Below are 72089 nucleotides of genomic sequence, written 5' to 3' on the forward strand. Positions count from 1 at the left end.
AAATCCCTAATGGATTTTCACGATTAGACATACATAATAGTGTAAGATCTCGAAAGATAAATATTGTATATGCCACATCTAGTTGTTCATCAATTGATGACACCTTAGACTAGTATTTTTACAATATGAAACAAGAAGATTACATAAATAAGATTACTTTGTCTTTCGCTAATCGAAGCATCGTTGGATTCTTATTTATAAACAAAATTATCCTAAGTCCTCTTAGCTTATTCATTTCGAATTAGCTCAATAATATATCATTGGATGAATGGTCTATAAATCATTTCATGTCATTATATTTTCTCTTAAGAAATTAAATGACGCATATGATTATAATCCCGAAATTCTATTCCCAATTGATATAAATCTTCAATCTTAGAAATCTCCTACTTGTATGGGCAATTCTAACTTAGAGTTTGTATTAGTAGTGGTGGTCCAAGATAGAATTACTCATTAAATTTGGTATAAATTTAAGTCTTTGACTTTAATTTTAGATTCCAAATAGAAATTTTCTTATATTTCTAATTCCAGAATACAATACAGTTACACTTTCTCAAGTGTTTAATATCCATCTTTTATTAATGGATTAAAACTGTATGGAATATGAGTTAGGTATTCTGTGACCAGGATCCACTTGCAGTATTCTAAGAACTCTTTGATGTAACTAAACCTATGTCATCAATAGACACTACCACATTTTTTTTAATCTATGGCATTTGTATCTTGTTCATAGTGGATTTGACAAGATCAATCTCTACAAAGAGTTAATATGCCTATATCCACTGAAAGTAGTTCATCTCATTCGCAGATGGATGTACATTCAGGGGTGGATATGAGTTTTTCGTTGTATTTTTAAAACGATAACTCTAGATTATACCTTTTAGCAAAGAAATTTGAAATGTTTGAAAAATTTCATTAATTTCTAGCACTGGTTAAAACCATTAAGGTAAGTGGTTAAAGATCTTGCGAACTGATAGGGGTGGAGAAATAGTTAGTAGATTTGCAGTTCAAAGATCATTAAATTGATTTTTGAATTATATCCAAACTTACCTCCCCAGAAATTTCGAGTTGCATGTTGATGATTAGTTACTAGTCGTTGCCTAATTCCTTCTATGGTAATACAATTTCAGAATGATGTAATAGTTGTATACTTAATGTAAATCATTACTAGATTCATGGATGATCTAATCAAAATCTTAAGAAAAGCTAGAACTGTTAACCATGGTTTGTTAGCTATTCTAAGTGATTAGGGGTGGACCATCCCATAGTCAATAGATAAGAAAGTGTTTGTTTAAACAAATACTACTTTTCTAAGAAAATGACTAAGTCTGAAAATAAAGTAGCAAATAAAGGAAATATTTAATTCTTGATTCCAAAAGTGTTCTATCATCTTACAGATGATGATCCCACTGCCTCTGTTTTCTTGTCACAATCAAAGAGGTTAATACTATTTAGTTTTCTTAGACATAATTCACGGTACCTCGTCGTAGTGGGAGAGTTTCTAGGAACTCACCTTCTTATGACTTGGGAGACACTAGTGATTAAAATCCATTGTGAGTTTAAACAAGTAATGGATTGTCAAGATAAGAAACTAAGAAGAAAAGCCAATAGAACTATAATTTAATCCATTCACATGGAATAACCTAAAGTTTTCTATTACAAGGACATAAAAGGAAATTTTAGTTAATAAGTCTATTCAATGGACTTAACAAAACATCCTGTTCCTAGTATTATAGGTTTGAGTTTATCTAAACCTATGGCTTGTGGTATACCTGGTAATTACTTACTCTAATGCAAGCAACTTACTTTAGTAAGATGCTGAAGCATTTTCTTTCTAATGGAAATCTATAGAAGCTTCACAACTTCTTAGGCATAGATTTTATTTATCTAAGGAAAAGTCTCAACTATTACAGAAAAGATAAAGCCATGAAAGAATTTCTTATATCAGCAGTGAGAGGTCTTAGATATGCTTTTGTATGCCTTAGAACAGACACCTGCTGTTGAGTGGGAGTAATGAGTAGGTATCAGATTAATCCAGGAGAAGAACATTGGAAGACAATCAAGTAAATCTTAAGATAAAGAAGAGGAACTATATGTTAGTCTATAGGGGTGTGTTTAAAACTCTTAGACTACACCATATCAGATTTCGAAATTTGCCTTTGTGCTAGTAAATCATTCTAATAAGATGGTGGTTACTCTGGGGGTGGAATAGTGATTTTGGAGAAGTGTAAAAACCTATCTAAAGTCTCTAGGTCTACCAGAAAGGGACTGAATGTTAAGGTTGCAGGAAAGGTACTTATTTAGTCTAAGGAAAGTTCTATACTTTTTTGGCATCATTCTAAATTGCCTTAACCTACTAGTGTTAATTTCCTGATTAACCAAAAGTAGTTGCCAAAGATATAGAATCCAGTATACAAAGAGAGTAGACATATAGAGAGGAATTTCACATTATCAATAATTTTGTGATTAAGGAAGAGTAATGGTGGAGAAAAGGTTGTGGTTAATTAGACCTTTCAGATCCTATTACGAGGAGTTTACTACTACTACACTTGATTTGCATATCAAGGTGTTGAGATTATTTGAAACGCACTTTTTGTTTTATATTAGTGCAAGTGGGAGTTTGTTGGGTTTTATGCCCTAAATAAAACTCATTTCAATATAATCAGATTTACTTATTAATATAGATCAGAAATAACATTTAATGTTGCATGGTTCACATGATTTATTTCATGATTATATGTACATAATGTATGAATTCATCTGAAACCCTTTTCACATACTTGATCCTGTTTATTGTGTTGTCAACACATTGGAAAGTAAACATGACTATGTGAATAAAGTTTCCTAGATTTATCAGACACGGGGTTTTACAGATATGATAATCTACAACAGAGTTTACTTGCATTTGGAGAAGTGTTATGTTCTTTCCAGAGCATTGGTTAAAGTAAAGCTCAGGTTGGATGCATGGAGTATGCATCGGAAGGGACCGATATTGAAGTTTGACTTAGATTTATTAAACTTACCGTAATATCTATTCAAGTCAATATCGCCTAGTTGATCCTAGATCAAATGATCTTAATCCTGTTATGATTAGGCTCAATCTTGAAAGGCTATTCGTGTTCTTTGATTTGTTAGTTAAGCCTACTTTTAGGTCAGGGTGATGTGTACATTTTGGGAACACGGTAGTGCAATTGAGTGGGAGCGCTATCATAAACATGGAATCTATAGCTTCTATCTGGCGAATAGTAAGCAAAGGATGTTCTCCTTCGAGCTTGACCAAACGAACATAAATGGTGGAGTACCCATTTCACATAAGCTGAAATATCATTTATACGGGGTCAAGTGTTTTAAGGAATAAATACATTGTAGGGTGTAACGGTAATTTAATCCCTTTACAGTGTAGATCATTCATATAGAGGATCAGTGATCAAATTAGGATTATAACAATGGATAACTAATGATTTGTCTATATGGTGGAACATATAGAGCATTCTATATACTGAGAGTGCAATTCTAAGTTCTATGCGTGGATTCAACGAAGAATTAATAAGTTAGTGAATTTTAGTGCTAAATTCTTGATCTACTTATTGGAAGCTCGGTTATATAGACCCATGGTCCCCGCACTAGTTGAGATAATATTGCTTGTAAGACTCATGTAATGGGTTTTGATTAATCAATTATAATTCTCAAATTAGACTATGTCTATTTGTGAATTTTTCACTAAGTAAGGGCGAAATTGTAAGGAAAGAGTTTATAGGGGCATATTTGTTAATTATAATACTTTGTATGGTTCAATTAATAAATATGATAAATGACAATATTATTTAATAATTATTTATAGTTATTAAATAGTTAGAATTGACATTTAAATGGTTGAATTAGAAAATTGGCGTTTTTGAGAAAATCAGATGCAGAAAAGGTAAAACTGCAAAATTCCAAAAAGTGAGGCCCAAATCCACTAGTATAGGGCCAGCCACTTTTGTAGGAAATTTAAACTGATTTTTTCATTATTTTAATGCCAAATAATTCAAACCTAACCCTAATGGAATGCTATAAATAGATAGTGAAGGCTTCAGGAAATTTACACTTAAATTTCTACACTTCTGATTCAGAAAAAAACTGAGCCTCTCTCTCTCCCTATCTTTGGCTGAACCCACTCTCTCTTTCTTCTTCCTTAAATTTCGAAATTCTTAGTGTATGAGTAGTGCCCACACACAGCAAGTGATACCTCAATCATAGTGAGGAAGATCGTGAAGAAAGACTTTCAGCAAGAAGGAGGTTTCAGCATCAAAGATTCAGAGAAAGAGATCCAGGTTCAAATATTGATAATGCTCTGCTATAGAAAGGAATCAAGGGCTAGATATCTGAACGGAAGGAGTCATTTAATTCCGCTGCACCCAAAGTAAGGTTTCTTTAACTTTATATGTGTTTATTTCATCGTTTTAGAAAGTTCGTATTTAGGGTGTTAATAAAACATACTTGTGAGTAGATCTAAGATCCTGGTAAAATAATTTCCAACAATAAGAAGGTGAGTTCCTAGAAACTCTCCCACTAGGACAAGGTACCGTGAATTATGTCGAAGAAAACTAAATGGTATTGATCTCTTCGGTTGTGACAAGACAACAGAGCCAGTGGGATCATCATATGTCAAATAAGATGATAGAACACTTTTGGAATCAAGAAATAAATATCTCATTTATTTGCTACTTTATTTTGAGACTTAGTCATTTTCTTAGAAAAGTAGTATCTGTTTAAACAAACACTTTCTTATCTATTGACTATGGGATGGTCCACCCCTAATCACTTAGAATAGCTAACAAACCATGGTTAACAGTTCTAGCTTTTCTTAAGATTTTGATTAGGTCATCCATGAATCTAGTAATGATTTACATTAAGTATACAACCATTACATCATTCTGAAATTGTATTACCATAGAAGGATTTAGGCAACGACGAGTAACTAATCATCAACATGCAACTCGAAATTTCTGGGGAGGTAAGTTTGGATTTAATTCAAAAATCAATTTAATGATCTTTGAATTGCATATCTACTAACTATTTCTCCACCCCTATCAGTTCGCAAGATATTTAACCACTTACCTTAATGGTTTTAACCATTGCTAGAAATTAATGAAATTTTTAAACATTTCAAATTTCTTGCTAAAAGGTATAATCTAGAGTTATCGTTTTAAGAATACAACGAAAAACTCATATCCACCCCTGAATGTACATCCATCTGCGAATGAGATGAACTACTTTCAGTGGATATAGGCATATTAACTCTTTGCAGAGATTGATCTTGTCAAATCCACTATGAACAAGATACAAATGCCATAGATTAAAAAAAATGTGGTAGTGTCTTTTGATGACTTAGGTTTAGTTACATCAAAGAATTCTTAGAATAGTGCAAGTGGATCCTGGTCACAGAATACCTAACTCATAGTCCATACAGTTTGAATCCATTAATAGAAGATGGATATTAAACCCTTGTGAAGGTATAACTGTATTGCTTCCTGGAAATAGAAATATAAGAAAATTTCTATTTGGATTCTAAAATTAAAGTCAAAGACTTAAATTTATACCAAATATAATGAGTAATTCTATCTTGGACCACCACTACTAATTTAATTCTAAGTCTGATTTGCCCATACAAGTAGGAGATTTCTAAGATTGAGGATTTATATCAATTTGGAATAGAATTTCAGGATTATAATCATATGCGTCATTTAATTTCTTTAAGAGAAAATATAGAATGACATGAAATGATTTATAGACCATTCATCCAATGATATGTTATTGAGCTTTTAGAAATGAATAAGCTAAGAGGAATTAGGATAATTTTGTTGATTAAATAAGAATCCAACGATGCTTCGATTAGCGAAAGTCAAAGTAATCTTATTTATATAATCTTCTTGTTTCATATCGTAAAAATGCTAGTCTAAGGTGTCATCAATTGATGAACAGCTAGATGTCGCATATACAATATTTATTTTTCGAGATCTAACACTATTATGTATGTCTAATGGTGAAAATTCATTAGGGATTTATCTCATTAGATGAACAAAACAAGTTAGACCAACAATGAAGATTCGAAATTAAACTATAATTTAATAACAGAAAATAACATGGTTCAATATAAATTCATACACAATTCAAAAATTATTAAACATATAGCAAGTAGGAATGACCAGTGAAAATACTAAAACATACAATCCTAAATAATTTCCAAGGTTTCCAACAAACTGATACAGTGTCCCGGTAGGCGAGAGTCAAAGTATCATTCATTGAATAGTGTTGTCAGCTCATCTAAAATGCAAACCATTCTAGCAACCTTTTATTCGATCAAAATAAAAATCCAACGTTGTCCCGGTAGGGGAGAGTCAAGGTTATTCTCATTTTATGAGCTTCCACCATTGTTTCATGTTTTATAAGTTTATCTCTAAGTAGTCACCGTTGGGGAGAGTCTAATAGAGACGAAAACTTACAAAACACTTATCAAATGAGATCTTACGGTGTTAAATGCGTTCAACGAATAACCATCCATAGGGGGAGGAAGTCTAGCGTCTTGAGGTTATATTGAAAACATTTAACTATTGTAAGACCAACAATGGAGATCGAATGTCCTAATAATAATAAAGCTCATTATTTAAAGAGAGTTTTATTTTCTTTGATACTTATTTTAAACTATTTGTTTTAAATATATATTTATTTAATTAACATTTCCAATTTAGAATGAAAAATTCTAAATATAAATTTTAATTTAATATTTATAAATTTTACTTAGATGGATATGAAAATAACATAAATTATTTCCATCTTAGTAATAATTTTCAATAAATATTTAGAAAAATATTCAATTTAAGTTGTTACAAAATTAATTTAAATTAATTTACAACTCAAATTTAATTTTCTATAAATATATATTGCATTTCGAAAAATTAAAGTATTTAAGAATACGATTTTCGAAGAATGCATGTTAAAATGAATCCTGGAAAAATTATTCTAATTTAATGTGGGCCCAAAATTAATTAATAAAATTAATTTACAACAAAAAATATAATTTTCCTATTTAATTAAATATATAAGAAAAATTTCAAATATTTAAGTATGATGATGAAAATCAACTTAAATATTAATTTTCTATTTAATTAAATACACTAGAAAAATACTTCAAGCAAAAATATCACCTATCTAGATTTTCCTTTGACTAATTAATTAAATTTTTAATAAAATATATTTTACTTCATTTACTTTAATTAATCATTAAATGAAAAAATCATTGATTTAAGTTGGTCCAAAATTAAAATAAATAATTTACAACTTTAATTTATTTTTCAAATAAAATTTAAAATTCCAGCATTTAAGGAATGCAATTTCGAAATTTGATTGATAAAATAAAAAAAAAATTGAAAATTATTTAAATTTAAGTTGAAAAAGTAAATTTCAACTAAAAATAATTTTCTATTTAATTAAGTGTCATGAAAAAGAAATATTTAAGTATCATCATGAAAATCAACTTAGATATTTAATTTTCAAATTAATTAAATGTATTAAATTCAAGAAATAAATAATTAAGTGTAGAGAAGGCTTAATTATTAATCTCTAGTTAGGAAAAAATATACTTAAAATAAATTGTACCAAAATTAATTATTTATAAATAATTAATTTCACAATGTATAATATTTTCCTATTTAATATTTGAAATAATAAGTAGTCTAGAAAATAACTATCTAGAAAATATCTTATTTGACTAAGTATCTTTTCCACAAAATTTGAAAAAAAAATATCTAATATAAGTTGTATTAGAAAAAATCTAGAACTTAAATATTTTCAAATTTAAATTTAATTAAATATCAAAAATTAAGTTGTAACCACTTAATTTGAAAATATTCCATTTTAAGTTAATATTCGAAAATATATTAACTTAAAAAATATCAAAAGAATCTTAATAACCAATTCCTAAAATTCCTCAACTTAATTTTGAAATTTGAAATTCAAAAGATATTCAGATTTAAGTTGATTAGTTAGAGATAACTAAATATCAACTTAAATAGGAATATTTAATGAAAAATTTAAATTAAGCTTCAGAAAGAATCTAAATGGTTATAATTCTATATTTAATTAAATACAAGAAAATACACATAGTTTAGCTTAGAATAAAATTCTTTAAACTATGATTTTCTTAAATTAATTTCAAAATAAATGAAATTAATTATGTTGCTAATCAATTTTATTAGGTTAAACTAGTTTAATTAACCTAGCACAGTTATTCAAATCAGGCAAATGGGCCTTCACAATTGGGGTAGTTCATGTGAGGGGGTGCTGGGTTCAGTATGTCGTAGCCACTACTATGGCTCCCAACTCTCACACAAGGCCCAAAAGAGAGGAATTTAACCTTAAAATGAACAACTGTTACTAATTGAATAGGCCCAAAACTAAATTGGCCTAAATAAAATCTATCAAGAACTATGATATTTTATTTAGCAACAACAACCTATATGCATCTATAATGAAATTAAACACATAGGCTCACACAAGCACACAATTTGGATGGATCCTATCATGTTGCTAGGTCATACACAGATGAAAGAAGATTGTAGATATACCTGTTACAAATTATTTACTTGACTAAGGGATCCATGAGTTAAAATCAGATCATTGGATCTGTCAACAAGTTAACCATGGCTATTTGCAATCAAGCAATAATAGGTTTTAAAAACTTACAAACAAGCTAAAACACATACTCCTGCAACAAGGTTAGCAGGATAGTTGGATGTAGGATTTATTTAATTTTAAATAAATAATTTCAAAAAATAATTAATTAAAAAAAAATTTCGAAAATTTAAAAAATTTTTAAAAAAAAATCGAAATTAAAATATATAAAATATTTAAAATTAAACCTACAATTTTGAAAAATTAAGTTTCAACTAACCTAAATATCATTTCAAAATTTGCTAACTACTTTTAAAAATTAAATGTTATTTTATAAATAAAAATTAAATAAAAAATTACAAAAGATAAATGAATATCTTTTTCAGATTTTAAATGTAATTTAAATAAATAAAATAACAAAATTTAAAAGTTAGCAAAATATCTTACATCTATTTAAAATTACATGATTATAGTTATCTTATTTTAAATTTAAATAAGGTCAAATTATTAAAAAAAAAATTAATTTAAAAAAAAAATTAAAATCTGACCTTAAATTTAAAAATAAAATAAGATATAATCAAATTTAAAAATAAGATAGATTATTAAGCAAAAAAGATAGATACTAACTATTTTTAAATTCAAATTACACTAATATCATGAATTAAATTTAAAAAAATATTTAAAAATTTAATTATGATAATTAGAATTGAATTAGGAATAGTAAATGTATAAATACAGAACTACACATAAATCGGAAGTTAATTCCATGAAAAAGCATGAAAAACGAAGAAAAACGAAAAAATTGCAAGTTGCACGGACGAGATGCTGTGTATACCCGTCCGCGCGCGTGCTGGGGCTGTTTGGGCGTGCAAACTCGGTGCAGGGGAAATCAGCATGATTTCCGCGCGTGCAGGTGGTGCAGCGACACAACCCGATTTTTTCGAAACTTCAAAAAATCATAACTAATTCAAATTAAACTGAAATTGAATTCTGTAAAAAATTAACTTGCTTAATTTTTTCCATACTATCCAATAAAAATAATTCCAGAAACAGATATTCAATTATTTATAACGAAAAATTCACAAACATCAATCAATCATCAAATAACATTCAATACAACATGATACCATCCAAAATATCAAACAATCGTTTTAAAGTCCAAATTTCTTGCAAGCAAATCAATTACCATGGCTCTGAGGCCAGTAGTTAGAAATTATTTTACTAGGATCTTAGATCTACTCACAAGTATGTTGATTAACACCCTAAATATGAACTTTCTAAAACGATGAAATAAACACATATAAAGTTTAGGAAACCTTACATTGGGTGCAGCGGAATAATATGACTCCTTCCGTTCAGATATCTAGCCCTTCATTCCTTTCTGTAGCAGAGCATTATCAATATCTGAACCTGGATCTCTTTCTCTGATTATTTAGTGCTGAAACTCCTTCTTGTTGAATGTCTTTCTTCACAATCTTCCTCACTATGATTGAGGTATCACTTGCTGTGTGTGAGCACTATTCTCACACTAAGAATTTCGAAATTCAAGAGAGAAGAAAGAGAGAGGGAGTGGTCGGCCAGATAGGGAGAGAGAAGGCTCAGGTTTTTCTCTGAAGGAAAAATAGAAAATTTAAGTGTAATTTTCCTGAAGCCTTCACTATCTATTTATAGCATTCCACTAGGGTTAGGTTTGAATTATTTGGCATTAAAATAATGAAAATATCAGAGGGAAAACCCTACAAAAGTGGCCGGCCCTATACAAGTGGATTTGGGCCTCACTTTTGGAATTTTGCAGTTTTATCTTTTCTGCATATGATTTTCTCAAAAACGCCAATTTTCTAATTCAACCATTTAAATGCCAATTCTAACTATTTAATAACTATAAATAATTATTAAATAATATTGTCATTTATCATATTTATTAATGGAACCATACAAAGTATCATAATTAACAAATATGCCCCTAAAACTCTTTCTTTACAATTTCGCCCTTACTTAGTGAAAAATTCACAAATAGACATAGTCTAACTTGAGAATTATAATTGATTAATCAAAACCAATTATATGAGTCTTACAAGAAATATTATCTCAACTAGTGCGGGGACCATGGGTCTATATAACCGAGCTTCCAATAAGCAGATCAAGAATTTATTACTAAAATTCACTGACTTATTAATTGTTCGTTGAATCCACGCATAGAACTTAGAATTGCACTCTCAGTATATAGAATGCTCTATATGTTCCACCATATAGACACATCATTAGTTATCCATTGTTATAATCCTAATTTGATCAATGATCCTCTATATGAATGATCTACATTGTAAAGGGATTAGATTACCGTTACACCCTACAATGTATTTAATCCTTAAAACACTTAACCCCGTATAAATGATATTTCAGCTTATGTGAAATGAGATCTCCACCATTTATTTTCGTTTGGTCAAGCTCGAAGGAGATCATCCTTTACTTACTATTTGCCAGATAGAAGCTATAGATTCCATGTTTATGTTAGCGCTCCCACTCAATTGCACTACCGTGTTCCCAAAATGTACGTATCACCCTGACCTAAAAGTAGGCTTAACTAACAAATCAAAGAACACGAATAGCCTTTCGAGATTGAGCATAATCATAACAGGATTAAGATCATTTGATCTAGGATCAACTAGGCGATATTGGCTAGAATAGATATTACGGTAAGTTTAATAAATCTAAGTGAAAGTTCAATATCGGTCGCTTCCGATGCATACTCCATGCATCCAACCTGAGCTTTACTTAAACCAATGCTCTGAAAAGAACATAACACTTCTCCAAATGCAAGTAAACTCTATTGTAGATTATCATATCAGTAAAACCCTGTGTCTGATAAATCTAGGAAACTTTATTCACATAGTCATGTTTACTTTCCAATGTGTTGACAACACAATAAACAGGATCAAGTATGTGAAAGGGGTTTCAGATGAATTCATACATTATGTACATTTAATCATGAAATAAATCATGTGAACCATGCAACATTAAATGTTATTTCTGATCTATATTAATAAGTAAATTTGATTATATTGAAATGAGTTTTATTTAGGGCATAAAACCCAACAGGAGTTTGTTGGGTTTTGTGCCCTAAATAAAACCTATTTCATTATAATCAGATTTACTTATTAATAAAGATCAGAAATAACATTTTATGTTGCATGGTTCACATGATTTATTTCATGATTATATACATATAATGTATGAATTCTTTTTAAGTCCAGAACATATTAATTTGTTAAAGATTATAGTGTTGTCAGCACTGTGGAATATAATCTTAATTATATGTTCGAAAGTTTATTCCCTGATTTGTCAGAACACTGGATTTAGACTGACATGGTATAATCAGCGATAGGTATTCTTACACCTTGGAAAAGTGTTATGTCTTTTCCAGGACATTGGCAAAGTTTACCAGTATCGGATGTATGGAGTATACATCGGAAGGGACCGATATTGGACTTTGATTAGATATATTAAAACTTACCGTAATATCTATTCAATTCAATATAACCTGTTGATCCTAGATCAAATGATTTTAATCCTGATATGGTTAGGTTCGATCTCAAGAGTATTATACATGTTCTTTGATTTGTTAGTTAAGTGTACTTTTGGGTCAGGGTGATACGTACATTTTGGGAACATGATAGTATAATTGAGTGGGAGCGCTACCATAAATATGGAATCTATAACTTCTATAGGAATTTAGAAGTGAAACGATGATATCCTTCGAGCTTGGCTAAATAGAGATAAATGGTGGAGATCTCATTTCACTTTGCTAAAGTATCATTTATACGGAGCTAAGTGTTTTAAGGATAAAATACATTGAAGGTGTAACGGTAACTTAGTGCCTTTTCAATGTAGATCATCTATTAGAGGGTCATTGATCACATTAGGATTATAACAATGGATAACTAATGACATGTCTATATCATGGAACATATAGAGCGTTCTATATGACTGAGAGTGCAATTCCAAGTTCTAAGAGTGGATTCAATGAGGAATAATAAGTTAGGGAATTTACTTGGTAAATTCGGTTTGACTTATTAGAAGCTCGGTTATATAGACCCATGGTCCCCATACTAGTTGAGACCATACTGCTTGTAAGACTCAGTTAATTGATTTTAATTAATCAATTATAATTCTAAAAGTTAGACTATGTCTACTTTATGAATTTTCACTAAGCAAGGGTAAAATAGTAAATAGAGAGTTTAAAGGGTATATTTATTAATTGAGAAACTTTGATTAGTTTTTATTAATAAATAAAATAAATGACAATATATTATTTAATAATTAATTATAGTGATTAAATAATTAGATTTGACATTTATGTGGTTGAATGAGAAAATTAGCAATTTTGGAGAATGGGAAACTAGGAATGATAAAATAAGAAAGTTGCAAAAGTGAGAGGCTTGTTTCCTTATTCCATGGCCGGCCACTATGCTTCCTATTTCTCATTTTATTTTTAATTTTTAAATGCCAAGTAATTCAACCTTAACCCTATGTGGTATTCTATAAATAGAAGGTAAGGGCTTCAGGTTTTACACACTTTACTGATTATTTTCTCAAACACACTGAAGCCGCCACTTCCCCTCTCTTTCTTCTCTGTTTTTCGAAATTCCCTTGAGTGATAGAGTAGTGCCCACACACATCAAGTGGTACCTCAATCATAGTATGTAAGACTGTGGAAAATTAGCATCAAAGAAGGAGAGAGAGAGATCCAGATTCAGATCTTGATAATGCTCTGCTATAAAAAGGAATCAAGGGCTAGAGATCTGAATGGAAGGAGTCATAATATTCTGCTGCATCCACTGTAAGGTTTTCTTAAACTCTTATGTGTCTATTTCATTGTTTTAGAATTCATATTAGGATGTTAATCAAACATACTTGGTAGTAAATCTAGATCCTGGTAAAATAATTCCAACAACAGCCTGCCTTGGAGTTTTTCCTTCCATGATGCCTTATTAAATCCTGGCAGATCATAATGCTGTGAGCAATAAACCTGCCAAACACAAATCCCTCCTGATTTTGTGCTGCAAGCTCAGGCAAGATGACTTTGAATCAGGAACAGATTAGCTTAGTTGCAACTTTGTAGATAATATTACAGCATGCAATAGGTCTGAAATCACTAACTGAATTAGGACACTTACATTTGGGAATGAGTGTTTAAATAGTAGTGTTATTAATTTTTGAGAGTATGACCTGAATGCAAGAAAGAGAGCATAGCCTCACAAATGTTATCACCAATTAAATCCCAGTTGTCTTGGAAAAAGCAGCTAGTAAATCCATCTGGCCCAGGAGCCTTGATTCCAGGAATTGCAAAAACAGCCTTCTTGACTTCATCCTTAGAATACTCCTTCATGAAGAATTCTGCCTGAGTCTTGGAAACAAGAGGACCAAGTTTCATAACCCTTGCCTTAACCTTGCACCTATCTTCCATTTTAAAACCAAGCAAGCTGTAATAAAATGAAAGGAGGCCTCAGAAATTTCTCCTGGCTTATTTGTTCTTACTCTCTTCTGGTCTTCTATAGATAGAATGCTATTTGCTCTTCTCCTTTCTTTGATACTAGCATGAAAAATAGTTGTATTGTCATCTCCATTTTTGACCCAACTTATCTTGGCTTTTTGATACAGAAATGAGCTGAGACCCTTCAAAAGCTGACCATATTTGGTCTGAGACATAGCTTCCTTTGAAATAAGATCAGCATTTAAAGGATCAGATTGGAGCTTTATCTGTACATCCAGCAGCTCTTTTCTTGCTTCATCTCTTGTCGCCATAACTAAAAATGATTTAATTACCATAACTAAAAAATGAATTTGATCAAATTAGAATCATTCGATAGTTGTATGGTTGCAAATGTTCCAAAAGGCGCACTACGTAAACTAAAGTAAACACAAGTCTGTCTAAATCATAACCACCCCAAATGTTACAAAAGTAAACTAATAAAAACAAATGTCTAAATCATAATCACCCCAAATCTTCCAAAGGCCAAACTACAAAACCTAATAATAACACAAGTTTTTTGAAGTACTATTCACCATATGAAATCTTAGCCTTGCCAGACCGAAACCTAGGAGAGGCTCTTAAGGGAGGATACATGTTTGCGTGGCGAGACTTCACCGTATTGAACCGAGGATCACTTGGAGACTTTGACGGACTACGCAAACGGGCTGAGGATGATGCAAATGAGCTGCCTTGTACAGTCCTTCGATCTTCAATCACTTTTGAACGCAGTTCATTTAGTTCATCAGATATTATTCTCACAGGGATTTCTAAACGCGCCTCAATCGGGTCAAACTGTGGAAAAAGACAAACAAAAACAAAAACATTCAAAATATAATAAACTCTGATCAAGTTGACAGTACGTATCATATTACACACAGTAGAACACTAAATTAAATTTTAATTGCACAACCCTAATATCAATGAAACTTGAGTAATACATTCTGAACTAAATAAACAAGGGTATACTTGAGCAACTACATCTTCCTCATTAGCCACAGCCTTCATGTACTTCATCACATATACACCGCAATCTCGGTCATTTTCTTGTTGAGGAAGGCCACGATCTTTAGTATCAATTCCAAAATCCACAAAACTCACTTTTTTTGACTTATTCTCATCGAAAAAAGGTCCAACGTTGACAGCTGCAAACATATACAATTAGTTAGATTCAATCAACAATGAATTCACATCAAACAATGACACTTTGTAACTTTACAATTTCTTTCGTAGCGTCAACACGATACTTCTCATCCATTGTGGTGTATAGGGAGTCCAAAAATGAGACAACCTTCGACTTCATATTAACTTCGGAACCAAGCCAATGTGGTGGACCTTCTAGCGTCAAAACCGGCACAAATATCTACAATTGATAAGAAAAATAGTAAAGTCACAAATACATTCAAATTACAGACCATATAGATATTTGACACTACAATTAATAGAATTATTTGAACACATCGATACCAATATGCATCATTAACATAAATCAAAATTAACAAGTAAGAATAAGCCTGTGTATATGATGAAGTACCATCAGGCATTTTTTGAAGTTGTCTTCATAAAACAGTTTTGACCATTCTTGTTCTTTTGCAATCCTCTTCACATTAAACGAACCCATATTTTTTGCTGCAAAGGCATTGTTTATTTTGTCAACTAACAGAAACTAGTAATAGTCCAACCAAACTTAAGTAGTACAAAAATTAAATTAAGTTGTATAACAAACCCATTACCGAGATGCGGGTTGGCATGTGTATCTGTACATCCAGCAACTTTATCTGTATATTCATAATATTTATTCATATATATGTATCATATACACATCCATGTATAATTGTATATACACATATATATATATGGAGCACTTTTTAATGGGTATTACCCATGAATAGTTACTAAATAAATTTAACTATAAATATTAATTTTAAAAATATCAAAACATCGAATTTTGATCTAATAACGAATAATGAAATCACAAATTTGAATTTCTATGCTTAATTTAACTACTTAATTAAAAAAATATCAAAAAATATCTCTTTTTACACTATATCAAAAATATGTTCATACACAAATATTTAACTCAAACTCAACTTTTTCTTTTCTTATTTTTCTTGCTAAAAAATTTTTTTTTTTAAATTTTTTTTTACCGAAGGAACAATCTCAGCCCATATGATATAAAAATGAGAGATTTTTTTAATTAGATAGAAAAATTAAGCATAAAAACTCAAAATTTTCTAATTTTACCCATTCATGGGTAATACCCATTAAGAGTGCACCCATATATATATATTTTCTTTTCGATATATATTTATATATATATATATATTTTACATTGAATCTATAATTTTATTACATAAAATTATATGTATTACTTTCTTTCACACATTTATGATGATTTTATGCAGTATATACATTGTAAAAGAATATATATATACATGAAAGTTTTAAGTTTTCGGTCCGTATTATAAGAAATTTTTTATTTTTAATTTTCGGTGTATATTTCGAATCTTTTATGCAACATTACATTCATATAAAATTATAGAGTGATTTTGTGCATGAAAATCAATTTGTAAAAAAAAATCATAAAAACGTGTGATTTTTCTTCAAATTCACGTTCGGACTCGTTAGTGTTTTGGAATTAAAGTCTAATTTTTACGTATTTTCCTTGCCTAAAACTTATATGGATCTCTTAATTTTTATATTTAAATTCATTTGGAATTGTTTGTGTATTTTGGTCGTCAGAATTGTAAATTCCAGTTGGGTTTTGGGTCGGCTCATTCGGACCTGAGTGGCAAATAAACGAGTCACGTCGACGCGGATTGAGCTTGAAGACGACATGAACAACATGTTGTTTTCCCTCTATATATGAAAAATTGTATGTCGTTGTCCATTCATTGTTGCGTTTTTTATGGTCAAAAATGATGTATCGACCCAGATTGAGCTTGAAGACGACATGAACGACATGTCATTTTCCCTCTATATATGGAAAATGACATGTCATTTCCCATTCATTGTTGCATTTTTTATGGTTAAAAACGACAGGTTGTTTTTCTACTATAGAGAAAAACGACATGTCGTTTCTCGGTAGGATATTTTCAAAAAAAAAAAATATAGAAAATTTTGAATTTTTAAATAAATTCTATTTATTTAGAATATTAATTAATTTTCTTATTTTTGTTAGTTTGGTCAATAAATTTCTTTTAATTAATTTTTCCATTTTATTTAAAAATATACATTTTAAATTTATATGTTATTTGGTATAAATTAAAATTAAAAAAACATGATTTGGTAATTAATTACATGATTTTATTTAGGCATTTAATTTTAATAATTGTGTTAATGTTTAACATTTAAAGTTATTCAATAATTATATTTATTTACCAAATCAAGTAATTTATTGTCTAAAATATTCATTTTTTTAAAAAAAAAATATCTGCCATTAAGTATATATATTGGAATTTTATATTTAATTCATTTCATATAATTAAATTTTACTAATTTGTATGTTTTATACAAATTTATTGTTAGTACAAATATTTAAGATATTATATGGTTATAAATACATAATTAATTTCATATTATGAAATTTAGCATTAAATTTATTTTTTTGGTGAATCAGAATCATTTAATTTATTATCATATAATAATTGTACTATTTTGTATTTATTTTTGCAAATTTATTATTAGTACAATTAATTTAGATTTGTATGATTTAAATGTTATACTATACTCCATATATAGTGCTAGATATGTTTAGAGAATATTCAAACATTAAGATAAGCTGAATATACTATTTAGCAGATTAAGTTTCATAAAATTTCATAAAATTATTCATAAAATATTTCTAAAATGAATAAAACATGGATAAAACGTAAGTAATTTTGTGGTTTGACATAAGAAAGCATAAAATTGGATCAAATGCTCATATGTAGAACGATTTTTAATGATCTTCGGACGACCACACTAGGAGTACTAATCTCAGTGATTGTCTACTATGTTAATAACGAAATTGCTTTTAGATAGAGCCCAATACCTGATATCAAAGTAAAAATATAATTTTAAATAATTAGGGAGTAACTATAACATCTTTAATTATATAAAATTATATATTAATTAAAAATTCACCTTAATGGACATAACTCGTAATTAATTATATAGGTATAATAACTTTATCCCACAAGGATTTTATTATATCTATATAATTAATTAGGATAATATGTTAAATTAATTCTCTTAATTTACCCACGGGAAGTTATGGTGATCTAATTTAATAGTGTTATCACAAATTTAATTAAGATAGATAATAAACCTTCATTTTTTTCTAAACTAATTGTTTAAATAAATCTATCATAAGGTTCATCTAATTTTATTAAATTTAAAATTTAGCCAACAGATAATTTTGGATTTAGTAAAATTTCCATCTTCAGTTTATACTTTGGTGTCTAGTGAACCACATATTTTTAAATAATTAGGGAGTAGCCACAACATTCTTAATTATATATATTATGTGAATCAAGATCACGGACATGAATTATAATTAATTATGTGGATATAATAATCTTACTTCTCAAGGATTTTATTATGTTTATATAATTAATTAGGATAATATGTTAAATTAAATTCTCTTAATTTATCCCACATGAAATTATGTAGATTGAATTTAATAGTTTTATCATAAAGTATAAAATTTTGAAACATTTATAAAATAATATTTCACACTTTTCATTGAGATAGAAATATTAAATCTTAAGTTTTTTTATAAATTGTGTAAATCTATCATAATCTACATCTAAATCTGATCTTATTAAACTAAAAATTTAGCACACAGATAATTTTTATTTAATAAGATTTTATATTTAAGCATTTTTATACATTGGTAAAAATATGATTCCTTTAAAACTCAAAACTATATTTTAATAATTATGTAATTTTATTACATAACTATTCATAAATTTTTACAATACTAGTTGAAATTTCAAAAATTTATTCTGATAACTTCATCTAGAATGTACAGATATTTAATTTATAATTAAAAAAAAAAATAAACCACACTTTATTATCACCAATGAATTTTTAATTTATTTTGTATGAATTCATTCTAATATAGTTAATGTGATTATTAACACATAGTGGATTATTTTAGATTGTTATTCCACATTCATAATTTCTTACAAGGTTTACAAATAAACCTGAAAAAATCAGTAACTGTGAGCAAATCTTATCCACAGACAAGATGAGTTCTCACATTTAGAAACTTTAAGAAAAAGCAATATAGTAGTGGCTTGGTTTTAAAATTATCAAATCTAAGTTTCTTTAGATACATATTTAAAGGACTTCACTGCATTAAAATAATGTCACTCATAAAGATATGCATGTTGAAACTGACAATAAGCAATGTGTTATTAATAAGAATTTCTCTACATTATAGCGCCAAAGATTATAGAACATATCTCTATAAATAGAATAAATATTAGTAAATGGTGGCAATATTCATTACATTTAATTTTACTAACTTTATTTAGAACTTGTGTGAATTTCATTAAGAAATGTATCCTAACAAGTCAAAATCTGTGCACGTTGGAATTCTATCATATTAGAAATCATACAAGTCAACTAATTTTGTAGACATGGACTTAAATTTTGCATCTCATTTTTTAATAATTACTTACATAAATTATATTTCTACAAGAGTAAAAATTTAAATGTTTCAAAGACAATCTTAAGTAGAGAAATAATGCATTTTGCATATTAAGATAGTGAGATCAAATATAAAATGGATAAACTCACAGTTCATTTGCAAAGTTTCTTTAAAAGCATGGGTTCATTAATTGCCCAATACATATGCCTAGTACACCCAAATAATTGTCTGCGACAGTTTTAAGAAACTAAGCATTGTTGGACATGGGGTGGAGCCTACATAGCAAACACCAAACTTTTATAAATATTTGTCGATTGATACTCTTCAATGGGAGTGTACATATCGAATCATGTTCTTACCAAAAATGTTTCTTAAACGTATTTTGAGTTGTGATAAGGCTGGAACTTGACTTTATGATATGTACACATTTTAAAAATACTCATATACAGTTAGAGTACAATTTCCAAATGAAAGAACTGGGCCCAAATACCATAAATGATCATTTCATCGTAAATGGTATAAGGTATAAGGGTAACATACTTTATTATCCATCTCACAACACTAGAATTGTGGAATTAAGAATATTAACTTGATCAGTGGGAGTGATCGATCTAGGAATCTAGTCTCTAAAAAAGATCATTTGTTTTATCAAACTTCTACCCAAAGTATTAGATTAATTATGATCACAACAACCATTACATTTAATGGTTATTGAGAATCCATAAATAATCATTAATAATCCACAAGTTATTGATAAAATTCTAACAAGTTATGTTATTTAGTAATTGCTTACAATTGCTAAACAACATATATATTGAACCATTCGTCCTTTAAGAAAGTTTGTTGGTTCATCCTTAAGATGATTTATTAGAACAAAAGGATCAGTGGTTTTTAGTGATTACAGTATGTACAATAAAAGTTCAACTACAATATTAATTTGAGACACAAATTAAACTACGGAATGCAAAGAATTGAAATTGTGGTACAATATGCCATAAATAAAGAAATGAATATCCTAAAGACCAATGAAGTCTATCTTTAGTAAAGTTGCCTAATGGGGTGGAGAACATTAATTTAGCATAGGTCTTTTACCAATAAATACTCATTAGGCAATATAGAGAAATATAAAAATATAACACAAGATTCATTACTAAGAAGTTCATTTTGAACTAAGAATCAATAACAATGGAGATTTACATTTTTACTTGTCTTTGCAAAAGATTTTATTATAGTACCTTGTATTTGTTGCTCGTTTCAATTCATTAATCAATACCAAACAGTGAACTAGAGGAGAAGGCATATAAAAAATCGTAATGATTTTCCTCTGATGATGGTGAACATATGCAGCTTTAAAAGCCTACCTATAGATTGAAATTTAACGTTTTGTTGGGTGTCCATAATTTAGGACTTAGCCTTTGAATCCACAAGGCATGTAGGTTAGACAGTGGTCAATACATGCTCAAGACCACATATTTATGGATTTTGAACAAATTACAACACATTTATTAAAATCTAAGCTTAAACCATTTTCTAATAGGTAAAAGCTTACAGAACTGTGAGTTGAGCTCATCTCTAGCCTTGATTGTTCATATCTTAACAACCTTCAGTAAACAGCCTAGTGGCTCTGATACCAAATTGTAATACTCTAACTTGATAAACCTTATTATTTTGATTTTAATTTACTTATATAAAACTATTTAAAACTTTATATATATGCACATAAATTATAAGTTGGGATCCCAAGATTTAATATCCACGTTTGAAAAATACAAAATACACTTATGGTAACATTTTTTACACATATGCCCGATGTGACTATGAAAACCAAATGCAAAATACAATATGATCGGAACCCTCCAAGTTGCGCTACCACGATATGCACAATCAATGTCGAACCCTTCACACACTGTTCCTCCACTTTACCCTTACCCTTACCTACACAAGGTAGAAAATTGATGAGTCAACAGACTCAGTAAGACATGCATAAAATATATATATACAATGCAATATTGACTTGTACTTAAGCTCTCCTAAGCCTAAGTACAAGGCTTACCAAATGGTCAAGAACGTTCTTAACAGAAGTACGATCACTGTACCACATGCATTGAAGTACCGCCTTCATACTAGTGTTGGTAGGGCCAAATTGTACTTCCAGGCGCTACTTGGTGTTGTACCATGATGAGTCCATATTTGTCTTATAAATATGATTAATTTGTGTATTAATATTCTTAAATTGATTCTTTAAATTATTGATTAGTGTGATTTTAATTTGTTAGGCTATTTTAAAGACTATTCATACATTTAGAGTCTTTCAGAGACATTTTAGCATATTTTGGTAGAAAATAGTGGAAGCCGGCGAGCTCGATTTTACAAGGCAGAATTTAATAGCAAATTTGGATGACCTTTGAGGCAGAACTGGACTTGTAGCTCAACAATAAAGTTTTAGATCTCGTTCTTAGCTTTCCAGAGCATCTTGAATCGTCCAATTTTTAGTAATATTGAGAGAATTATGGCCAAAATACGTCGTCGCAGTAGAAAATTTCTGAAAAAAAGATACCGAAAAAAAAGAAGATAGATTTTCAAGAAGAGTTGCAATTTTTTTATCTTTTGTTTAAAAGATGAGTTATTTTTTCTTTTAGTGAGATATTTCCTAATACTATTATAAATAGAATCCTAATTCTAAGGGGATTTATCTATTATAAATAGAATCCTATTATAAATAGTGTCCAAATGAGTTAAAGTTGAATGGAGGTGAGAAAATTATTTGTTGCGTGTCGTAGCCACAACAAATTTACTATTTTTTTTAAATTTCAATACTTCCAATTATTTTAGTATAATCGTAAGTATAACAAATAACTAACTGTTCTGTTAAAAACTGGTTAAAGTTAGTTGATGTGTCTTCTCAACTAACTGTTATGTTTTTCAATTTTTCTGCTTTAGCTTTTCTTGAGCCTCTTTCACTTGTGTAAACACTAATCTCTTTCAGTTCAATAAATCCGCAGAATTCCTCCTAGAATCCTTTTTCTCACTCTCTTTCTTCAGCATTAACAATCAAACTTGATCGATCTAACTTCTTGTCTTGGAAATCTCAAGTTCTTCCAACTGTTATAGGGCACGATCTTGATGACATCTTGCTCGCAGGGATTCCTCCTCCTGTCACATTGGTCACCGGTGCACCAAATCCAGCTTACAGTCAATTGATATGTCAAGATCAGCTACTGCTTTCTTGGATTTGTTAACCCATGAATGAAGGTGTCCTTGCTTCCATTGCCAATTTCACATCGTGACACTCTGTTTAGCATGCACTGGAACAGAGGTTCTCCAGTCAATCCAAGGCCAGGCTTCTTCAACTCAAAAGCCAGTTCTTTACACTCAGAAAAGGCGGACTCTCCATTTCTGATTATGTCGACAAAATGCAATCGATCACGGACTCCCTAGCAATTGCTGGATCACCAATTCTAGATCAAGATTTTATTCTTCAGCTGCTAAATGGTCTTGGACTAGAGTTCGACTCTGTGGTTTCGGGCGTCACCGCGCGCAGTGATTCTCTTACTCTTGAGGAAGTGCAGGCTCTTATTTTTTCACATGAAGGTTTCCTAGAGCATCATAACTCTGTTACTGATCTCAGCATGAAGCTACAAGCCAATGTGGCCTTCTTAGGATCAAGAACTAACCCCTACAGACCACCACAAGGCTTCAAGACTACCAATCGAGGAGGCTTTTGTGGAAGTAATCAGAACAATAGGCTCTAGTGCCAATTGTGCCTACGATTTGGCCACACTGCCCCTGTGTGCCATTATCGCTTTGACAAGAACTGGGCTCCTCCTAAACCAGGCACAACCAGTCAGCCCACCAACACATCTAATCCTTCTCCTCGTGCTCTTGTCACTGAACATGAGTTTGACTACGATCCTCAAGCTTATGCTACATCCTTCTTGCTTGATTTTGGAGATGATTTAGGCTGGTTTGTGGACACTGGTGCTACCAACCACATTACTTATGGTACAGACAATTTAGACAATGTTGTTCCTTCACAGGCCCAGAGGGTGTGGTTGTAGGAGACGGTAAGAAATTGTCAATTTCTCATATTGGATCCAACACTTTATCTTCAGTTCATTCCATACCACTTAGTCTAAATTCTGTGCTTCATGTTCCTTCAATTACAAAAAATTTAGTTAGTGTTTCTCAACTAACTCGTGACAATAATGTGTTTCTTGAATTTCACAAAACATGCTGCTTTGTCAAGGACAAACAAGCTGGGAAGGTGCTACTCAAAGGAATGCTTAAAGAAGGGTTGTATGTGCTTGTTGATCATGCCCAAGAACTAGATGTGGCTAAATCAAGAAAGTGTATGGTTTATGCTTGTAATCCCACTGCTACAATCTGTACTAATCAAGATAACAGTAGCCTTGTAAACACAACTACTACTTGTAATCTTGAGTCAAGTAATAAAAATGTTGATCTTTCACATTGTCGTCCTACTGTTTATCTTTCTTGCAAGCAATCTAATGTAAATACCTGGCATCAGAAACTTGGACACCCTTCTAAACATGTTTTAGGCAAAATTTTGCACCAAGTCTCTTCATCTGGTTCTCTCAATCAATTAGAATTTTGTAAGGCCTGTCCAATTGGGAAAAAGCCATAAACTACCCTTCCCTATTTCCACTTCAAGAGCTTCCCAACCTTTGGAAGTTATTCACACAGATTTATGGGGCCCCTCCTCCATCAAATCCAAAGATGGCTATTAATATTATGTTCACTTCCTAGATGATCACAGCAAATTTACTTGGATCTATCCTATCACCCTCCAATCCCAAGCTTTTTAAATCTTTATTAAATGCAAAAGCATGATAGAGAAGTAGTTTAATTTTTCTATTAAAAGAGTTCAGGTAGATTGGGGAGGGGAATATCGACCCTTTGCCAAGTTTCTCACAGATCAAGGAATTGAATTTACACATCCTTGTCCCAAAACAAGTGAACAAAATAGGAGGGCAGAGCGTAAACATCGACATATAACAGAGATAGGACTCACTCTTCTTGCACAATCAAGGTTAGATTTTAAATATTGGTGGCATGCATTTCATACATCAACCTTTCTAATAATAGGCTCCCAAATCCAGTGCTACAGGAGCAATCTCCTCTAGAATGTCTACTTGGCCAAATCCCTAATTACAAAATTCTTAAACCATTTGGGTGTGCATGTTACCCACACTTGAGGCCATACAACAAGCACAAAATGGAGTTTTTATTCCAGCAATGCATTTTTCTTAGTTATTCCTCTGTTTACAAGGGATACCTATGTCAAAATTCCCAAGGAATGTTGTTCATTGCAAGGAATATAGTCTTTGATGAAACTACATTTCCTGCACATTCATCGGCTTCAGCTTCTCAGGTACAATCTAAATCAGTCTCTAACTTTCCTACTGCTAGTTTTTCGACTTCTAGGCCACATAATATTAGTTCTAACTCTTTTATTCCACCTGTGGACAACTCTGGTTCCTTTGTCACTGAGCAACCTGGCCATGCTACAAACCCACAACTATATGTGCCATCTACCTCAGCCACTAGCCAACCCTCCACACCTGTCACCACTCAAAATCCTATACCAGAACCTGTCTCATCCCCTATAAACCATACTAGTAACTTCAATCCTTCTACTGGGACAACCCCATACTGAACCACAAACAGCACCTCAACCAACAAATATAACCCAACCCTCATCTATACCACAAGGTGTTGCAGGCCATAGAGCTCATAACATGTGCACCAGATCTTAAAATGGCATAACTAAATCGAAATCCTATATGGCAATAAAGCATCCCTTGACTGAATCCATGCTACCATCTGAACCAAAAAGTCTCAAAGATGCCTTAAGTAATCCATATTGGAACAATGGTATGAGTACAAAATGGGAGCCCTTCACAAAGCTAAGACATGGACCTTGGTTCCATATCGTCCCTCAATGAATGTCATAGGCTGTAAATGGGTTCATCGTGTCAAAATGAACAAAGATGGGTTACTTGACAGATACAAATCTCGGCTGGTAGCTAAGGGATATCTTCAAGAGGCAGGTGTTAGGCTATTTTTAGCATACGTTTTGGGTAACTTTTTATAGTTCTTTTCCTTCTATATTATTATATTTGGAATAGAATTACGCTTGTTTTCTTTGGTTTACGGTTTCACACTTGGAATGTATAAATTAATCAAATTTCGGAAAACAACAATCTATAAAATAGAGAAAATTCTGCGAGAAAATAAACCTGAAACTTCAAGCTTAAATTTGGCTATGTTTTATTCAGATTTTTGAAAAAGTCAAAACATAAAAGTTTTAAATTTCTTTTTCTTCTTTTCAACGCATCTTGAATCAACTCATTTGGAGTTTGTATGTGAAAGTTATGCACATTTTACTGAAAGATGCTGAAGCTGTCAAATTTTGCTCCAGTAGACGCAAACACCACTTCCCATGATCGCGACTAGGAGCCAGGAAGCGAGCATATTTTTCGTATTTTGCCTATGGTCGCGACTAGACTTTATGTAGTCGCGACTAGGGGCAAAAAACGAGATTTTTGGGCAGTTTTTGACTTTTTCAAAGGTAGCAACCCTAATTTCTATTTAAGGGGCTTGTGTTTTAGAAGGAATGGAGGCAGAAGTTAGACCAAAAAGTGAAAGAAGGAGGCAGAGGAAGAAATGGTGGCGATCCATAATGCAATCACCAACTAGTTCTTTCTTAAACTCTTAATTTCTATGTTAATTTCTGTTTTAGTTTTGATTATGGATGTTATTATGGATTTTATGAACTAAACTCCTATTTAGGGAGATGATGAATGTTGATTGAAATTACTTTTGGTTAATGATAATTTCTATTTCTCCTTTCTTGATTGTGAATTTATCCATATTTGTGTTTAATTACATGTTTAAGATTGATCACCTTCTACATGTTCTATGATCCCAGTTCAAAATCTGAAAAGTGAGAATTGGGAATGCTAAAATTGGATAAACTAGGTTTTGCTGTGAAACGAAAGTATTTGCATAGCCTGTGTGACATTTACATTATTGCTTAATGCTGATTATATGTTAATCTATCTCAGAGATGATTAGATAACATGTGATTTAGGACCTAAAAGATCTGAAAAAGAGTTAGGTTAATTTTTATAATCTGCCATTCACATTGAGAAAGAGAATAGTAATTAGCACTAACAATTGGGTAATTAAATCAACAGGATTCTTTTTCCTAAATATTCATCCATAATTAATTACACTTTTTATTATTATTATCATGCTTTTTAATTTTTAGTTATTTAATTATTCAACCTTATTATTGATTCTACCAAATAGAAACAAGAATTCAATTGATTGGTACTTAGCTACAGTCCTCATGGGAACGATCTCACTTACATGAGAATTACTTGTTAAAACGATATGTATACTTGCGTGTTGGATTTATCACAACAAGTTTTTGGCGCCGTTGCCGGGGACTGTTTTAGTTAATATCAATATAGTTGAATTCTATTCTAATTTGGTTTCTTTTTATTTAAGTTTATAGATGTTTTACTGAATGTGTTTGACCTGCAAGGTAAATCTCAATGTTATACCTTGTGAATTTTGTCCAACAGCATAATGAGCCATTCTATTTTGCTTGGGGGAGATTTAAGGAGCTCGGGGAGAGATGTTATTCCCATTTCTCAAGTGGGGGTTTTACTATATTCTTCTATAATGGACTTGATGATGAAACAAAAAGTTGGGTGGATTATAGAGCAGAGGTTACTGGAGAGCCTTTGTTAAGGAGAGGCCATGAAGCAATAAATCTGCTGAATGATATGCAATATTTTGATTACGATTGGCATTGGGATCCATCACTTCAAGGTTGGAGTCACTAATACCCTCCTTATTGTCCAAACTCACCCCAACCAATTGAAGAAGAGGAGGATATACTTGTTAGGTTTTATGCCCTAAATAAAACTCTTTACAATCTGATTAGTTATCAATATAAGAAATTTGAAGTGATTGATGTTTGCATGAATTTTACATGCTAATGGTTTAATATGTTTGTTACATTCATACACACAAAATCAGTTAAATCCAGATCATATGTTTATTCACAATTACAGTATCGTCAACACAGTGGAATGTGATTGTGATCATATGAATCAAAAGTTTTGGTCCCTGTTTCATCAGTGTTATTGGATTTACACTAATGTGATAATGAGCGATGATGTGTACTTACACTTGGAGTAAGTGTTATGTTCTTTCCAGGACATTAGTAAAGTATACTAGTTTCGAATGTATGGAGTATACATTGGACTGGACCGATATTGCAACTAAGTTAAGATATTACAAACTTACCGTTATACATATCTTTCCAAGTCAATATCAGTAGTTGATCTTAAGATTAAAAGAATCTAAATCCTGATATGCTTAGGCTCAACTCAGGAGTGCTATTCATGTTCTTAGATTTATTAGTTAAGCCTACTTTCGGGTCAGGGTGATACGTATATTTCGAGAACATGATAGTATGATTGAGTGGGAGTGCTAAACATAAATATGGAATCTATAGCTTCTACTGGTGTATAGAAGTTAAGTGATGATTCACTTCGAGCTTAGCAAATAGAAGTAAATGGATGAGCTCTTGTTTAACTGACTAATTATTAGATCACTAAACACCATTTACAGGTAGCTAAGTGTTTTAAGGGGCAAAATACATTGAGGGGTGAGAACGGTAAAGAAATCCCATCTCGATGTAAATCATCTATATAGAGGATCTTTAAATCACAATAAGATTATAACAATGGTTAAATGAGATAGTATATTGGTATCGTGAAACATACAATATGCTCTATATAAGTCTGAGAGTGCAATTCTAAGTTCTAAGAGTCGATTCAACGAAGAATTAATAAGTAAGAATTTACTTGGTAAATTTGGTTCACTTATTGGAAGCTCAGCATATAGATCCATGGTCCCCATTCTAGTTGAGAACATTCTGCTTGTAAGACTCATTAATTGATTCGTGATTGGTCAATTATAATTCTAAAGTTAGACTATGTCTAATTTTATGAATTTTCACTATGCAGGGGCGAAATTGTAAGGAAAAGAGTTTTCTAGGTTTATTTATTTATTAATGGACTTTATATGTCTAATTAATAATTAAATTAAATGACAATATTATTTAATAATCTATTTTAGTTATTAAATAATTAGTTTTGGCATTTAAAAGGTTAGAATTGGAAAATTGGCATTTTTGAGAAAATAGAGATAAAATTTGATAAAACTGCAAAATCAAGTGAGGCCCAATATAACACCTAGGCCGACCACTTAATGGAGTTTTTCAAATTAATATTTTCATTATTTTAATGCCAAATAATTCTAAACCTAGACCTAGTAGTTGCCTATAAATAGGAAGTGATGGCTCAGTCTCAAAACATGCTTTCACAAGTTTTCAGATCAGCTTTCTGACAGAAATTTCTCTCTTCAGAAAACTGAGCCTTCCCCACTTTCTTCCTTGGCTGAAATACCTCTCTCTCTCTTTTCCCTTCATCTTTTTCGTGACCCTAGTGAAAGAGTAAGTGCCCACACACAGCAAGCAGTAACTCAATCATAGATTGGAAGACTGTGAAGGATCAAAGCTTGAAGAAGAAGGAGATTCGGGCTCAGATCTTGATTATACTCTTCTACAGAAAGGAATCAAGGGTTAGAGATCTGAGTGGAAGGAGACATTTATTCCGCTGAATCAATGTAAGGTTTTCTTAACTTTATATGCGTTTAATTTATCGTTTTAGAAAGTTCATATTTAGGATGTTAATAAACATACTTGTGAGTAGATCTAAGATCCTGGTAAAATAATTCCCAACAACTGGCCTCAGAGCCATGGTAATTGATTTACTTACATGAAATTTGGACTTTAAAACGATTGTTTGTATGTTCTTGGGATGGTATCATGTTGTATTGAGTGTTATTTGATGATTGATTGATGTTTGTGAAATTTTCGTGAAAAATAATTGTGATTTCGTTTCTGGAATTATTTTTATTGGATAGTATGGAAAAAATTAAGCAAGTTAGCCTTTTACAGAACTCAATTTGGATTTTATTTGAATTAGTTATGATTTTTTGAAGATTTGACAAAATCGGGACTGTGCTGATATTTTTCTGCGATCGCAGAACTGTCCGTACAGTTTCGAAGTTTTTCTTTTTTCTTCAATTTTTCATACTTTTTCATGGAATTAACTTCTAATTTTTTGTATGGTTTTGTATATATACTATTACTATTCCTAATTCAATTCTAATTATCATTTTGAATTAATTTATTTTTTTTTTTAATTTAATTCAAGATATTAGTGTAATTTGAATTTGAATAGAATTAGTATTTATCTTTTTGCTTAAAAATCTATCTTATTTTTAAATTTGATTATATTTTTTAAATTTAAGGTCAGATTTTATAAGATATTTATAATATCTTTTAAGATATTTATAATATCTTTTAAGATATTTTAAATAATATCTTATTTTTTAAGATTTTTTTTTAAATTAAATCTTTTTAGATATTTTGACCTTATTTAAATTTAAATAAGATATTTATAATCATGTAATTTTAAATAGATATAAGATATTTTACTAACTTTTAAATTTTGTTATTTTATTTATTCAAATTAAATTTAAAATGTGAAAAGATATTTCTTTTATCTTTTCTAATTTTTATTTTTAAAATAACATTTAATATTTAAAAGTAGTTAGTAAATTTTTGAAATGATATTTAGGTTGGTTGAAACCTAATTTTTCAAAATTGTAGGTTTAATTTTGAATTTGTTTTTTTTTTAAATAGTTTCGAAATTTAAAATAATTTTTTTTTTCGAAAATAAATTATTTTTTTTAATTAAATATTTTTTTTTAATTATTAATTTCGAAATTTATTTATTTAAAATTAAATAAATCCTACTTCCAACTATCCAGCTAACCTTGTTGCAGGAGTATGTGTTTTTAGCTTATGTGTAAGTTTTTAAAAACCTATTATTACTTGATTGCAAATAGCCATGGTTACTTTTTTGCCAGATCTAATGATCTGATGGCTCCCTTGGTCAAGTTAATAATTTGTAACAGGTAAATTTTACAATCTTCTTTCATCTGTGTATGACCTAGCAACATGATAGGATCCATCCAAAGTGTGCCTGTGTGAGCCTATATGTTTATTTTGTTTTAATATAGATACATATAGGTTGTTGCTAAATAAAATGTCACACCATGATAGATTTTATTTAGGTCCATTTAGTTATTGGACCTATTCAATTAATAACAGTTATTCATTTTAAGGTGAAATTCCTCTCTTTTGGGCCTTGTGTGAGAGTTGGGAGCCATAGAATTGGGTACGACATACTGAACCCAGCACCCCCTCACATGAACTACCTCAATTGTGAAGGCCCATTTGCCTGATTTGAATAACTGTACTAGGTTAATTATATTAGTTTGACCTAATAAAATTGAATTAGCAACATAATTAACTTTTTAAAATATATAAAAATTTATTTTCATTTTAATATTTTAAAGTTAATTTTAAGAAAAACACTTTTAGTTTAGATATTATTTCTAGACAAACTATTTGTATTTTTCTTGTATTTAATTAAATATAGAATTTTAACTAACTAAGATTCTTTCTGGAGCTTATTTAATTAAATATTCCTATTTAAGTTATAAATTAGTTGTATCAACTGATTTTTCTTATCTAACTTAAATTTGAATATTTTATTTAAATTTTAAATCAAGTTGAGGAATCTTAGGCATTAGTTATTAAAGATTCTTAAGATATTTTTTAAGTTAATATCTTTTCAAATATTAACTTAAAATGGAATATTTTAGATATTTTTTGGTTAATATCTTTTCAAATCTTAACTTTAAAAAGATATCTTCAAATTAAGTGGTTACAACTTAATTTGTGATATTTAATTAAATCTAGATTTGAAATTATTTAAGTTTTAGATTTTTTCTATATAACTTAAATTAGATATTTTTCAAATTTTGAAAAGATACTTAGTCAAATAAGATATTTTCTAGATAGTAATTTCTAGACTACTTATTATTTCTAATATTTAAATAAGAAAATTATACTTTGTGAAATTAATTATTTAAATAATTAATTTTGGTACAATTTTATTAAGTATATTTTTCCTAGTATTAAATAAAAATTAATAATTAAGCCTTCTCTACACTTAATTATTATTTCTTGAATTTAATACTTTTAATTAACTTGAAGAATCTAAATATCTAAGTTGATTTTCATCATGATACTTAAATATTTATTGATTTTTCATGACACTTAATTAAATAGAAAATTATTTTTAGGTTGAAATTTAATTTTTTCAACTTAAATTTAATAATTTTCAATATATATATTTTTCTTTATTTTATTAATCAATTTCGAAATTTGCATTTTATTTATGCAATATTTTCGAATTTTTGAAAAATAGATTGAGTTGTAAATTAATTATTTATTTTAATTAATTCTTGGACCAACTACAATCAATAATTTTTTCATTTAATTGATTAATTTAAAATAAATGAATTTAAAATATATATATATTATTAGAAATTGAATTAACTAGTCAAAAGAATATCTAGATAGGTGATATTTTTGCTTGAAGTATTTCTTTTCTATTTTTATTATTTTCGAAAATTGTATTTTTATATACTTTAAATTTTCGAACCCAATAAATATATTCTCAAAGGAAATTTTTAAGTAGCTAATTATTTAATTTAATTCAACTTAAATTAATTTCCTTAATATTTATATTTAAGATTATTACTAAGATGGAAATAATTAATTTTATTTCAATCACCATCTAAGTATAATTTTATAAATATTATATTAAATTCTTATTTTTGAATTTTAATTCTTAATTTAGAATTTAATGAGATTTATTTATTAGAATAATAAAGAAAATACATTTTAAACAATGAGCTTTATTATTATTAAGATATTCGATCTCCATTGTGGGTTTTACACCGCGTTTGTTTTAGTGAGTAATCCTCCCTAATGGAGGAACGTTCATTAGCAATTTCGCACCGTTTAATCTCGCATGATAAGTGGTTTGTAAGTGTTTTATATGGTATAGATCACCCTAATGGTGGCGACCATATTTGACTTACAAATTGCGAAACAATGGTAGAAGCTCATAAGATAGAATAGCCTTGACTCTCGCCTAAACGGGACAACGCTGGATTCTGATCTTGATCGAATAAAAGGTTGCTAGAATGTTTAACATTTTAGGTGAGCTGACAACTCTATTCAATGGATGGTAGCTTTGACTCTCGCCTAAACGGGACACTGATATCAGTTTGTTGAAAACCTTGGAAATTATTTAGGATTGAATTTTTAAGTATTTTCTCATATCATTCCTACTTGCTATGTGCTTATAATTTCTGAATTGTTTTTGTGTGTTAAACCATTATTTAATTTCTATTTGTTGATTTCTATTATTTTGTAGTATCCTGTTTTGTCAAAATGAATGCCATGTTATCACTGTTGACTGAAAACAAGCTGAATGGATCTAACTTTAATAAATGGAATGAGAACATTAATATTGCTCTCATAGGAGAAAGTGCCTTGTTTGTTTTAACTGAGCCGTCACCTGAAGTGCCTAGGGACAATGCAACCAAAGCTGTGAAAGAAAAGTATGACCATTGGCAAAAAGCAAATGACAAAGCTCTATACTTTATGCTTTCTAGCATGGTTGACACCCTCAAAACTCAGTTTTCTAAAACCGAGAAGGCTGCTGAAGTTATGACGAAGTTAAATGAGCTATTCGGTAAGGCATCGCTTCAGTCACGCTTTGACGCGACTAAGAAGTACATTAACGCACGGATGGAACCTCATCAAAACGTGCGTGATCATGTTCTCCTCATGTCCAGTTATTTCCAAGAAGCCCAGGATCATGGTGCTGAAATGGACAGTGCTACTCAAGTTAGTCTTATCTTGAATAGCCTGACTCCAGCATTTCTACCATACACATCAAATTATGTCATGAATAAGAAGGAAATTGACTTTCATGAATTAGTCAATGACCTTCAAACTTATGAAAATTTGATTGGAGGACCCAAGAAGAAAGGGAGTAAACCTCATAATCCTGGTAATGGTAATGGGACGATGAAACCTGAAGCAAATGTTGCCTCTGCTTCAAAGCCCAAATCGAAGAAGAAGTGGAAGAACACCAAGAAGCGAACAAAAGCCATGAAAAAGGCTGCTCCTTCCGGTGATGCTACACTTAAAGGAAAGTGTTTCTACTGCAATGAGAAAGGTCATTGGAAACCCCAGTGTCCTAAACTTCTTGCAAAGAAACAAGGTATTTCCATTTATAAACTTTAAGAGTTTTAGTGAATTATTATCCAATTGGATTTATGATTCTGGACTAAACTTTGTTTATTTGTTTTCTTCTTCTTATAGGCCAAGCTACTTGAACTCAATTGAGTTGGATCAGAAAGCTGGACCAAGGGTGAAATCGTCCAGATGAAGATGAAGCTCTTCAATTTTTGAATTAATTGTTTTAGTTTAAAGACAATTTGGATTTCAAATTTTAGTCAGGGATATTTATCCCTGTTTCTCTCATATTGTTGCAATACATTTTTTTAATAAAGTTTTATTTTCGAAATCACCATTGCAATTTATGAGATTGAGCTTCATTTATTTTATCTTCATCAACAATTACCACATTATATTTATATGTTTGTATGTGTAGTGTTTTTATTATTGATGCAAATTCTATAATATTTACAACTCTTCATAGAGTTATATTATATAAACACTAGAAATTATTTCTATGTTTATCAATAATTGTTAATTCTCATACAATTATTAAGAATTTGTTTAATAAAAGGATCTTATGATCTGATAGGGGTGGAGAAAAGTTAAGAAAACTATGCAGTTCAACGATCTTTTATATCTAATGAACTCTGGATAGTATTCAACTCCACATAAACTCTATCACACTAAGAGAATCATGATCTTTACAACCTTTAGGGGTGGATCATAATCTCTATATACTTAGGGGTGGAGGTTATCCATAGTACCCTATATGTATATTCTTAGGGGTGGAGTCTCTTCCACAATTCCCTATGAAACACATATCTTGTTTAAACATAGAAGTAATATAATGAGTCAGCTATTGTCAATATAAATTCTTGATCTTGATTGTATGTTCCATTTCGTTTATACTGTTGTAAGTAAAAGTTTGATACCTTTGAAAGTTCTTTGATAAAGTTTCACACTACCTTAATTGAGTGGGAGAATTTTAAAGTTCTATACCCATCTTCATTAGGTTGATAATTGTGATAGGTACTTAAGAACACTACTGAAAAGCAAATCTAACCATTCACATGGATAGGTATAGCTTATCATAATTATGAGAATAAGATAAAGAACTCTAGTTCAGTCCATTCGAATGACTTGAACCAAGAATTCTTAATCCTCATAAAATTTTATGGTATCTTAATTTTGATTACTTTAATCTCTGGCATGTATTTTTCACTTCAAATACTAGTCTGCTATGTTGATGACTTAGTCTAAACTTAAAGTTTCAGACTAACACAAAAGTCACAACTAGGTAACTCTCTAAACAATCAGAGGTTAAAAGTATTATTTAACCAGACATTTGCTATTGAGTGGGAGCTATCTGAGATGTAATCAAATAGGGAACATTAGAAGATATTCAAGAAAGATTTATGAAAGTGATCTATATGTCAGATATTAAAGAACTGTGTATCAGTTGTCTTTGTATCTCACCATCTAATTTCGATTTATATGAGATGGTGCTTACTTTGGGGGTGGAGGAATTATTGAATAATAATTCAAGCTCTACCAGAGAAGAATTGTAACTTGGTCTATTCGAAAATACCAGAAAGTTATATCACTGAAGAAAAGTCTACACTGTATTATCTCAATTACATATTTTAAAATATGAGAGATATGTCTTTCGTTAATTCAGATGTACTTTTAAAACAGTAAAGATTTCAGTATCCCTTGATGAGTAAAGCATATAGTAAAGGGTGTTTCATAAGAGTACTTATGAACTAGTTTCCAAAAGTTTGGGTGGATTCAAATATACTACACTTGATCTGAAGATCAAGACATCAGATTGACCTATTTGCACAGTTTGTTTTATATTAGTGCAAGTGGGAGTTTGTTAGGTTTTATGCCCTAAATAAAATTCTTTACAATCTGATTAGTTATCAATATAAGAAATTTGAAGTGATTGATGTTTGCATGAATTTTACATGCTAATGGTTTAATATGTTTGTTACATTCATACACACAAAATCAGTTAAATCCAGATCATATGTCTATTCACAATTACAGTATCGTCAACACAGTGGAATGTGATTGTGATCATATGAATCAAAAGTTTTGGTCCCTGTTTCATCAGTGTTATTGGATTTACACTAATGTGATAATGAGCGATGATGTGTACTTACACTTGGAGTAAGTGTTATGTTCTTTCCAGGACATTAGTAAAGTATACTAGTTTCGAATGTATGGAGTATACATTGGACTGGACCGATATTGCAACTAAGTTAAGATATTAAAAACTTACCGTTATACATATCTTTCCAAGTCAATATCAGTAGTTGATCTTAAGATTAAAAGAATCTAAATCCTGATATGCTTAGGCTCAACTCAGGAGTGCTATTCATGTTCTTAGATTTATTAGTTAAGCCTACTTTCGGGTCAGGGTGATACGTATATTTCGAGAACATGATACTATGATTGAGTGGGAGTGCTAAACATAAATATGGAATCTATAGCTTCTACTGGTGTATAGAAGTTAAGTGATGATTCACTTCGAGCTTAGCAAATAGAAGTAAATGGATGAGCTCTTGTTTAACTGACTAATTATTAGATCACTAAACACCATTTACAGGTAGCTAAGTGTTTTAAGGGGCAAAATACATTGAGGGGTGAGAACGGTAAAGAAATCCCATCTCGATGTAAATCATCTATATAGAGGATCTTTAAATCACAATAAGATTATAACAATGGTTAAATGAGATAGTATATTGGTATCGTGAAACATACAATATGCTCTATATAAGTCTGAGAGTGCAATTCTAAGTTCTAAGAGTCGATTCAACGAAGAATTAATAAGTAGGAATTTACTTGGTAAATTTGGTTCACTTATTGGAAGCTCAGCATATAGATCCATGGTCCCCATTCTAGTTGAGAACATTCTGCTTGTAAGACTCATTAATTGATTCGTGATTGGTCAATTATAATTCTAAAGTTAGACTATGTCTAATTTTATGAATTTTCACTATGCAGGGGCGAAATTGTAAGGAAAAGAGTTTTCTAGGTTTATTTATTTATTAATGGACTTTATATGTCTAATTAATAATTAAATTAAATGACAATATTATTTAATAATCTATTTTAGTTATTAAATAATTAGTTTTGGCATTTAAAAGGTTAGAATTGGAAAATTGGCATTTTTGAGAAAATAGAGATAAAATTTGATAAAACTGCAAAATCAAGTGAGGCCCAATATAACACCTAGGCCGGCCACTTAATGGAGTTTTTCAAATTAATATTTTCATTATTTTAATGCCAAATAATTCTAAACCTAGACCTAGTAGTTGCCTATAAATAGAAAGTGATGGCTCAGTCTCAAAACATGCTTTCACAAGTTTTCAGATCAGCTTTCTGACAGAAATTTCTCTCTTCAGAAAACTGAGCCTTCCCCACTTTCTTCCTTGGCCGAAATACCTCTCTCTCTTTTCCCTTCATCTTTTTCGTGACCCTAGTGAAAGAGTAAGTGCCCACACACAGCAAGCAGTAACTCAATCATAGATTGGAAGACTGTGAAGGATCAAAGCTTGAAGAAGAAGGAGATTCGGGCTCAGATCTTGTTTATACTCTGCTACAGAAAGGAATCAAGGGTTAGAGATCTGAGTGGAAGGAGACATTTATTCCGCTACATCAATGTAAGGTTTTCTTAACTTTATATGTGTTTAATTTATCGTTTTAGAAAGTTCATATTTAGGATGTTAATAAACATACTTGTGAGTAGATCTAAGATCCTGGTAAAATAATTCCCAACAATACTATCACTTCCAAAAGAGATTAATCGCTTGGCGAACATGGTAAAAGCTCTATGTGATAATTTAATGGCGCATGATTCAGAGAGTTTTAAGGATAATAACTCAAATAACGAAAGTGATGAGGTATTTTTTAATATAGTAGAAGCACCATCAGATGAATACATAGAAGAGACTGAGCCTAGAATTGAAGAGAAAGAATCCTTTGAAGTGGTTGAAAATTTGGATACATTGGATGCTTGCTCAACAAATGATGATCTCAATTTGGTGAATGAAGAAACATCCATCCTCAATGATGAAATTATTGATGATCAAATCACAGTCAAGGATGTGGATGGTCATGAGGAAACTGAACAACCAATTGAGAGGTTATTTGAGAAAAGCAAGAAAGAGGTGCCATTGGTGGCAGAAGAATCACTCGTAGTTGTTGATTTGAGGTTGTCAACACCACTATACTATGAACCACCAATGGACCCTTATTTTCCACTAATGTCGCATTCTCCATATTGTATTCTCTTCGAGTTACCAAAGGCTTCTCCCCAAGCTCATCATCCAAGGTCTTTTGTTGTTGGTGGGAATTTTGGTTCAAACTCATTACATGCCAAGCTTGAGGGCATCTTCAAAAACAACTTTCAAGTTGTCTTGCATGACGCTTATTATGGGCGTCAACCGCTTGTTGATGTGACATGGACCTAAGGTAAGCTTTCTTCTCTTTAACTTTTATTTTCACATTGGGAACAATGTGAAAAATTAGTTTGGGGGAGGGGCTTAATTTTAAAATTTTTTTTGTTTGATTGTTTAGTTGTTTAGTTAGTTTTTTTTTTTTTTTTGTTGTCGTGGTTTAGTGTGTTGTTAATTAAGCCAAGATCAATTTTGTTGTTGTTGTTATTTGTGATATGTCCTAAAATTTTGAAACTGTGTGCTTAATTCTGTTAACTCTTTGGATTAGTTTGGATGCTTGTAAAGCCTGTGTATGAATACAATTTGACGATCTGTGAAATATGTTATAATTGTTTTACTATGGTTTGTGGTAAGATTGATTGAATAGCTTAGAACTTGCATATCTTATTCTTTTGAGGTGAAATCCTTGACAACATTTCATAGGAACATGATTTAGGCAGTTTGTTTGGATAGTTTGAGCCTTTCAAGCCTACCATAATATGAATATCCTTTGTGAACCCTTTTGAGCCTAAACCTGTTTTGTTTCTTCACCCATTGAACTAAAAGATGTATCCACACTATTGTTTTTGTCCTCATTACATTTTGAATGGTATCATAAGCCTTACAATAAGTTTGGGGGAGTGAAATATATAGTGTGTGGAAGTATTGAAGAAAAGAAAAAAATCTATCGTGATTGAGAAACATGTGAAAGAAAAAAAAAAAGAATTGTAACTCGGCATCACTTGAAAAAAAAATGAAAAAAATCAGAAATAAAAGAAAATTTCATTGATGTCTAGTGATTGGAAAAAAAGTAGAAAAAAATCTCAATCATGGTTAGTTGTGGGAACACTTCGGGAAATTTTAAAATTATGAGAAGCTTGTGGGTTCTTTTGTGCTTATGATATCTTTAGCCAAAATTGTCGTTTATTTTCCGAATATCCCCATAAATTCTAACCTTAAAAAGTCCTTTTGATTCCGAAAAGAATGTTGTCAACATTAGTGGAGAGAGGTAAGCATGCAAGCATATTGGCTATTGGTTTATGGACTAGTTTGATGGAGTGAAACCATTTTTACATTATTTCGATACTGAAGTTAGTTTGTATCTCTGCATTGTGTGATAAAATGAGCATCCTAATTAATTGTTAGAGTTTTTAGAATTGAAAATCTAGTTTAGTTAATGGAAGGAAATTTCACATGAGCCAGCAGTAATATAATTATCTGATAGCTTAGTTCATCGAGTTTTAGTGTTAGACTTAGTCTTACTCGAGGGCGAGTAAGAATCTAGTTTGGGAGAATTTGTTAGGCTATTTTTAGCATACGTTTTGGGTCACTTTTTATAGTTGTTTTCCTTCTTTATTATTATATTTGGAATAGAATTACGCTTGTTTTCTTTGGTTTCAGGTTTCACACTTGGAATGTATAAATTGATCAAATTTTGGAAAACAACAATCTATAAAATAGAGAAAATTCTGCGAGAAAATAAAGCTGAAAATTCAAGCCTAAATTTGGCTATGTTCTAGTCAGATTTTGGAAAAATTCAAAACATAAAAGTTTTAGATTTACTTTTCTTCTTTCCAATGCATTTTGAATCAACTCATTTGGAGTTCGTATGTGACAGTTATGAACATTTTACTGAAAGATGCTGAAGCTGTCAAATTTCGCTCCAGTAGTCGCGACCACCACTTCCCATGGTCGCGACTAGGAGCCAGGCAGCGAGCATATTTTCCGTATTTTGCCTATGGTCGCGACTAGACTTTATGTAGTCGCTACTAGGGGCGAAAAACGAGATTTTTGGGCAGTTTTTGACTTTTTCAAAGCTAGGAACCCTAATTTCTTTTTAAGGGGCTCGTGTTTTAGAAGGAAGGGAGGTAGAAATTGGACCAAAAAGTGAAAGAAGGAGGCAGAGGAAGCAATGGTGGTGATCCATAATGCAATCACCAACTAGTTCTTTCTTAAACTCTTAATTTCTATGTTAATTTCTGTTTTAGTTTTGATTATGGATGTTAATATGGATTTTATGAACTAAACTCCTATTTAGGGAGATGATGAATGTTGATTGAAATTACTTTTGGTTAATGATAATTGCTATTTCTCCTTTCTTGATTGTGAATTTATCCATATTTGTGTTTAATTACATGTTTAAGATTGATCACCTTCTACATGTTCTATGATCCCAATTCAAAATCTGAAAAGTGAGAATTGGGAATGCTAAAATTGGATAAACTAGGTTTTGATGTGAAACGAAAGTATTTGCATAGCCTGTGTGACATTTAGATTATTGCTTGATGCTGATTATATGTTAATCTATCTCAGAGATGATTAAATAACATGTGATTTAGGACCTAAAAGATCTGAAAAGAGTTAGGTTAATTTTTATAATCTGTCATTCACATTGAGAAAGAGAATAGTAATTAGCATTAACAATTGGGTCATTAAATCAATAGGATTCTTTTTCGTAAATATTCATCCATAATTAATTACACTTTTTATTATAATTATCATGCTTTTTAATTTTTAGTTATTTAATTATTCAACCTTATTATTGATTCTACCAAATAGAAACAAGAATTCAATTGATTGGTACTTAGCTACAGTCCTCGTGAGAACGATCTCACTTACATGAGTATTACTTGTTAAAACGATATGTATACTTGCGTGTTGGATTTATCACAACAGCAGGCATCGATTTTGAGGAGACCTAAGATGCCTAATGTCTAACTATATCCCCTGTTGTTTTAAAGGTATCAAACCATAACTAAGTGACTCTATAGGCCAAATTAATGTCACATTCAACTGTTACCGGGCATAAATAATGAAATTTATAAAAAGGGTAAATGGCGGCAAAACTCCCAAAACTTTTATTTTGGTTTCACTTAACCCCCAAAACCCAAATTTGGGCGGTAAAAGCCCCAATACTCGTATTCAGTTAGCAATTTACCCTTTCCATTCATTTTAGGTGTTAAGTGTTGGGTTTTATGCCCTAAATAAAACTCTTTACAATCTGATTAGTTATCAATATAAAGAATTTGAAGTGATTGATGTTTGCATGAATTTTTCATGCTAATGGTTTAATATGTTTATTACATTTACACACAGAATCAGTTAAATCCAGATCATATGTTTATTCACAATTACAGTATCGTCAACACAGTGAAATGTGATTGTGATCATATGAATCAAAAGACTTGGTCCCTGTTTCATCAGTGTTATTGGATTTACACTAATGTGATAATCATCGATGATGTGTACTTACACTTGGAGTAAGTGTTATGTTCTTTCCAGGACATTAGTAAAGTATACTAGTTTCGAATGTATGGAGTATACATTGGACTGGACCGATATTGCAACTAAGTTAAGACATTACAAACTTACCGTTATATATATCTTTCCAAGTCAATATCTGTAACGCCCGTACTTTTATAAAAATACTAATTTTATTTACAAGCGTTAAATGCGGAAAATTATAATGTCGCATTTTTATTTAATACTTGAAAATGTTCACAACTGGCCAGTTTTTGTACAAAAGACATAATAAATAATAACTGAAATAATTGCGACATAAACTTAATAGCGTAAATAAATAAATAGAGTGTCCTAGACCGCCCGCAGTTATATGGCCCTCAACGAGTTCACACACACAAGCGTCCAAAGTTTCACTCGCCACCGGCATTCTAGACTTTCAGTTACCTTGGTCTGCACATGGTAATTTGATAAGGGTGAGCTACTAAACTCAGTAAGGAAATGTGTGTCAAGTAGTCATAAAAATAAAAAATAAAACTTAATTAAAATGCACATGCACACATTTAAACAGATAGCAAAACATAAACTTAATTATATCACTAGTCACTATTAACTAGGTTCTAAGCTAAATCACATAAAATGATTACGCCCAAGTCCGACTTTGGCAAATAAACCCGAGCTATTGGACTAAATGGCGGAGGGCTGGGTTCAGTAAAATCGTACCCACTACTAAATGGCCCCCTATCTACCATATAGACCCAACAGTCAAGTATTTAACCATTATCTTCTCGGTCAAACCATGTCACATTATAATCTACCTAATTTAAATAATGTCAAACTACTATACATTATTTAAATAACATAACAATCATAATTAAATAATGTGAATCTTATAAACACACTATTTACATACATACTTAAATAACATGAATCTTATAAACATATTATTTAAATATATATCTTTAGCAATGGCCATGCTCTAATACTGTAAACATACATAAATAACATGAATCTTATAAACATATTATTTAAATATATATTATACAGTACATTAAATAACAAACATTAAAGAGTCAGGCAGAAGACCTTAGTTAACTTCTCTTTTACTATTCCCACTCTTTCTATGAATGTTATTACATACAGAAAACTTATGTTTTTCTACTTAATTTCCTTACCTCGATTGTGGAGTCCTAGCCTTGATTGCAATGAAAGTGACCCTTGAGAAATAATTATCTTATGAAAAACCTAAATTTCATACTTATTAATTAGAACATATTACAATGGTATATATAAATATATATATGAGAACTTGACTGTGAATCTATAAACCCAAAATCATAGAATGATATACCTTAATTAGCTTCCAATGAGATCTAGTTGGGCACCAAAACTTGAACTTAAAATGATAGATGTATGGTGAGGCCAATATGATGTAAGATATATGAGAGGATGATGTTAACTTAGAGTCTTAGCCTTGAGTTAATGAGGGACAAGAAAACAATAGTTTGTGGGTGGTGTTTGGTTTTATGGTGACATATTAAGCCGAGCTAAGGAGTTAAGGCTTTATTCTAAAATGAAATAAGTGAATATATGAGGGTGATTGCAAGGGAATTTTTGTATGTAAATCTGTAATAGAGATTGGTGTGAGCTATGTTTACACTAATGACCCCTATTTATAGCCTTAAGCTTTAGCTAACATACCTTAAACTATATCCCTTAATCTATGCCACGATCCCCATCTAAATATGGTTAAGCTTTATAAAGCTATTAAATTAAACAATTAAATAACTAAGCCCCAGACTATTCGGTCAAAGCTTCAATGATTTCCCTATATGAATCAAATTTAAGCTGACAAATAGTTTTGATCTTGTTAATTGTTGAGAGCTTTATCCTCTCTAGCCCACACGTATACAAGCTTACTAGAGTAGGTTATATACGAACCTCCTTAAACTTCTAACAATCTTTAGTAACTTCACTCATTTATCCCACGTGTATCATATCTTCTAAAAAAATTATTCCTAAGCAATTGTACAACTACTAATATTACTACTCAATAATAATAAGAATAATTATAAAAATCTTTTCCTAACTTAATAATATGACCACATCGTATATGACTAAGCACATAATAATTTTAAATAATAAAAGTTATAAGAAGGACTTAATGCTAAAGCAAGACTTATTCATAGATTGCCACTAGTAAGATTTTAATTTTATGCTTAATTAATTACTAACCAACCCCATTACTTATATTACACACATATACAGTATGGAAGTAGCTTACAAGTAACTAACCCCAATTCATCAAATAAACCCAACAATTTCTTAATTAATAATTCATTTTAGTTTACTATAACATGCTACACGTGCATGCTTTTCATGCATAGCATAAAATCACTATAACTTTATTATCATAAATTTAAAGAAGGTCACTCTTTTACTAATTTATTAATCCATTCACTACTTCCACATCGAGAAATCTAGACTATTCTAATAATAATCAAATATTTTGGTTATTACAATATCAGTAGTTGATCTTAAGATTAAAAGAATCTAAATCCTGATATGCTTAGGCTCAACTCAGGAGTGCTATTCATGTTCTTTGATTTATTAGTTAAGCCTACTTTTAGGTCAGTGTGATATGTATATTTTGGGAACATGATAGTATGATTGAGTGGGAGTGCTGAACATAAATATGGAATCTATAGCTTCTACTGGTGTATAGAAGTCAAGTGATGATTCCCTTCGAGCTTAGCAAATAGAAGTAAATGGATGAGCTCTTGTTTAACTGACTAATTATTAGATCACTAAACACCATTTACAGGTAGCTAAGTGTTTTAAGGGGCAAAATACATTGAGGGTTGAGAACGGTAAAGAAATCTCATCTCGATGTAGATCATATATATAGAGGATCTTTAAATCACAATAAGATTATAACAATGGTTAAATGAGATAGCATATTGATATCGTGGAACATATAATATGCTCTACATAAGTCTGAGAGTGCAATTCTAAGTTCTAAGAGTGGATTCAACGAAGAATTAATAAGTAGGAATTTACTTGGTAAATTTGGTTCAGTTATTGGAAGCTCAACATATAGATCCATGGTCCCCATTCTAGTTGAGAACATTCTGCTTGTAAGACTCATTAATTGATTCGTGATTGATAGATTATAATTCTAAAGTTAGACTATGTCTAATTTTATGAATTTTCACTAAACAGGGGTGAAATTGTAAAGAAAAGAGATTCTAGGTTTATTTATTTATTAATGGACTTTATATGTCTAGTTAATAATTAAATTAAATGACAATATTATTTAATAATCTATTTTAGTTATTAAATAATTAGTTTTGGTATTTAAATGGTTAGAATTGAAAAATTGGCGTTTTTGAGAAAATAGAAATAAAATTTGTTAAAACTGCAAAATCAAGTGGGGCCCATTAACACACCATGGCTGGCCACTATTTGTGGATTTTCAAATTAATATTTTCATTATTTTAATTCCAAATAATTCTAAACCTAAACCTAGTAGTTGCCTATAAATAGAAAGTGATGGCTCAGTCAAATCACAAGTTTTCATAACATCTTGTGACAGAAAATTTCTCTCTTCAGAATAACTGAGCCTTCCCTACTTTCTATACCTGGCCGAAACCTCTTCTATTTTCTCCCTTCATAAAATTTCGACCCTAGTGAAAGAGTAAGTGCCCACACACAGCAAGCAGTAACTCAATCATAGATTGGAAGACTGTGAAGGATCAAACTTAAAGAAGAAGGACATTCGGGCTCAGATCTTGATTATACTCTGCGACAGAAAGGATACAAGGGTTAGAGATCTGAGTGGAAGGAGACATTAATTTCGCTGCATCAATGTAAGGTTTTCTTAACTTTATATGTGTTTAATTTATCGTTTTAGAAAGTTCATATTTAGGGTGTTAAACAACATACTTGTGAGTAGATCTAAGATCCTCGTAAAATAAATTCCAACAACTGGTATCAGAGGCAAGGTAATTGATTTGCTTGCAAGAAATTTGAGCTTTAAAACGATTGTTTGTTATTTGGATGGTTTCATGTTGTATTGAGTGTTACATGATGATTGTTGATGTTTGTGAATTTTTGTGAAAAATAATTGAAATTTTGTTTCTGGAATTATTTTTATTGGATAGTATGGAAAAAATTAAGCAAGTTCTTTTTTTACAGAACTCAAATTCGATTTAATTTGAATTAGTTATGATTTTTTGAAGATTCGAAAAAAGATAGGGATGCTGAGCATTACCCACACGCGCGGCCAGCAGGAATTCAGACAAGCACGGGCGAGCTTGCTGTCTGAATCCCCCCTTGCGCACGTGGATCCTTGTCTGATCCCCCCCTACACGCGCGGGAATGCTGCAACTTCCCCTGTCCGCCGAGTTTTCTCGGCTATTCCCTCAGGTTGCGCGCGCGGACGGTATGCAACGCATACCGTCCGTACAGCTCCCAAATTTTTCGTTTTTCTTCATTTTTTCATGCTTTTTCATGGATTTAAGTTTCGATTTTTGTGTAGTTTTGTATTTATATATTTACTATTCGTAATTCAATTCTAATTATCATAATTAATTTATTTAATATTTTTTAAAAAATTTTAATTAATGATATTAGTGTAATTTGAATTTGAAATTAGTAAATATCTATCTTTTTGCTTAATTATCTATCTTATTTTTAAATTTGATTATATCTTATCTTATTTTTAAATTTAAGGTCAGATATTAAATTTTTTTTAAATAATTTGACCTTATTTAAATTTAAAATAAGATAACTATAATCATCTAATTTTAAATAGATGTAAGATATTTTGCTAACTTTTAAATTTTGTTATTTTATTTATTTAAATTAAATTTAAAATCTGAAAAAGATATTTCATTTATCTTTTTTAATTTTTTATTTAATTTTTATTTATAAAATAACATTTAATTTGTAAAAGTAGTTAGCAAATTTTGAAATGATATTTAGGTTAGTTGAAACCTAATTTTTCAAAATTGTAGGTTTAATTTTAAATATTTATTTTAATAATTTCGAAATTTAAATTAATAATATTTTTTTGAATTTAAAAAATAATTTTTTTTAATTTTTTTCTTGAAAATTAAATTTATTTTTTATTTATTTATTTAATAATTTATTTATTTAAAATTAAATAAATCCTACTTCCAACTATCCAGCTAATTTTGTTGCAGGAGTATATGGTTTTAGCTTATGTGTAATTTTTCAAAACCTATTATTACTTGATTGCAAATAGCCATGGTTAACTTGTTGACAGATCCAATGATCTGATTTTAACTCATGGCTCCCTTGGTCAAGTTAATAATTTGTAACAGGTAAATTTTACAATCTTCTTTCATCTGTGTATGACCTAGCAACATGATAGGATCCATCCAATTGTGTACCTGTGTGAGCCTATGTGTTTATTTTATTATATAGATGCATATAGGTTGTTGCTAAATAAAATGTCACACCATGATAGATTTTATTTAGGTCCATTTAGTTATTGGACCTATTCAATTAATAACAGTTATTTATTCGGGCCTTGTGTGAGAGTTGGGAGCCATAGAAGTGGGTACGACACACTGAACCCAGCACCCCCTCACATGAACTACCCCAATTGTGAAGGCCCATTTTGAATAACTGTACTAGGTTAATTATATTAGTTTGACCTAATAAAATTGAATTAGCAACATAATTAACTTTTAAAATATATGAAATTTATTTTCATTTTAATATTTTAAAGTTAATTTTAAGAAAAACACTTTTAGTTTTAGATATTATTTCTAGACAAACTATTTGTATTTTTCTTGTATTTAATTAAATATAGAATTTTAACTAACTAGATTCTTTCTGGAACTTATTTAATTAAATATTCCTATTTAAGTTATAAATTAGTTGTATCAACTGATTTTTCTTATCTAACTTAAATTTGAATATTTTATTTAAATTTTAAATTAAGTTGAGGAATCCTAGGCATTAGTTATTAAAGATTCTTAAGATATTTTTTTTAAGTTAATATCTTTTTGAATATTAACTTAAAATGGAATATTTTCAAATTAAGTGGTTATAACTTAATTTTTGATATTTAATTAAATCTAAATTTGAAATTATTTAAGTTCTAGATTTTCTTTCTAAACAACTCAAATTAGATATTTTTCAAATTTTTTGTTGAAAAGATACTTAGTCAAATAAGATATTTTCTAGATAGTTATTTCTAGACTACTTATTATTTCTAATATTTAAATAGGAAAATATCATAAATTATGAAATTAATTATTTGAATAATTAATTTTGGTACAATTTTAGTTAAAAGTATATTTTTCCTAGTATTAAACTAGAAATTAATAATTAAGCCTTTTCTACACTTAATTATTTATTTCTTGAATTTAATACATTTAATTAAATTGAAAAATTTAAATATCTAAGTTGATTTTCATCATGATACTTAAATATTTACTTTTAATGACACTTAATTAAATAGAAAATTATTTTAAGGTTGAAATTTAATTTTTCAATTTAAATTTAAATAATTTTCAAAATATATATTTTTCTTTATTTTATTAATCAATTTCGAAAATTACATTTTAATTATGCTATATTTTCGAATTTTTCTTGAAAAATAGATTGAGTTGTAAATTAATTATTTATTTTAATTAATCCTTGGACTAACTTAAATCAATGATTTTTTCATTTAATTGATTAATTTAAAATAAATGAATTAAAATATATTATTAGAAATTGAATTAATTAGTCAAAAGAAAATCTAGATAGGTGATATTTTTGCTTGAACTATTTCTGTTCTAAGTTTTATTATTTTCGAAATTTGTATAATCTTTATACTTAAATTTTTCGAATACAATAAATATATTCGCAAGGAAATTTTTAAGTTGCTAATTAATTTAAATTAATACAACTTAAATTAATTTCCTTAATATTTATATTTAAGATTATTTCTAAGATGGAAATAATTAATTTTATTTCAATCACCATCTATGTATAATTTTATAAATATTATATTAAATTCTTATTTTTAAATTTTAATTCTAAATTTCGAATTTAATGAGTATATTTATTAGAATAATAAAGAAAATACCTTTTAAAGAATGAGCTTTATTATTATTAAGATATTCAATCTCCATTGTTTATTTTACATCGCGTTTGTTTTACTGAGTAATCCTCCCTAATGGAGGAACGTTCATTAGCAATTTCGCACCGTTTAATCTCGAAAGATAAGTAGTTTGTAAGTGTTTTATATGGTATGGATCACCTGTTAGGTTTTATGCCCTAAATAAAACTCTTTACAATCTGATTAGTTATCAATATAAGAAATTTGAAGTGATTGATGTTTGCATGAATTTTACATGCTAATGGTTTAATATGTTTAATATGTTTATTACATTCATACACACAAAATCAGTTAAATCCAGATCATATGTTTATTCACAATTACAGTATCGTCAACACAGTGGAATGTGATTGTGATCATATGAATCAAAAGTTTTGGTCCCTGTTTCATCAGTGTTATTGGATTTACACTAATGTGATAATCAGCGATGATGTGTACTTACACTTGGAGTAAGTGTTATGTTCTTTCCAGGACATTAGTAAAGTATACTAGTTTCGAATGTATGGAGTATACATTGGACTGGACCGATATTGCAACTAAGCTAAGATATTACAAACTTACCGTTATACATATCTTTCCAAGTCAATATCAGTAGTTGATCTTAAGATTGAAAAGAATCTAAATCCTGATATGCTTGGGCTCAACTCAGGAGTGCTATTCATGTTCTTTGATTTATTAGTTAAGCCTACTTTTGGGTCAGGGTGATACGTATATTTTGGGAACATGATAGTATGATTGAGTGGGAGTGCTGAACATAAATATGGAATCTATAGCTTCTACTGGTGTATAGAAGTTAAGTGATGATTCCCTTCGAGCTTAGAAAATAGAAGTAAATGGATGAGCTCTTGTTTAACTGACTAATTATTAGATCACTAAACACCATTTACAGGTAGCTAAGTGTTTTAAGGGGCAAAATACATTGAGGGGTGAGAACGGTAAAGAAATCCCATCTCGATGTAAATCATCTATATAGAGGATCTTTAAATCACAATAAGATTATAACAATGGTTAAATGAGATAGTATATTGGTATCGTGAAACATACAATATGCTCTATATAAGTCTGAGAGTGCAATTCTAAGTTCTAAGAGTGGATTCAACGAAGAATTAATAAGTAGGAATTTACTTGGTAAATTTGGTTCACTTATTGGAAGCTCAGCATATAGATCCATGGTCCCCATTATAGTTGAGAACATTAGCTTGTAAGACTCATTAATTGATTCGTGATTGATCAATTATAATTCTAAAGTTAGACTATGTACCGATTTTATGAATTTTCACTAAGCAAGGGTGAAATTGTAAGGAAAAGAGTTTTCTAGGTTTATTTATTTATTAATAGACTTTATATGTCTAATTAATAATTAAATTAAATGACAATATTATTTAATAATGTATTTTAATTATTAAATAATTAGTTTTGGCATTTAAAAGGTTAGAATTGGAAAATTGGCATTTTTGAGAAAATAGAGATAAAATTTGATAAAATTGCAAAATTAAGTGGGGCCCATTACAACACCTATGGCCGGCCACTTATAAGGCTTTTTCAAATTATTATTTTCATTATTTTAATGCCAAATAATTCTAAACTTAAACCTAGTAAGTTGCCTATAAATAGAAAGTGATGGCTCAGTCAAAACACAAGTTTTCAATAAGCCTTTCTGACAGAAATTTCTCTCTTCAGAAAACTGAGCCTTCCTCACGCTCTACCTTGGCCGAAACCTCTCTCCCTCTTTTCCTTCATCTTTTTCGTGACCCTAGTGAAAGAGTAAGTGCCCACACACAGCAAGCAGTAACTCAATCATAGATTGGAAGACTGTGAAGGATCAAAGCTTGAAGAAGAAGGAGATTCGGGCTCAGATCTTGATTATACTCGCTACGTAAAGGAATCAAGGGTTAGAGATGCGAGTGGAAGGAGACATTTATTCCGCTGCATCAATGTAAGGTTTTCTTAACTTTATATGTGTTTATTTTATCGTTTTAGAAAGTTCATATTTAGGATGTTAATAAACATACTTGTGAGTAGATCTAAGATCCTGGTAAAATAATTCCCAACAACTGGCCTCAGAGCCATGGTAATTGATTTACTTGCATGTAATTTGGACTTTAAAACGATTGTTTGTATGTTCTTTGGATGGTATCATGTTGTATTGAGTGTTATTTGATGATTGATTGATGTTTGTGAAATTTTCGTGAAAAATAATTGTGATTTCGTTTTTTGGAATTATTTTTATTGGATAGTATGGAAAAAATTAAGCAAGTTAGCCTTTTACAGAACTCAATTTGGATTTTATTTGAATTAGTTATGATTTTTTGAAGATTTGACAAAATCGGGGCTGTGCTGATAGTTTCCTGCGATCGCAGAACTGTCCGTACAGTTTCGAATTTTTTCAATTTTCTTCAATTTTTCATACTTTTTCATGGAATTAACTTCCAATTTTTTTGTATGGTTTTATATATATACTATTACTATTCCTAATTCAATTCTAATTATCATTTTGAATTAATTTAATTTTTTTTTTAATTTAATTCAAGATATTAGTGTAATTTGAATTTGAATAGAACTAGTATTTATCTTTTTGCTTAAAAATCTATCTTATTTTTAAATTTGATTATATTTTTTTAAATTTAAGGTCAGATTTTTTTTTATATTTAAAATATCTTTTAAGATATTTATAATATCTTTTAAGATATTTAAAAATATCTTATCTTTTAAGATATTTATAATATCTTTTAAAGATATTTATAATATCTTTTAAGATATTTAAAAATATCCTATCTTTTAAGATATTTTAAAAATATATTATCTATTAAGATTTTTTAAATCTTTTTAGATATTTTGACCTTATTTAAATTTAAAATAAGATATTTATAATCATGTAATTTTAAATAGATATAAGATATTTTGCTAATTTTTTAAATTTTGTTATTTTATTTATTTAAATTAAATTTAAAATCTGAAAAGATATTTTATTTATCTTTTCTAATTTTTATTTAATTTTTATTTTTAAAATAACATTTAATTTTTAAAAGTAGATAGCAAATTTTGAAATGATATTTAGGTTGGTTGAAACCTAATTTTTCAAATAGTAGGTTTAATTTTAAATATTTATTTTTAAAAAAATAATTTCGAAATTTTAAATTTATTTTATTTTCGAAATTAATTAAATTTTTTTTTATTTTTCGAAATTAATTAAAATATTTTTTTTTAATTATTTATTTTTTTTTTCGAAATTATTTATTTAAAATTAAATAAATCCTACTTCCAACTATCTAGCTAACCTTGTTGCAGGAGTATGTGTTTTTAGCTTGTATGTAAGTTTTAAAAACCTATTATTACTTGATTGCAAATAGCCATGGTTACTTTTTGCCAGATCTAATGATCTGATGGCTCCCTTGGTCAAGTAAATAATTTGTAACAGGTAAATTTTACAATCTTCTTTCATCTGTGTATGACCTAGCAACATGATAGGATCCATCCAAAGTGTGCCTGTGTGAGCCTATGTGTTTATTTTATTATATAGATGCATATAGGTTGTTGCTAAATAAAATGTCACACCATGATAGATTTTATTTAGGTCCTTTTAGTTATTGGACCTATTCAATTAATAACAGTTATTCATTTTAAGGTTAAATTCCTCTCTTTTGGGCCTTGTGTGAGAGTTGGGTGCCATAGAAGTGGGTACGACATACTGAACCCAGCACCCCCTCATATGAACTACCCCAATTGTGAAGGCCGATTTGCCTGATTTGAATAACTGTACTAGGTTAATTATATTAGTTTGACCTAATAAAAATTGAATTAGCAACATAATTAACTTTTAAAATATATGAAAATTTATTTTCATTTTAATATTTTAAAGTTAATTTTAAGAAAAACACTTTTAGTTTTAGATATTATTTCTAGATAAACTATTTGTATTTTTCTTGTATTTAATTAAATATAGAATTTTAACTAACTAAGATTCTCTCTGGAGCTTTTTTAATTAAATATTCCTATTTAAGTTATAAATTAGTTGTATCAACTGATTTTTCTTAACTAACTTAAATTTGAATATTTGATTTAAATTTTAAATTAAGTTGAGGAATCTTAGGCATTAGTTATTAAAGATTCTTAAGATATTTTTTAAGTTAATATCTTTTCAAATATTAACTTGAAATGGAATATCTTAGATATTTTTTGGTTAATATCTTTTCAAATATTAACTTTAAAAGATATCTTCAAATTAAGTGGTTACAACTTAATTTGTGATATTTAATTAAATCTAGATTTGAAATTATTTAAGTTTTAGATTTTTTCTATATAACTTAAATTAGATATTTTTCAAATTTTGAAAAGATACTTAGTCAAATAAGATATTTTCTAGATAGTAATTTCTAGACTACTTATTATTTCTAATACTTATAGGAAAATATTATACTTTTGTGAAATTAATTATTTAAATAATTAATTTTGGTACAATTTTATTAAGTATATTTTTCCTAGTATTAAATAGAAATTAATAATTAAGGCTTCTCTACACTTAATTATTTATTTCTTGAATTTAATACAATTAATTAAGTTGAAAAATCTAAATATCTAAGTTGATTTTCATCATGATACTTAAATATTTATTGATTTTTCATGACACTTAATTAAATAGAAAATTAATTTTAGGTTGAAATTTAATTTTTCAACTTAAATTTAAATAATTTTCAAAATATATATATTTTTCTTTATTTTATTAATCAATTTCGAAAATTGCATTTTAATTATGCAATATTTTCGAATTTTTTTTGAAAAATAGATTGAGTTGTAAATTAATTAATTATTTTAATTAATTCTTGGACCAACTCAAGTCAATGATTTTTTCATTTAATAGATTAATTTAAAATAAGTGAATTTAAAATATATATATATATTATTAGAAATTGAATTAACTAGTCAAAAGAATATCTAGATAGGTGATATTTTTGCTTGAAGTATTTCTTTTCTATTTTTATTATTTTTCGAAAATTGTATAATTTTTTTTTATACTTAATTTTCGAACCCAATAAATATATTCTCAAAGGAAATTTTTTAAGTTGCTAATTATTTATTTAATTCATCTTAAATTAATTTCCTTAATATTTATATTTAAGATTATTACTAAGATGGAAATAATTTATTTTATTTCAATCACCATCTAGTATAATTTTATAAATATTATATTAAATTCTTATTTTTGAATTTTAATTCTTAAATAGAATTTAATGAGATTTATTTATTAGAATAATAAGAAAATACATTTTAAACAATGAGCTTTATTATTATTAAGATATTCGATCTCCATTGTGGGTTTTACACCGCGTTTGTTTTAGTGAGTAATCCTCCCTAATGGAGGAACGTTCATTAGCAATTTCGCACCGTTTAATCTCGCATGATAAGTGGTTTGTAAGTGTTTTATATGGTATAGATCACCCTAATGGTGGCGACCATATTTGACTTGCAAATTGCGAAACAATGGTAGAAGCTCATAAGATAGAATAGCCTTGACTCTCGCCTAAACGGGACAACGCTGGATTCTGATCTTGATCGAATAAAAGGTTGCTAGAATGTTTAACATTTTAGATGAGCTGACAACTCTATTCAATGGATGATAGCTTTGACTCTCGCCTAAACGGGACACTGATATCAGTTTGTTGAAAACCTTGGAAATTATTTAGGATTGATTTTTTTTAAGTATTTTCTCATATCATTCCTACTTGCTATGTGCTTATAATTTCTGAATTGATTTTGTATGTTAAACCATTATTGATTTCTATTTGTTGATTTCTATTATTTTGTAGTATCCTGTTTGTCAAAATGAATCCCATGTTATCACTGTTGACTGAAAATAAGCTGAATGGATCTAACTTTAATAAATGGAATGAGAACATTAATATTGCTCTCATATAAGAAAGTGCCTTGTTTGTTTTAACTGAGCCGTCACCTGAAGTGCCTGGGGATAATGCATCCAAAGCTGTGAAAGAAAAGTATGAGCGTTGGCAGAAGGCAAATGACAAAGCTCTATACTTTATGCTTTCTAGCATGGTTGACACCCTCAAAACTCGGTTTTCTAAAACTGAGAAGGCTGCTGAAGTTATGACGAAGTTAAATGAGCTATTCGGTAAGGCATCACTTCAGTCACGCTTTGACGCGACTAAGAAGTACATTAACGCACGGATGGAACCTCATCAAAACGTGCGTGATCATGTTCTCCTCATGTCCAGTTATTTCCAAGAAGCCCAGGATCATGGTGCTGAAATGGACAGTGCTACTCAAGTAAGTCTTATCTTGAATGTACTCGACTCAAAGCATTTCTACCATACACATCAAATTATGTCATGAATAAGAAGGAAATTGACTTTCATGAATTAGTCAATGACCTTCAAACTTATGAAAATTTGATTGGAGGACCCAAGAAGAAAGGGAGTAAACCACATCCTGGTAATGGTAATGGGACGATGAAACCTGAAGCAAATGTTGCCTTTGCTTCAAAGCCCAAATCGAAGAAGAAGTGGAAGAACACCAAGAAGCGAGCAAAAGCCATGAAAAAGGCTGCTCCTTCTGGTGATGCTACACTTAAAGGAAAGTGTTTCCACTGCAATGAGAAAGGTCATTGGAAACCCCAGTGTCCTAAACTTCTTGCAAAGAAACAAGGTATTTCCATTTATAAACTTTAAGAGTTTAGTGAATTGTTATCCAATTGGATTTATGATTCTGGACTAAACTTTGTTTATTTGTTTTCTTCTTCTTATAGGTCAAGCTACTTGAACTCAGATGAGTTCGATCAGAAAGCTGGACCAAAGGGTAAAATCGTCCAGATGAAGATGAAGCTCTTCAATTTGAATTAATTGTTTTAGTTTAAAGACAATTTGGATTTCAAATTTTAGTTAGGGATATTTATCCCTGTTTCTCTCATATTGTTGCAATACATTTTTTTTTATTAATAAAGTTTTATTTTTTTTCGAAATTCCCTATTGCAAATTATGAGATTGAGCTTCATTTATTTTATCTTCATCAATAATTACCACATTATATTTGTATGTTTGTATGTGTAAGTGTTTTTATTATTGATGCAAATTCTATAATATTTACAACTCTTCATAGAGTTATATTATATAAACACTAGAAATTATTTCTATGTTTATGAATAATTGTTCATTCTCATACAATTATTAAGAATTTGCTTAATAAAAGGATCTTATGATCTGATAGGGGTGGAGAAAAGTTAAGAAAACTATGCAGTTCAACGATCTTTTATATCTAATGAACTCTGGATAGTATTCAACTCCACATAAACTCTATCACACAGAGAATCATGATCTTTACAACCTTTAGGGGTGGATCATAATCTCTATATACTTAGGGGTGGAGATTTTCCATAGTACCCTATATGTATATTCTTAGGGGTGGAGTCTATTCCACAATTCCCTATGAAACACATATCTTGTTTAAACATAGAAGTAATATAATGAGTCAGCTATTGTCAATATAAATTCTTGATCTTGATTGTATGTTCCATTTCGTTTTTACTGTTGTAAGTAAAAGCATGATACCTTTGAAAGTTCTTTGTTAAAGTTTCACACTACCTTAATTGAGTGGGAGAATTTTAAAGTTCTATACCCATCTTCATTAGGTTGATAATTGTGATAGGTACTTAAGAACACTACTAAAAAGCAAATCTATCCATTCACATGGATAGATATAGCTTATCAGAATTATGAGAATAAGATAAAGAACTCTAGTTCAGTCCATTCGAATGACTTGAACCAAGAATTCTTAATCCTCATAAAATTTTATGGTATCTTAATTTTGATTACTTTAATCTCTGGCATGTATTTTTCACTTCAAATACTAGTCTGCTAAGTTGATGACTTAGTCTTGACTTAAAGTTTCAGACTAATACAAAAGTCACAACTAGGTAACTCTCTAAACAATCAGAGGTTAAAAGTATTATTTAACCAGACATCTGCTATTGAGTGGGAGCTATCTGAGATGTAATCAAATAGGGAACATTAGAAGATATTCAAGAAGGATTTATGTAAGTGATCTATATGTCAGATATTAAGGACCTGTGTATCAGTTGTCTTTGTATCTCACCATCTAATTTCGATTTCTATAAGATGGTGCTTACTTTGGGGGTGGAGGAATTATTGTATAATAATTCAAGCTCTACTAGAGAAGAACTATAACTTGGTCTATTCGAAAATACCAGAAAGTTATATCACTGAAGAAAAGTCTACACTGTATTATCTCAATTACATATTTTAAAATATGAGAGATATGTCTTCTGTTAATTCAGATGTACTTTTAAAACAGTAAAGATTTCAGTATCCCTTGATGAGTAAAACATATAGTAAAGGATGTAGTTTCATAAGAGTATTTATGAACTAGTTTCCAGAAGTTTGGGTGGATTCAAATATACTACACTTGATCTGAAGATCAAGACATCAAATTGACCTATTTGCGCAGTTTGTTTTATATTAGTGCAAGTGGGAGTTTGTTAGGTTTTATGCCCTAAATAAAACTCTTTACAATCTGATTAGTTATCAATATAAGAAATTTGAAGTGATTGATGTTTGCATGAATTTTACATGCTAATGGTTTAATATGTTTAATATGTTTATTACATTCATACACACAAAATCAGTTAAATCCAGATCATATGTTTATTCACAATTACAGTATCGTCAACACAGTGGAATGTGATTGTGATCATATGAATCAAAAGTTTTGGTCCCTGTTTCATCAGTGTTATTGGATTTACACTAATGTGATAATCAGCGATGATGTGTACTTACACTTGGAGTAAGTGTTATGTTCTTTCCAGGACATTAGTAAAGTATACTAGTTTCGAATGTATGGAGTATACATTGGACTGGACCGATATTGCAACTAAGTTAAGATATTACAAACTTACCGTTATACATATCTTTCCAAGTCAATATCAGTAGTTGATCTTAAGATTGAAAAGAATCTAAATCCTGATATGCTTGGGCTCAACTCAGGAGTGCTATTCATGTTCTTTGATTTATTAGTTAAGCCTACTTTTGGGTCAGGGTGATACGTATATTTTGGGAACATGATAGTATGATTGAGTGGGAGTGCTGAACATAAATATGGAATCTATAGCTTCTACTGGTGTATAGAAGTTAAGTGATGATTCCCTTCGAGCTTAGCAAATAGAAGTAAATGGATGAGCTCTTGTTTAACTGACTAATTATTAGATCACTACACACCATTTACAGGTAGCTAAGTGTTTTAAGGGGCAAAATACATTGAGGGGTGAGAACGGTAAAGAAATCCCATCTCGATGTAAATCATCTATATAGAGGATCTTTAAATCACAATAAGATTATAACAATGGTTAAATGAGATAGTATATTGGTATCGTGAAACATACAATATGCTCTATATAAGTACGAGAGTGCAATTCTAAGTTCTAAGAGTGGATTCAACGAAGAATTAATAAGTAGGAATTTACTTGGTAAATTTGGTTCACTTATTGGAAGCTCAGCATATAGATCCATGGTCCCCATTCTAGTTGAGAACATTCTGCTTGTAAGACTCATTAATTGATTCGTGATTGATCAATTATAATTCTAAAGTTAGACTATGTCTGATTTTATGAATTTTCACTAAGCAGGGGTGAAATTGTAAGGAAAAGAGTTTTCTAGGTTTATTTATTTATTAATAGACTTTATATGTCTAATTAATAATTAAATTAAATGACAATATTATTTAATAATGTATTTTAATTATTAAATAATTAGTTTTGGCATTTAAAAGGTTAGAATTGGAAAATTGGCATTTTTGAGAAAATAGAGATAAAATTTGATAAAATTGCAAAATTAAGTGGGGCCCATTACAACACCTATGGCCGGCCACTTATAAGGCTTTTTCAAATTATTATTTTCATTATTTTAATGCCAAATAATTCTAAACTTAAACCTAGTAAGTTGCCTATAAATAGAAAGTGATGGCTCAGTCAAAACACAAGTTTTCAATAAGCCTTTCTGACAGAAATTTCTCTCTTCAGAAAACTGAGCCTTCCTCACTCTCTACCTTGGCCGAAACCTCTCTCCCTCTTTTCCTTCATCTTTTTCGTGACCTTAGTGAAAGAGTAAGTGCCCACACACAGCAAGCAGTAACTCAATCATAGATTGGAAGACTGTGAAGGATCAAAGCTTGAAGAAGAAGGAGATTCGGGCTCAGATCTTGATTATACTCTGCTACAGAAAGGAATCAAGGGTTAGAGATCTGAGTGGAAGGAGACATTTATTCCGCTGCATCAATGTAAGGTTTTCTTAACTTTATATGTGTTTATTTTATCGTTTTAGAAAGTTCATATTTAGGATGTTAATAAACATACTTGTGAGTAGATCTAAGATCCTGGTAAAATAATTCCCAACATCACCCTAATGGTGGCGACCATATTTGACTTGCCAATTGCGAAACAATGGTAGTAGCTCATAAGATAGAATAGCCTTGACTCTCGCCTAAACGGGACAACGCTGGATTCCAATCTTGATCGAATAAAAGGTTGCTAAAATGTTTAATATTTTAGATGAGCTGACAACTCTATTCAATAGATGGTAGCTTTGACTCTCGCCTAAACGGGACACTGATATAAGTTTATTGAAAAACCTTGGAAATTATTTAGGATTGAATTTTTTAAGTATTTTCTCATATCATTCCTACTTGCTATGTGCTTATAATTTCTGAATTGATTTTGTGTTTAAACCATTATTGATTTCTATTTGTTGATTTCTATTATTTTGTAGTATCCTGTATTGTCATAATGAATCCCATATTATCACTGTTGACTGAAAATAAGCTGAATGGATCTAACTTTCCTAAATGGAATGAGAACATTAATATTGCTCTCATCAGAGAAAGTGCCTTGTTTGTTTTAACTGAGCCGTCAACTGAAGTGCTATGGGATAATGCATCCAAAGCTGTGAAAGAAAAGTATGAGCGTTGGCAGAAAGCAAATGATAAAGCTCTATACTTTATGCTTTCCAGCATGGTTGACACCCTTAAACCTCGGTTTTCTAAAACCGAAAGGCTATTGAAGTTATGACGAAGTTAAATGAGCTATTCGGTAAGGCATCACTTCAGTCATGCTTTGACGCGACTAAGAAGTACATCAATGCACGAATGGAACCCCATCAAAACGTGCGTGATCATGTTCTCCTCATGGCAAGTTATTTCCAAGAAGCCCAGGATCATGGTGCTGAAATGGATAGCACTACTCAAGTAAGCCTTATCTTGAATAGTCTGACTCCAGCATTTCTACCATACACATCAAATTATGTCATGAATAAGAAGGACATAGACTTTCATGAGTTAGTCAATGACCTTCAAACTTATGAAAATTTGATGGGAGGACCCAAGAAGAAAGGGAGTAAACCTCACAATCCTGGAAATGGTAATGGGACGACGAAACCTGAAGCACATGTTGCCTCTGCTTCGAAATCCAAATCGAAGAAGAAGTGGAAGAATCATTGGAAACCCCAGTGTCCTAAAATTCTTGCAAAGAAACAAGGTATTCCTATTTATAAACTTTAAGAGTTTTGGTGAATTATTATCCAATTGGATTTATGATTCTGGACTAACTTTGTTTATTTGTTTTCTTCTTCTTATAGGCCAAGCTACTTGAACTCAGATGAGTTGGATCGGAAAGCTAGACCAAGGGTGAAATCGTCCAGATGAAGATGAAGCTCTCCAATTTTTTTTGAATTAATTGTTTTATTTTAAAGACAATTTGGATTTCAAATTTTAGTTATGGATATTTATCCCTATTTTTCTCATACTGTTGCAATACATTTTTTGAATAAAGTTTCTTTTAATTTTCGAAATCACCATTGCAATTTATGAGATTGAGCTTCATTTATTTATCTTCATCAATTATTACCACATTATATTTATATGTTTGTATGTGTAAGTGTTTTTATTATTGATGCAAATTCTATAATATTTACAACTCTTCATAGAGTTATATTAAATAAACACTAGAAACTATTTTTATATTTATTAATAATTGTTCATTCTAATACAATTATTAAGAATTTGTTTAATAAAAGGATCTTTTGATCTGATAGGGGTGGAGAAAAGTTAAGAAAACTATGCAGTTCAACGATCTTTTATATCTAATGAACTCTGGATAGTATTCAACTCCACATAAACTCTATCACACTTATAGAATAATGATCTTTACAACCTTTAGGGGTGGATCATAATCTCTATATATACTTAGGGGTGGAGTTTATCCACAATACCCTTTATGTATATACTTAGGGGTGGAGTCTATTCCACAATTTCCTATGTAACACATTTTTTTTTCTTTAAACATAGAAGTAATATAATGAGTTAGCTGTTATCAATATAAATCCTTGATCTTGATTGTATGTTCCATTTCGTTTTACTATTATGAGTAAAAAGTTTGATACCTATAAAAGTTCTTTGATAAAGTTTCACACTACCTTAATTGAGTGGGAGAATTTTAAAGTTCTATACCCATCGTCATCAGGTTGATACTTGTGATAGGTACTTAAGAACACTACTGAAAACCAAATCTAACCATTCACATGGATAGGTATAACTTATCAGAATTATGAGAATAAGATAAAGAACTCTAGTTCAGTCCATTCGAATGACTTGAACTAAGAATTCTTAATCCTCATAAAATTTTATGGTATCTTAATTTTGATTATTTAATCTCTGGCATGTATTTTTCACTTCAAATACTAATCTGCTATGTTGTTGACTTAATCTTAACTTAAAGTTTCAGACTAATACAAAAGTCACAACTAGGTAACTCTCCAAACAATCAGAGGTTAAAAGTAACATTTAACCAGACATCTGCTATTGAGTGGGAGCTATCTGAGATGTAATCAAATAGGGAACATTAGAAGATATTCAAGAAAGATTTATGAAAGTGATCTATATGTTAGATATTAAGGAACTGTGTATCAGTTGTCCTTGTATCTCACCATCTAATTTCAAAATTCTTGAGATGGTGCTTACTTTGGGGTGGAGGAATTATTCTATAATAATTCAAGCTCTACCAGAGAAGAATTATAACTTTGTAAATTCGAAAATACCAGAAAGTTATATTGCTGAAGAAAAGTCTACACTGTATTATCTCAATTCCATATTTTAAAATATGAGAGACATGTCTTCTGTTAATTCAGATGTACTTTTAAAACAGTAAAGATTTCAGTATCCCTTGATGAGTAAAGCATATAGTAAAGGATGTTTCATTAATGTATTTGGGTGGATTCAAATATACTACACTTGATCTGAAGATCAAGACATCAGATTGACCTATTTGCACAGTTTGTTTTATGTTAGTGCAAGTGGGAGTTTGTTGGGTTTTATGCCCTAAATAAAACTCTATACAATCTGATTAGTTATCAATATAAGGAATTTGAAGTGATTGATGTTTGCATGAATTTTTCATGCTAATTGTTTAATATGTTTATTACATTTACACACAGAATCAGTTAAATCCAGATCATATGTTTATTCACAATTACAGTATCGTCAACACAGTGGAATGTGATTGTGATCATATGAATCAAAAGACTTGGTCCCTGTTTCATCAGTGTTATTGGATTTACACTAATGTGATAATCAGCGATGATGTGTACTTACACTTGGAGTAAGTGTTATGTTCTTTCCAGGACATTAGTAAAGTATACTAGTTTCGAATGTATGGAGTATACATTGGACTGGACCGATATTGCAACTAAGTTAAGATATTACAAACTTACCGTTATATATATCTTTCCAAGTCAATATCAGTAGTTGATCTTAAGATTAAAAGAATCTAAATCCTGATATGCTTAGGCTCAACTCAGGAGTGCTATTCATGTTCTTTGATTTACTAGTTAAGCTTACTTTTAGGTCAGTGTGATATGTATATTTTGGGAACATGATAGTATGATTGAGTGGGAGTGCTGAACATAAATATGGAATCTATAGCTTCTACTGGTGTATAGAAGTCAAGTAATGATTCCCTTCGAGCTTAGCAATTAGAAGATAATGGATGAGCTCTTGTTTAACTGACTAATTATTAGATCACTAAACACCATTTACAGGTAGCTAGTGTTTTAAGGGACAAAATACATTGAGGGGTGAGAACGGTAAAGAAATCCCATCTCGATGTAGATCATCTATATAGAGGATCTTTAAATCACAATAAGATTATAACAATGGTTAAATGAGATAGCATATTGATATCGTGGAACATATAATATGCTCTATATAAGTCTGAGAGTGCAATTCTAAATTCTAAGAGTGGATTCAACGAAGAATTAATAAGTAGGAATTTACTTGGTAAATTTGGTTCAGTTATTGGAAGCTCAACATATAGATCCATGGTCCCCATTCTAGTTGAGAACATTCTGCTTGTAAGACTCATTAATTGATTCGTGATTGATCAATTATAATTCTAAAGTTAGACTATGTCTAATTTTATGAATTTTCACTAAGCAGGGGTGAAATTGTAAAGAAAAGAGATTCTAGGTTTATTTATTTATTAATGGACTTTATATGTCTAGTTAATAATTAAATTAAATGACAATATTATTTAATAATCTATTTTAGTTATTAAATAATTAGTTTTGGCATTTAAATGGTTAGAATTGAAAAATTGGCATTTTTTGAAAAAATAGAAATAAAATTTGTTAAAACTGCAAAATCAAGTGGGGCCCATTAACACACCATGGCCGACCACTATTTGTGGATTTTCAAATTAATATTTTCATTATTTTAATGTCAAATAATTCCTAACCTAAACCTAGTAGTTGCCTATAAATAGAAAGTGATGGCTCAGTCAAATCACAAATTTTCATAACATCTTCTGACAGAAATTTCTCTCTTCGGAAAAACTGAGCCTTCCCTACTTTCTATACCTGGCTGAAACCTCTTCTCTTTTCTCCCTTCATAAAATTTCGACCCTAGTGAAAGAGTAAGTGCCCACACACAGCAAGCAGTAACTCAATCATAGATTGGAAGACTGTGAAGGATCAAACTTAAAGAAGAAGGACATTCGGGCTCAGATCTTGATTATACTCTGCGACAGAAAGGATACAAGGGTTAGAGATCTGAGTGGAAGGAGACATTAATTCCGCTGCATCAATGTAAGGTTTTCTTAACTTTATACGTGTTTAATTTATCGTTTTAGAAAGTTCATATTTAGGGTGTTAAACAACATACTTGTGAGTAGATCTAAGATCCTGGTAAAATAAATTCCAACATTAAGTGCCATGTTGGACTAGACACAGTGTACACGTGGCACAATTTTATTGGTCCACGTAAAAAATTGTTTAAAAAAATTAAAAAATTAAAATAAAATTAAGGGATAATTGTAGCAAAAGTCCCAAAAAGTTAGGGTTGATGCAGATTAGTCCTCAACCTCAAAAATTGGCGGTAATAGTCCCCAAGGTCACTATTTTCGTTAGTCCGTGAGTACCTCTTTGTTGGAATTATTTTACGAGGATCTAGATTTACTAACAAGTATGTTTCATTAACATCCTAATATGAATTTTTAAAACAATGAAATAAACACATAAGAGTTTAAGAAAAGCTTACATTGATTGCAGCGCAATATAATGATTCCTTCCGTTCAGATCTCTAGCCCTTGATTCCTTTCTCTAGCAGAGCATTATCAAGATCTGAACCTGGATCTCTTTCTCTCCTTCCTTGAGCCCGATTCTCCTTCTTGTTGATTGGATTCTTCACAGTCTTCCACACTATGATTGAGATACCACTTGATATGTGTGGGCACTCACTCTAGCACTCAAGGTATGAAAAATTTGAAGAAGAAAAGAAAGGAATAGTGGTTTCGGCCTAATAGAAAGAAGGCTCAAGAAAATTTTCTGAAAGTGAAATTTCATCAATCTTTAAGTGTGAGCCATCACTATCTATTTATAGGTAACCACCTAGGTTTAGGTTAGATTTAATTAGCATTAAAATAATAGAAAAATAAATGATTAAATATACACTGTGGGCGGCCATGTTGGATTGGGCCTCACTTTGCAATTTTTCCATTTTGTCATTTTCCCATCTTATATTTCTTAAAAATGCCAATTTTTTAATTTAACCACTTAAATGTCAATTCCAATTATTTAATAACTAAAAATTAGTTATTAAATAATATTGTCATTTAATATATTTATTAATTAGACTTAATAAAGTCTATTAATTAATAAATAAAACCTAGAATCTCTTTTCTTCACATTTAAGCCCTTGCTTAGTGAAAATTCATAAACTAGACATAGTCTAATTCTAGAATTATAATTGATTAACTAAAATCAATTAACTGAGTCTTACAAGCAGTATGGTCTCAACTAGTATGGGGACCATGGGCTTATATAACCAAGCTTCCAATAAGCAGACCTAGAATTTACCAAGTAAATTCACTGACTTATTAATTCCTTATTGCATCCACGCATAGAACTTGGAATTGCACTCTCAGTCATATAGAACACTCTATATGTTCCACGATATAGATACACTATTAATTATCCATTGTTATAATCCCAATAATCAATGATCCTCTATAGATGATCTACATTGCATAGGGATAAAATTACCGTTACACCCTTTCAATGTATTTTATCCTTAAAACACTTGGCCACCTATAAATGATATTTTAGTGAAATAATATAATCACTAAAATGAGATCTCAATCATTTATCTCTATTCATTCAAGCTCGAAGGAAATCATCGTTTCACTTCTAAATACTTATAGAAGCTATAGATTCCATATCTATGATTAGCACTCCCACTCAATTGTACTACCGTGTTCCCAAAAATATACGTATCACCTTGACTAAAAAGTAGGCTTAACTAACAAACCAAAGAACACGAATAACACTCTTGAGATCGAACCTAATCATGTCAGGATTAAGATCATTTGATCTAGGATCAACTAGGTGATATTGAATTGAATAGATACTATGGTAAATTTATCATATCTAATCAAAGTTCAATAGCGGTTACTTCCAATGTATACTCCATACATCCGATACTGGTAAACTTTGACAATGTTCTGGAAAGGACATAACACTTATCCAAGGTGTAAGTATACCTATCGCTGATTATTATGCCAGTCTAAATCCAGTGAACTGACAAATTAGGGAATTAAACTTTTGAACATATTATTATGATTATATTTCACTGTGCTGACAACACTGTAATCATGAACAATTACATATGTTCCGGGCCTAATAGAATTTATACATTAAATATCATGAAGTAAATCATGTGAACATGCAACATAAAATGATTTCTGATCTTTATTAATTAGTAAATCAGATTATATTGAAATGGGTTTTATTTAGGGCACAAAACCCAACACTCTTTCTAATTGATCCGTTAAACCCAAATAAATTGCCACGTGTCAATTTTTAATTGGTCCAAATAATAATTTTAATTAAAATTTTAAAATAAAATAAAAACTTAAAATAAATATTTTAAAATCATAAATTTATTTTTTTTTCTCTAAAAAATAAAAACAAATAAATTATTTTAAAATTAATTAAGTAATTTATTTTTATTTTTTCACAAAACTGACCCTTACTTTTCTCTTTCCCCCTCGTGTTCTTCATTCTGTGCCAAAACCTCCATAGCCACCATGGTCTGAAGCTCCAACTGTCGTCCCATAAAACCTCCATAGTCGACCCTTGCTTTTCTCTCTCCCCTTCGTCTTCTTCTTCATGAACCCAGCTATCCTCTTTTCTTGTTCATCTTCTTCATTTCTCTTCAACCCAGCCATCATCACATCACCACACTTCGAGCTCCTCTTTTCTCAGATTTGTTCGAGCTAGACTACCCCAAGATCACAACATCGTCCCCATGCCAAGCCTCAGCCCCATTTTATTTCTTCTCCTACAATTTTCCCATAACAAGAACAAAAAAAAATCCTCACCCACACCATGCTCAGATTTGAGATCGGAACCATGCCGATATCGTTCCAGAGCTTTTCGCCGGGAAGTCAAGATTTGAAGGTCAATGAACCGGTTCTGGGTTGGTTTTTATAGTCGATGACCGAAGCCTAACCACCTTGCGAAATCGAAGGGACCCCTTGTCGGATTTGGAGTCATTGATGACCGAGGCCATGGTTTTGATGCTATCATCTGTTAATTGATAGAATCATAACCAAAGCTTATTTATCTTGAAAGTTAACAGTATGGAGACCAAATGAATAAAAAGAAAGCATATGAAAATGCATGTAATCCTGGTTGAGCTAAATATATGTATAAGCATTACCTCCAATTGCATATAGGGAATTATAGTGTACTTCGCTCCAAAAACTCAGCCAAACTTCTGAGAAGACGCAAAATAAGACATCAATAATCCAATCCAAACATGAACAAGAAAATCCCATTTTCGTTTTGAGCATTTCAATATGAGGAAAATGGTTCATGAAACACTGAGGTTTCATGTACCAAACCAGTAAGTGATGTACTATATTAGGTTTTTTTAAATAATTAGATTTTTTTTTCCTGGAACATTGATAAATTCTTTGAAGAAGAAGAAGAGGAGGAGGATCGGGGTGGGTGGGATTTGGAGATAAATTATAGGATTTTGTTTTATTTTTTTAGATAATGTTTTTTTTTTAATTTTAATAAAAGAAAAAGAAAATAAATAAATATTATAGTTTTTATTTTTTATATAATTTCTAATTATTTAAATTTTTAATAATATTTATTAAGTGTACCAATAATGCTTTGACACGTGGTAATTGCTGTAGCAATTAACGGACTATTTAACTTAGGTACTAACGGACTAACACAAATGGTGACCTTAGGGATTATTACCGCTAATTTTTAAGGTTGAGGACTAATTTGTATCAACCCTAAATTTTTGGGGACTTTTGCTGCAATTATCCCTTAAATTAATTTAAAATTTAAAAAAATTATAAATAAAAAAATAATTTTCTTTTTTTTTTCTTTCTTTTTTTTCCTTCCTCTCTTTTTCTTTTTCTTTCTTTTTCTTCTTCGGTGCGATTCTCTCTCTCTCTCTCTCTCTCTCTCTCTCTCTCTCTCTCTCTCTCTCTCTCTCTCTCTCTCTCTCTCTCTCTCTCTCTCTAATATGCAGAAGCAACATTTGCCCAGACCACCGCCCACACCACAACCACCCTTCCTCCGCCCAGACCACCCTTCCTCTACCCAGACCACCGCCCAGACCACCACATCTGCCCACCACAATCGAACTGCCCACCACCACCAAAACCACATCCAGACACCACAACCATCACCGAAACCTCTTTTTCAGATCCAAACAAAACTCCACATCTCAAATCCAAACACATCAAAGAGACCTAAACACCTACCAAAATTCGAGTCCCGATTCCATAAAAACAAACAAACACAAATTAAATCTACAAGAAAAAAAAACTTCAGATTAAAGAGAAAGAAAATCGCAAGGGTGAGAGAGAGAGCTTACTGAACATGAGGCTCATGAGCTGTGGGGTTTTGTCGATGTGGGGCTCATGAGATCTTAGATCTGTCGATCTCCTCCTTGGTGTCAGGCAAGGCTCGTGAGGGTGGAAAACTGCGATGGCCGCCCAAGGGTTTTGAAAACCGTAGATTGAAAACCCAAGAGAGACAGAGAGAGGAGATTGAGAGAGAGAGTGATAGAGCGAGAGAGATGTTTGTTTTAGTCGAAAAGAAAAAGAAAGAAAAGAAAAAAGAAAGAAAGAAAAAGAAAAAGGAAAAGAAAGGAAAAAAAAAGGAAAAAAAAAAAGAAAATTATTTTTTATTTATATTTTTTTTTAATTTTAAATTAATTTTATTTTAATTTTTTTAAATAATTTTTTACGTGCACCAATAAAATTGTGCTATGTGTACACTGTGTCCAGTCCAACATGGCACTTAACACCTAAAATGGACGGAAAGGGTAAATTGCTAACAGAATACGAGTATTGGGAAATTTACCGCCCAAATTTAGGTTTTGGGGGTTAAGTGAAACCAAAATGAAAGTTTTGGGGGTTTTGCCGCCATTTACCCTTATAAAAATTTACATATAACATATATAATGTATCTAGCATTCAAATATATCTCTGTATTTGAGAAAATATTTTCCTAAGGCCTATTTCTGACAATAAGCCCTAATTTCTACTAAGAAGCACAAAATCACATAATAATAATTAAACCTCTTAATTATCTGCTAATTCTCATGATTTAACTATGCGGTCATTTTAGTTTGGGTCTTCGAGACAGTTTACGCTCACTTTTGATAGTCACTAGACGAGTGTACAAGTGTTTTGTAAACTTATGTAACTTTTAAAATAGGATCTCAAAATTATGTATCTATGTGTATTTATTTAAGTTTATGTTTGTTGCAAGAAAGTTTTAATTAGTCACATTTTTCAATAGACTCTTTGATTAACAAAGTAGTACATAGTAATTAGAAAATATTGTAACGTGTCTAAATTAGTAGGGCGTTACATTGAAGTTCCTAGAACCACTCATCCATAATTTAGAAGTCCACACATACTCTGAAAGAGTTATAGTAAATATTTGATCATAGATAATATATACGGTGATGTTTTAAAAGTGATAACAATAATCTTATTATTATCACCAAAATAATTATGGATTATATGTGCATGAGGGAAAGACATATTCATGTTGCACTCTTTGTCCCACTGAGATTTCCCGACAGGGTTTTTAACGAGAAAACTTGCAAATATTATGAATATGAAATATATATATATATTGCACTCTCTTTTTCTTATCTCGGGTTTTGTCCCATTGGGTTTTTCTGATAATGTTATTAATGAGGCAACTTTAAATCATGCTAATATATTTGCACATTATGAAGTAAGTGGAGAATGTGTGAGAGTGAGATCATTGACATAACATATTCAGGAAACATATGGATTGCACTTAATAAAGCTATGTCATCAATGCTCAACCAAAGCTATAATGAAGGAGATGCAACTAAAGATATTTTCACCAAATTCTTACTCATGATCTTCAAGAAAATGACTATATTAGTGTCCAACATATTCAATCAAGTGTCAATCATACATACTTATTTACAAAGTTATTAATAATATCAACATTTGAGAAGAGGACACATAAGATTGGAATTCGTCGATTAGAAGATCACCATGAATGTCTAAATAAGGGAAATTTAATTCATACTGTACTCTTTTTTTTCTTCACTGAGTTTTTATCCTATTAGGTTTTCTGGTAAGGTTTTTAATAAGACAGTTATTATGAACATCTAAGAAGGAGTGCTATAAAATATTATAATATGGATGTCCAATTCACCCAAATCTTTTCTACTAGTTACCATTAGTTGTAATTACTATTCTTATCCTTAATCTATGACTCACATATTTATATAAATAGGAGATCATTCCATTGAAATAAAATACCAAAGAATTCTCATTCATTTTTTTTTTCTCTCTTTATTTTCTTTTTCTTTTTTTCTTATCTATTTTATATTATTTATAATAATTTTATAATAAAAAGTATTATCTTGGTAATATATTTTAAAAAATAGAATAAAAAAGTTCTTAGCATTGCTTAGGAAATCTTTTAGCTATTATCTATCACTTTATGGAAAGTATTTTGAGGGTGATTCTTTAAAATTTTAAAGAACTGTTGGGAGGGCACTTATTGACTTTTTTTTTTTTTTTTTGAAAAATAACATTTTTTCTTTTGTCTAATAGCAAAAATTAGCCAATTGTTTTTCAAATATGAGTAGTGGTGATTGTACAATTTCATTGGAAAATTTACTCAAAAGTATTATTTTTGGTACAATTGTCACATTTTTACGGTTTATATAAAAATAATATGAAAACAACATGAAAACTATAAAAGTAATAGAAAAATAATATCAAAATAATGTATAAATGATATACAAATAACAATAAATTAATAAAAACAACAACACAATAATAATAAGAGCACACTATAAAAATAACATAAAAACATAAAAAATTAGTATATTTTGTAAATAAAATTTAAAAATATTTAAAATTCTAATAATTTTTATAATTTTTCTATTTTTTTTGAAATAGAATTTTTATTACTAAGCAACACTAGGCACATCTGCTATTAAAAAAGCAGCAGCACAAGAAGGTACACTATCAGTCCAAACTTCGGACTTTTGAGTCATACGACTCCACTTAGCTAAACTATTAGCAACTTTATTACAACATTATCCCATTTTTATTGCACTATGTAAAAAGAAAGAAAAATTGACAGGCGATTAGTTTTAATTTAGTTCAGCTTATTTTGTGCTCACTCAAAGGAAAATCATTTTTGTTCATTTTTGTTGTCCGTATTTTTGTCCAACAAAATTATTTCACGAAAAGCCAGTAGCCACTATAACTGGTATTATTGCATGACACTGTATTTGATTTGAAGCACTTTGTCATTATATTATATGTAACTCAAACGAGATCTGGTCCTGCTCAAGCAAAAGAGGCTTGGAACAAAGTTGTGAGTGCTGTCCTTGTCAAAAAAAAACAAAAAAACAAAAAAATTAACTGAAGTGATTTGCAAATATTTTAAGTACTATTATGTTACTAAACATTCTTTTGCAAATGACACTGTATTTGATTTGAAGCACTTTTTCCTTATGCAACTCAAACAAGTTCTGGTCCTGCTCAAGCAAAAGAGCCTTGGAACCATGTCAAAAAAAATTAACTAAAGTGATTTGCAAATAAGTACAATTATGTTACTAAAATTTCTTTTGCAAGAGAAAAAAAATACTAAAATTTATTTCTTTTCTAAATAAATATCAACAACTCTATTTATATATATTTATATTACCTTTATAATAATAGCGACCAACTGACAAAATCTAGTCACTAATCACCAATAATTAAATTACTATGAATCACCTATTCCACCTTTTTTTTTTTTTTTGTGAAAGTCAATTCCACCTTTTTCACAATACCAAAATTTTATGTTTCCACAACAATTTTACCATTTTGTTTTACCCATGAATAAACGTTCAAAATATGTATATATTTATTGCTAAAAAAAAAAAATATGTTGTATATAGTTATGTTTCAACTATATTATTAGGGTAAATACTATTTTTATTATTTGTTTTATAAAAATTATTAACTGAACCTTCTACTTTGTTAAATAACAAAATAGATTGTATATTTTTTTAAAATTATA

At 30.0% G+C, this 72089-nt stretch overlaps 1 long non-coding RNA gene across 1 annotated transcript; it reads right to left on the bottom strand.

Moving 5' to 3' along the window:
- Nucleotides 1–41875: 41875 nt before the first annotated feature.
- LOC133033919 (uncharacterized) lies at nucleotides 41876–43503 on the bottom strand. The gene is made up of 3 exons (XR_009685938.1): nucleotides 43135–43503; nucleotides 42959–43028; nucleotides 41876–42236 (listed from the first exon to the last, which is right to left on the bottom strand). It is a non-coding gene; the product is annotated as an uncharacterized LOC133033919 (long non-coding RNA).
- Nucleotides 43504–72089: the final 28586 nt, after the last annotated feature.

Source organism: Cannabis sativa, chromosome 2 (assembly GCF_029168945.1).
Source record: "Cannabis sativa cultivar Pink pepper isolate KNU-18-1 chromosome 2, ASM2916894v1, whole genome shotgun sequence".
NCBI lineage: Eukaryota > Viridiplantae > Streptophyta > Magnoliopsida > Rosales > Cannabaceae > Cannabis > Cannabis sativa.